Source organism: Pelophylax lessonae (assembly GCF_965119305.1).
Source record: "Pelophylax lessonae genome assembly, chromosome: 4".
In the NCBI taxonomy this organism is placed as follows: Eukaryota; Metazoa; Chordata; class Amphibia; order Anura; family Ranidae; genus Pelophylax; species Pelophylax lessonae.
Genome location: NC_138771.1, coordinates 33,186,025 through 33,258,113, shown reverse-complemented (window position 1 = coordinate 33,258,113; position 72,089 = coordinate 33,186,025). Strand labels below are relative to the sequence as shown.

Sequence of the window (72,089 nt, the reverse complement as noted above, 5' to 3'; positions counted from 1 at the left end):
AGTGAACACAATCTTTTTGGGGTGCAGTGAACACAATCTTTGTGGGGTGCAGTGAACACAATCTTTTTGGGGTGGAGTGAACAACATCCTTTTTGGGGTGCAGTGAACAACATCCTTTTTGGGGTGCAGTGAACACAATCTTTTTGGGGTGCAGTGAACACAATCTTTGTGGGGTACAGTGAACAGAATCTTTGTGGGGTGCAGTGAACACAATCTTTGGGGGGTACAGTGAACACAATCTTTTTGGGGTGCAGTGAACACAATCTTTGTGGGGTGCAGTGAACACAATCTTTTTGGGGTGGAGTGAACAAAATCATTTTTGGGGTGCAGTGAACAACATCCTTTTTGGGGTGCAGTGATCAAAATCCTTTTTGGGGTGCAGTGAACACAATCTTTTTGGGGTGCAGTGAACAAAATCCTTTGTGGGGTGCAGTGAACAGAATCTTTGTGGGGTGCAGTGAACACAATCTTTGGGGGGGTACAGTGAACACAATTTTTTTGGGGTGCAGTGAACACAATCTTTGTGGGGTACAGTGAACAGAATCTTTGTGGGGTGCAGTGAACACAATCTTTGGGGGGTACAGTGAACAGAATCTTTTTGGGGTGCAGTGAACACAATCTTTGGGGGGTACAGTGAACACAATCTTTTTGGGGTGCAGTGAACACAATCTTTGTGGGGTGCAGTGAACACAATCTTTGGGGGGGTACAGTGAACACAATCTTTTTGGGGTGCAGTGAACAACATCCTTTTAGGGTGCAGTGAACACAATCTTTGTGGGGTACAGTGAACAGAATCTTTGTGGGGTGCAGTGAACACAATCTTTGGGGGGTACAGTGAACACAATCTTTGTGAGGTGCAGTGAACACAATCTTTGTGGGGTGCAGTGAACACAATCATTGTGGGGTGCAGTGAACTCAATCTTTGTGGGGTACAGTGAACACAATCTCATACTTCTGAAGATTTGAGGGTGCTGCCTGTTCCATACTCCCCCTACTCCTCATCTAGCCTTTTAGGGGTACAAACAATAGTAATTGGGGCCTAGTGTGGTTGTGTACGTGTGATATACATACACTTTTTTTGGATCATATTTTCTATTCCGCTATTTAATCAAAAACCTTTGGGGATCAGTTAAATTGGGGGATAGTCTGTGTTGGTACGTGTGAGAGAGATCCACCTTTCCAAGTTGTTGGGGTTCATCTCATACTTCTGAAGGTTTGAGGGTGCTGCCTGTTCCATACCCCCCCTACTCCTCATCTAGCCTTTTAGGGGTACAAACAATAGTAATTGGGGCCTAGTGTGGTTGTGTACGTGTGATATACATACACTTTTTTTGGATCATATTTTCTATTCCGCTATTTAATCAAAAACCTTTGGGGATCAGTTAAATTGGGGGATAGTCTGTGTTGGTACGTGTGAGAGAGATCCACCTTTCCAAGTTTTTGGGGTTCATCTCATACTTCTGAAGATTTGAGGGTGCTGCATGTTCCATACTCCTCTTCCTCATCCTCCCTTTAGGGTAGGAAAAAATTTAATCGGGCCTAGTCTGTGTTTGTACGTGTGAGATACACAGTTTTTTATCCTATTCCGCTATTCAATACACACCCTTTTGGTGTAAAAAACATTAAATTGCGGCATAGTTTGCATATTTGACATTTGCATATATTGTGCCTTGTTGCGCTGTTTTGGGTACTCCACCAACATGGCCAGTGGCAATGACGCCATTCTCAGCTTAACTATCCCACTTCTATGCCTCCTTGAAAAAACAATTTGGGCGATGATGGAAGAGGATGTGGCACAGGATGAGGAGGAGGAGGAGGAGGATGAAGAGGTAACATTTCAAAGGCTTTCAGGGCAGTCATTCGCAAGGGGCTCCGAGGGTGGGTTCCTGCACACACAAACGCCAGGGACACAATTGTCCAGCAGGGGCACAGTTCTGGAGGATGAGGAGGATGAGGAGGAGGAGGAGCTGGAGGAGGAGATGGAACCATGTTCACAGCAGGGTGGCACCCAGGCCAGCTCATGGCCATCACTGGTGCGTGGCTGGGGGGATACAGAGGACACGGACGATACACCTCCCACAGAGGACAGCCTTTCGTCGCCTCTGGGCAGCCTGGCACACATGAGCGATTACATGCTGCAGTGTCTCCACAACGACCGCCGAGTTGCCCACATTCTAACTTGTGCTGATTACTGGGTGGCCACGCTGCTGGATCCCCGTTACAAGGACAACGTACCGTCCTTAATTCACTCACTGGAGCGCGATCGCAAGATGCGCGAGTACAAGCGCACGCTGGTAGACGCCATGCTGCTGGCATTCCCATCTGACAGCGGGGCCACAGTGGAAGCACAAGGCAGAGGAGGAGGAGGAGGAGGTCGCCAACGCAACCAGGGCACCGCCAGCACCTCAGAAGGCAGGGTTAGCATGGCCGAAATGTGGAAAAGCTTTGTCAGCACGCCACAACAAACAGCAGCACCAGCAGCTCAGATGGAACGTCTTAGCAGGAGGCAGCATTTTACCAACATGGTGGAGCAGTATGTGTGCACACGCCTACATGTAGTGAATGACGGGTCTGCCCCCTTCAACTTCTGGGTCTCCAAATTGGGCACATGGCCTGAGCTTGCCCTTTACGCCTTGGAGGTGCTGGCGTGCCCTGCAGCCAGTGTATTATCTGAACGGGTATTTAGCACGGCTGGGGGCGTTATAACAGACAAGCGCAGCCGCCTGTCCAGAGACAATGTGGACAAGCTCACGTTCATTAAAATGAACCAGGCATGGATCCCACGGGACTTTTCCGTACCTTATGCAGAATAGCAATGGATACCGACCTTACCCACCCATTGTTCCATTTTTGCTCTTTCTCACTCTTTTGGGGTGTACCCTCATTTAAAATTTTTGAAAAGAAGCAGTGTTGGCTACCTCGTCCTCCTCCTCAGGGCCAGATTAATGTAGGGGCTATTGGAGCTGCAGCTCCAGGCCCCTACCTTTTATATAGGCCCCGGGTTGGCCATATTCACTGTTACCGCTCTTCTGTCACTTGTAAACACAGAAGTCTGGCTTCTATGCTCGCTTCCCCAGGCAGCACCCTCAGAACCTCCCCACACAGCGTGAAGGCCGGACAAGGAGGGACAGTTGGCGATGCATGGATGTGTTTATGGGCTTCAGAGACAGCATCCCATGTTGAATTAGGCATGCATGGCTGCACCCTTCCTCCTCTGGGTGCATGGCAAGGCACGGCCCTTAAGGCCCTTCAAAATCCTCAGCACCAAGCCCATGATGCTGTTAATCCGGCCCTGGTCCTCCTCCACCGCCGCTTCCACCTACACCGCCCATAGGTGTGCGCAGCCTATTGCATTAAGGTGTGCACCCCAAAGTTGAAATACACATGCATGTGTTTGCCAGCAGGGAGAGTAATGTATCGGGGCCATGTACCTGTAGGCAAGGAGAAATAGAGCAGAGCAGGTCCCAGGGAGATCTTTCCCATCTCCTCACTGGCAATGCTATGTGCCCTAGGTGATTAGGGTGTGCCCAGGCACACCCAGCACACCCTGTGCGCACGCCTATGTCACCGCCACATCCACCACCACCTCAACCTCCCTCCTACTCCATATGGGCCTCGTCCTTCAGAGATGAAGAAGAACATTGTTTTATTTTTCTGTTTTTTTTTGTTGTTTTAAGTTATTTCCCTATCCACATTTGTTTGCAGAGCACTTGCCATGCTCTTAATTACGTTTTGCTGCCATTTGCAGCACTCTAGCCCTTTCCTTTGGTGTTTTAGAGCCATTTTAGTGCCTTAAAGTTCGGGTCCCCATTGACTTCAATGGGGTTCGGTGTCCGGGAAAAGTTCGGTAAAAGTCCGGGACACGGACCCGGACTTTTTTTTAAAGTTTGGCCGAACCCGTCGAACACGGACATCTAGGTGTCCGCTCAACCCTAATTACTACCTTAAGGTGGTTGTAAACCCACCTTTAAAACTTGTACCTACAGGTAAGGCTATAATGAGGCTTACCTATAAGTACTGTAAATATCTCCTAAACTTGCACTGATTAGGAGATATTTACATTGCATGCCACCCATGCCGTTTCTTCAGAGCCCTGTGCCATGACCAGCGGCTCCCTCGCGCACGTCACGCGGCTCCGCCCATTAATACAGTCAGAAGAGTCTGCAGATCCGGATGGAAGGCGGATGAAGATAGATGCGGCCGCTGGCGGGGACAACACGGGCTTTGTTTGCAAGTAAGTGTCACATAATGTGACTAGTGGAAGGCATGGATCTGTGCCTCTGCTTTGCAGGAACACAGGATCCATGTCCTCTGTAGTGACAGAACAGCGATCTGCCTTGTTTATATAGGCAAACAACTGTTCTGTCACTGTACCAATCAGCTCCCGCTGTGCCTGATCACAGTGGGAGCGGGCGCGTGTGCCTAAAACCTGGAAGTTCAGGATCACGCACTAGGTACATGGTCCTGCATGGGAGAGCCACCCTGCTGTCGAATATATACAGCGGTTAACCCACTTCCTCTGAAGCCCTTCTCTGAGCCCAGGTTATCCTAGACCTACCCAACCTTTGATTGGACAGTGAAAGGTGAAGGAGTTTTAATGATGATGATGAGTTCATCTCTCTGTCACTCTGCTATCCCCTCCTACCAGCATCGTTCTAAGCAGCAGAAGAATTTATTGGAATTCTAGTTCTACTTCTTGTTTTAAAAATCCAACCCTGCTGCACAGAGATTGCAAGAGGCTGATACCAGGTTCTTACACTGCTTAAATATAAAAAATACATATTTAAAGTAAAACTCCATTCAAAAATGAAATTTTTCCTATTATTAGTATGTTAAATATCTTTATCTTTGAGATTATTCATTTTCTGGCTAGCTGCTTGTGTAGCTTATAAAGTCTTATCTAGACTAGACAATCAGCTTCTTCCTGTTCTTTGCCACAATGCTATTTCCTATCATCTGAATTTGCTAAGCTGTCTCTCTAAGACAGACCTGCCCAGCCCCCCCCCCCCCCCCCCCACCCCATCACTCCTATCCTTCATCATGATCTCATCCTGTCTTCATAGCCTTGTTTAGGCTAGCAGCTTCTCCAGAGAGAGAGAGAGAAAAAGCTAGAGGGAGAGGGAAAGAGAAAGAGAGAGGGAGGGAGGAAGAGAGAGAGAAAGAGAGAGGAAGGGAGAGAGAGACGGGGGGAGGACAGAGAAAGAGAGAGAGGGGGGGAGAGGGGGAAGAGAGAGGGGGAAGAGAGAAAGAGAGATAGAAAGAGAGAGAGGGTGGAGAGAAAGAGGGACAGAGGGGGGGGAGGGAGATAGAGAGAGAGATGGGAGAGAGAGAGAGAAAGAGAGGGTGGGAGGAGGGAGGGAGATAGAGAGAGAGAAAGAGAGAGAGAGGGAGAGAGAGAGAGAAGGAGGGAGGGGGAAGGAGGGAGGAGGGAGAGAGAGAACGAGAGAGGGAGGGGGGAGAGAGAGGGAGATAGAGAGGGAGAGAAAGAGAGGGGGAGAGGGAGGGGAGGAGAGAGAGGGAGGAAGGGAAAGAGAGACAGAGAGAGGGAGGGAGAGAGAGAGAGAGAAAGAGAGAGAGAAAGAGAGAGAGAGAGAGAGAGAGGGAGGGGGAGAGAGAGAGAGAAGGAGGGAGGGGGAAGGAGGGAGGAGGGAGAGAGAGAACGAGAGAGGGAGGGGGGAGAGAGAGGGAGGGAGGGAAAGAGAGACAGAGAGAGGGAGGGAGAGAGAGAGAGAGAAAGAGAGAGGGAGGGAGAGAGAAGGAGGGAGGGAGGGAGAGAGAGAGAGAGAGAGAGAGAGAAACTCAACTGTGTGTTAAGTTATTTTGAGGGGACAGCAAATTTACACTGTTATACAAGCTGTACACTCACTACTTTACATTGTAGCAAAATGTAATTTCTTCAGTGTTGTCACATGAAAAGATATAATAAAATATTTACAAAAATGTGAGGGGTGTACTTACTTTTGTGAGATACTGCATTTAGCTCCTTTGCCCCAAAAAGTATCAATCCACTTTGTGTAAACCAAAATTCTTTTGCAGATATTACTTCGTAAGAGTAGCAATGGCATCATCATTGTGCTACAGGGAGCAGAGCTGTGGGAGGGACCCAACAAGCCCCACCCTCTATAGGCTGCCTAAAGAAAATTACAGGAGGGGGCGGATACAAGACCAGTCACCCTACACAAGGAGAGAGAGCAGCAGTGAGCGGTCTTTATTACAGGAAGCTCCTGCACAGAGGGAAAGTCTCACACTGGATAACTGGATCTGGAGGACATACACAAAGCACAGCAAGATTCAAGAAGAATACACGTGACTCATGTATTTAGACAATATTTGTAGAGGACGCAAAGTGTATTTCCACTTTTGCAGACAATTTGGGATAACACCTACTTTATATTTGTTACATGTTCCCATAGCATAACTTAACCCCTTCCTGCCTAAGGGTAAAACAAATGTCTAAGCACAATTTTGCAACTTTGACATATGTTAGTAAAACTGTACATATCATCATTATTATTATTATACAGGATTTATATAGCGCCAACAGTTTGCGCAGCGCTTTGCAATGTGAGGGAAGACAATACAGTTACAGTACAATTCAAATCATGACTACTTTGTGCACCCTGGTGGATATCACCTTGTTTTTTTCAGGACAAATTGGGCTTTCATTTGGTGGTAAATGGTAATGGATAAGTTCTGATTTTTTTTTTAAATAAATAATATATTAATAAAAAAATATATATAATATATTAATAAAAAAATAATAATATTTTTAAAATAATAAAATAAAATCTTTTTCTATGTTTAGCTGTATATTTCTTGCTACTACCATAACCTTTTACGAAAGAACAACCACAAATAAATTCTCCTGCTCCTGACAATTGCGGTGATACCACAGATGTGTATGGTAGTTGTTGTTTGTAGCCATAATACAGCCCAAAAACAATAGAGCGCATTTTGCTTTTTTTATCCTACCTAAAACACACTGACACTAATTAAAACAAAGGAGAGAAAAACCGCAGGGGCGGGCATCACACTGACTGATCACTGTAATAGCCAATCAGAGGCTATCAAAGTGATCAGGTGACACGGAATGGGGAGTTGCGGGGTCCTGATCATTAGTACGTGGCCTGGGGCTCTCTGTGAGCCCCCCGGTCTCTGTTCTGGGAGCGCTCCCTGCACAAAGGGAGACATGCAAATATGCGGCCCCATGAAAAAAAGCCCAGTCCGGTGGGGCATATTTGTGTTAGGCCAGCATGAAGGGGTTAAGAAAAAATTTACAGGAATCAGATTGCATTTGTGTGAACTAGGGATCGACCGATTATCGGCAAAGCCGATATATCGAGGGCCGATATGCACTTTCCCCGATATATCGGAATCAGCCCCGAAGGTTACCGATATTACCGATATTTCGGGAAAGTGTTGTACCGGAGTGATGCCTGCAGCTAGAGGCATCACCCCGGTACCGGCATCCATAGCCGATGGTACGCCCCCTCCTGCCGCCTTCCGTGGCTCGCCCGGGTCTCCCGTCCCACCGGGAGACCCGGGGCATCCTACCTGCACGGCCGCCGAAGAGAAGACCCGATCAAAGCCGCATTCAGCTCTTATCGGTTCTGCATGCAAAAACCCGGAAGTGATGTCATGACATCACTTCCGGGTACTCGGCGCCAGTTTAAAAAAAAATGACAGCATTCAAAACAGCCAAATTTGGCGTTTTGAATGCTTTTAAGTGCAGAGGAGGGGTTTGGGGTCTTTTAGACCCCCGGGTCCCTCCACAAGAGTACCTGTCAATTGATAAAAATAAAAATTTTTTAAATGTACAAAAATATCGGCCCATATCTCCCCGATATCGATACGCGATGACCAGCAGGTGAGTGGATGCCCGCTTACAGGTGCTGCCATGATGGATTTGAAATGACATGTGCTCTTTAAGGCCCCTTTCACACTGGCTTTCCGATCAGGTCCGCCTGTCAGTTTTTCAGACAGACCAGATCGGATGCTCTATGTACCTCTATGGAGCAGCGGATGTCAGCGGTGACATGTCCGCTGACACCCGCTGCTCTCCGATCCAATCCTGTCCACGAAATCCGGACGGATAGAAACCCTATTTTCCATTAGTCTGGAGGATTGGATCGGATGAAAACGAACAGATGGTCCGTTCTCATCTGATCTCCCATAAAGGACAGCGGGGATCTGACAGGTCTGTCTCTGCAAAGTAAGCGGAGACGGACCTGTCATCCACCTGCTGAGAAAAACGGAGTCCGCAGAGCACACCGCTCATGCGATAGGACCCCTAATGTAAGGACTCATTCTTGCTGGTAGTTAGAATTTTTAATATTTAGGCTCCATGTACACGGGATGTTGTAAATGGCCGTTTAGGAGCAGTTGGGCGTTTTTTTCAGAAGCCCCTGAACCCACCTCCACGTTATCTTATCTGTCCATGTACACAGGGTCGTTTACAATCATTTGCAGGCAGTTGAGTTCAGGGACGTTTTTTGTAAAGCAATTATTTGCGTTCAAACGTGTGTTTCCCGGCGTTTCAAACGCAAAAACGCGACCAAACGCGACCAAGCGCAATAACCCGCGTTTAGCGCTCGCGTTTTTCCATTTTAAAGGGGAATGATTTTTTTGACCTCTAGGAACGGTTTTAGACACGAACGCCCACAAACGCCTGCAGAATGCGGGTGAAAACGCGACACAACGGACGTTTTAAACGTCCTAAAAAAAAATTCCAGCATTCAAGGGACTTTTAACAACGTCCCGTGTACATGGAGCCTTACAAATAAAAATGAAGGTTTCCTATTTAGAAAAATAAGCTGTCAGATTAGTAAAACAGCGATATCAGAACCGATTAAATCATACAGTTTGTAGTGTACATAGGTTTGCAAAACAATAGGATAAAGGAATATTCCTGAGCTTTGTTTTATCTCATTGTTACTGTGAAATTGTGTGAATGCATCAATGCAGTGCATGCTATCTCAGCTTGCAGAGCTTGGATTCATTGAATGAGTTTACCAAAAATGTAAATATTGCAGAATATACAGCCTCATGCTACATAACTAAGCTCCATTTCATGTTGAATAAACAAAATTATTAATGCATCTTAATTAGAAAACTTTCTTTAGATAGATTTTTACTCCGAAAGCATTTTCTTAAAGCCGTGTTCCAGCCCCCTCCTCCAAAAATTAAAAGTCAGCAGCTGCACATACTGTAGCTGCTGACTTTAAATATTAGGACACTTACCTGTCCTGGAGTCCAGGGATGCCGGCACCACAGCCGATGTTTCCATCAGCTGTCGGATACTGCCGCCGACATTGCTGGTAAGGGAACCCAGCCGTGAAGCCTTGCGGCTTCAGGGCCGGGTCCCTACTGCGCATGTGTGAAGTGCACTGTGCTTGGTTACTGGCTAGAAAGCAGAGGAAGGAGGAGAGAGGAAGAGGGGGGCCGGGAGGCGAGACGTATCTCGCCGTGGAAATGTCCGACGGAAGTGGGGACAGGGTACCTGTCAAAAACAGGTACCTGCTCCACTCCCGAAAGATGCCAAATGCCGTGCGACGCTGTACCTAAATAAAATGGATGTCCTTTTTTTCCCACAAATAGAGCTTTCTTTTGGTGGTATTGATCACCTGTGTGATTTTTATTTATTTTTTTTGTGCTATAAACCAGAGGCGTAACTAGAACCTTCAGGGCCCTGATGCAAGAAACCATGAAGGGCCCCCCAGACCCCTGGCCAGGGCCCTTACCTTCAAGCCCAGGGCTCTTCCCACTAATCCTGGGGCTCTTTACACTGGTTGCATGGCCTTTTATTACGGTCCCGCAGCAGGATCCTTTCACAGGTTCTGCAGTGGGCCCCCTTCCTGCAATCTTGTGGGCCCCCTTCCTGCAATCTTGGGGCCTCCCCACAGTGGTGCAATGCCAGGGTCCGGTCGCAAGTGTGACCTTTGCGATCCCACTGGTTTGCTACCGGGCCCCCTGGAGCATGGGGCCCGGTAGCGATTGCAACCCCTGCATCCCCTGTAGTTACGCCCCTGCTATAAACAAAAAAAAAGACAATTCTGAAAAAAAACAATATTTTTCACATTCTGCTATAAAACATTCCCAAAAAAAAAAAGTAAAAATCATAATTTTTTAACATTTTAGGCCAATTTGTCTTCTGCTACATATTTTTGGTAAAAAAAAAAAAAAAATGGTAATAAGCGTATTTTGATTGGTTTGCGCAAAAGTTATTGCGTCTACTAACTAAAGGAAAGATTTATGTCAATTTTATTGTTTTTTTTTTACTAGTAATGGCGGCGATCTGAGATTTTTAGCAGGACTGCGACATTGCGGCGGACAGATCGGACCCCTGACTGACATTTTTGACACTTTTGGGGGGACCAGTGACATTACTACAGTAATCAGAGCTAAAAAATATGCATCGTTACTGTAATAATGACACTGGCAGGGAAGGGGTTAAACCTGTGGGTGATCAGGGGGTTAATAAATGTGTGCCTAGGGGCGTGTTTCTAACTGGGGGGGGGGCGTGGCTTGTGAAATTATCATAGAGAACTGTGATCCTATATAGAAGGATCACAGGCGCTCTGTGATCATTCCAGGGAGAAGAACGGTCAGCTGTGTTTACAACAGCTGACCGTCCTTCTCTCTCAGCGGGGAATGATCGCGGGTGTCAGGCGGCAATCGGAGCCGTCTGCCCCGTGGATCAGGATCCCTGCTGCCTTAGCTGCAGGCGCGCGACCGACGTATACCTATGGCGGTTCGTGCAGGAGGGCCAGCCTGCCGCAGTATTTCCTGCGGCGGGTGGTCCGAAAGTGGTTAACATGGATTCCTATGGGTCACGTTCACATCTGTGCATTTTATGGAAAGGGACTTTTTTCTGTTTTTTTGGTTCCATAGACTCCGATGGATCAAAAATGTGTATTAAAATATGTAAAATGCACCTGGAATATGCAAACTGCAACCTGCATAGGTGTGAACCGGGCCTTAACCACTTGCCGACTGCCGCACGACTATCTACGTCGGCAGTCAGCCCCTCACAGGCAAAGTGACGTAGGTCTACGTCGCTAGCCTATGAGGGTCTAGGGAGCGAGCGCACGCCGCCGGAGGCGCGCTCCCGCTCCCGAGTGGTCACGGACTTCCCCGCGCGTGTGACCGGTGGACCCGATGTCCGCCGGTCACTCTGCGATCGCCGCTGCAGAGGGAGAAAGTCAGGCGGCTTGTGTAAACAAGCCGCCTGTCATTCTCCCCTGTGTAGAAACTGTGATCACACGGTTCTACTATGTAGAACCGTTGATCACTGTTTCTACAGCTCAACAGACAGCCAATCACAGTTAGAATCACGCCCCTAGGGACACACACAGCCCTGCCCTCTCAAATAAAGTTAACCCCTTCACTACCAGTGTAATTTTGCAGTAACAGTGAATATGTATAGCACTGATTACTGCAGTAATGTCACTGGTAACCCCAAAAGTGTCAAAAATTTCAGTCAAGGGTCCGATCTGTCCGCCGCAATGTCGCAGTACCGCAAAAAAATCGCAGATCGCCGCCATTACGCGTTAAAAAAAAACCAACAAAAATGACAAAAATCTTTCCCTTTGTTAGTAAACGCGATAACTTTTGCGCAAACCAATCAAAATACGCTTTTTGCGATTTTTTTTTACCAAACATATGTAGCATAAAACAAATTGGCCGAAAATGTTAAAAAATTTTGATTTTTACATTTTTTTGGGGGGAATTTCATATAAAAAAATGTGAAAAATATTGTTATTTTTGCAAAATTTACGCTCTTTTTTTGTTTATAGCGCATGATCAAAAAATCGCACAGGTGATCAAATACCACCAAAAGAAAGCTCTGTTTGTGGGGAAAAAAAGGACGTCAAATTAGTTTAGGTACAGCGTCGCACGACCACGCAATTGTCCGTTAAAGTCACGCAGTGCCGAATCGCAAAATACCCCCTGGTCAGGAAGGGGGTAAAATCTTCCGGGGCTTAAGTGGTTAACATGGTTTCCTATGGGTCACGTTCACATCTGTGCATTTTATGGAAAGGGCAAAGGACTTTTTTCGTTTTTTTTGGTTCCATAGACTTCAATGGATCAAAAACGTGTATTAAACCACACAAAATGCACCTGCAATATGCAAACTGCAACCTGCCTAGGTGTGTCCCAGGCCTTAGTAGAAGGAACAGACCAGCAAGAGTAGAGACAATAATGCAATTTGCTAAATGTTGAAGTTCAGGTGATGCGGCTCTCTTCGCTCCGCCATCATCCATCTGTCTAGCGCCAAACACGGTCAGCATGTTCAGACCTGAGCAGTGCTTTCTACCTGTATACGGTTCACATGCATCCAAGTTATCTCCAAACAACATTTAAATGCACCGGGCTGCCCCCGTGCCTCCTGAAGTTCAAGGGTTCAATAACAATGGCTGTCTTGGCAGGTACGGCCGTTCAAAGTGCGTTTAGGATCAAGACATGTGCATTCCTAGGCCAATAACTTGTCCAGTAATTGGTATATTGATTGCTAATGTCATCATGTTTTCGAATGTATAAACCCTTCAGTATATCACACAGCCGGCAACCATCCAAGAAAGCATTGTTTATTCATTGGAGTTCCCATACTGGCCTGGCTTGGATTGTGCTTGAGGGCCTGCTGATAAAGATCAGCAGATGATTGGGTGCACACATTCTTAACATGTCTGACCCATGACATCCCAAGGGCAACAGGCAGCCTGTCATTACAGGCACAATGCTCCTCTTTCTTTCCACTTATCTAAACCCAGATGACTTTGAAATTTTTATTAACTCATTAATGACTGAAAATGTCATTAGAGGCACCAGGAAAAAGAGAGTTAGTGGAGTGCAGAAGGTACGGCTTGCACAGAAATTCCAGCACTGGCTATAATTAGAGGCATACGGCTCCTTTTTTTTTTTTACACGGCAGATCCGGCCGGCTAACCACACCTGGGCCCAACTCCTAATGATAGGAAAATGGAGAGAGGTTTACTAGAATTATTCCCCTCATCTATAACTCCTATTATTAATATTTCCCAGCAGTGCCATGAAACGTTCACCTAGCGGGTTGGGAACAGATAGAGCATATTGAATGGATCAGCACTGTGTTGGAATATTTCAGGGTTTCTGGAATATAGGAACGCTTATCACAAATAGATTTTTTTTTTTTAATATCAAACAATTCATGGTAGTGCAACAAGGTGGCTGTTTATTTAAAGCGTAACTCCACTTTTGTTAATAGAAAAATATTCCCCTCTGGGTGATCGATGTACGTTGCAGGGTTTTTAACAAACTTTGTTGCAGATTCCTACCTTTTGTTATTCTGAAGAAAAAGCTGTCTGTTTGTCTGTGTCCATGTGCACAGTGAATCTAATAGGAGTGGTTTTAAAATTAAAAATCAGCTGCTGCACTTGCAGGGTTCTAATGAGGAAAGTGGTAGGGTCTGCATCCCTTTAGATTAGCTTTCCCTTTCAGGAAGGAACTAGTACAGCTGAAGCCTCTAGACGTCCACGGGTGCACAGGCGCAGATGTACGGGTACCCCTTTTCCTCTGAATAACACATGCTTGCCTCCACTGCTATTAGCATCAATTACACTATTTAAACTGCAGCAGTGCTATTAGCCAGTGCTATCTGATCTGCAGCAAAAACCTGTATTCCTGTATCCATTCCAGTATTGACTCCTGTTATGGACCTGGCTTGCCTTGACCTTGGTTGAATGCTTCCTTCCCTGACATTGGCTTATCTCTGGATTTGCCCTGCCTCCTGCTCATGTGCCTGATGCTACGTTGCTGACCCCTGCTTGTATCCTGACCATTTTCTGCCAGCCGTCAATGCCTGTATATGGCTGTCTGTTTCTGACCTGGTTGGTCTGACCTTGCATCCAGTTATTCTCCAGCTCTACTCTGCATGCTTGCCCACCACTGCTATTAGCATCAATGACACTATTTAAACTGCAGCAGTGCTATTAGCCGGTGTTGTCCGATCTGCAGCAAAAACCTGTGTCCCTGTATCCGTTCCTGTATTGACTCCTGTTATTGACCTGGCTTGCCTTGACCTTGCTTGAATGCTTCCTGCCCTGACCATGGCTTGTTTCTGGATTTGCCCTGCCTCCTGCTCATGTGCCTGATGCTACTTTGCTGACCCCTGCTTGTATCCTGACCATTTTCTGCCTGCCGTCAATGCCTGTATATGGCTGTCGGTTGCTGACCTGTTTGGTCTGACCTTGCATCCAGTTATTCTCCAGCTCTACTCTGCATGCTTGCCCACCACTGCTATTAGCACCAATGACACTATTTAAACTGCAGCAGTGCTACTGCAGCAAAAACCTGTGTCCCTGTATCCGTTCCTGTATTGACTCCTGTTATTGACCTGGCTTGCCTTGACCTTGCTTGAATGGTTCCTGCCCTGACCATGGCTTGTCTCTGGATTTGCCCGGCCTCCTGCTCATGTGCCTGATGCTACGTTGCTGACCCCTGCTTGTATCCTGACCATTTTCTGCCTGCCATCAATGCCTGTATATGGCTGTCAGTTGCTGACCTGGTTGGTCTGACCTTGCATCCAGTTATTCTCCAGCTCTACTCTTCATACTTGCCTACCACTGCTATTAGCATCAATGACACTATTTAAACTGTAGTAATGCTATTAGCCAGTGCTGTCTGATCTGCAGCAAAAACCTGTGTTCCTGTATCCGTTCCTGTTTTGACTCTTGTTATTGACCTGGCTTGCCTTGACCTTGCTTGAGTGCTTCCTGTCCTGACCTTGGCTTGTTTCTGGATTTGCCTTGCCTCCTGCTCATGTGCCTGATGCTACGTTGCTGACCCCTGCTTGCATCCTGACCATTTTCTGCCTGCCATCAGTGCCTGTATAGGGCTGTCTGTTGCTGACCTTGTTGGTCTGACCTTGCATCCAGTTATTCCCCAGCTCTATTCTGCATGCTACCTGCTCCCTGCTCCCTGCTGGTTTTTCACCTGCTAAGCGTTACCTGTCCTGCAGCACCAGCCACCTGCTAGCTGCCTGACAAGCACGGGTGGAGTATGTGCCGTGTGGGAGTGGGTGGTGGGGAGGGCAGTGTGTTGTGCCTTCACCTGTGTGTACAGGGATCCTTGCACTGGCCCTGGTTTTATGCCCTGGCACAGTTCCCAATTGAACCAGACCCCCTATTTCAATAGGTCCCGGACACAGTATGTCTAACAGTGCCCATGCAAGATTTGGAGCACTCACACTACACAAGCAACCTAGACTAAGGCAGTGCACAATTTGCCACTTTTCATCATGAGTTGTGAGGCAATGAAACAGCCAGTCCCTAGGTCAGTAGATGATGAGGTTGCTTCAACAGGCAAGGCTAATGCAGCTTGTTGGTGTAAAACACCAGCCAGCTTGTGTGTTGTAGCATTGAGGGTAAGGATTGGCATGCAATGGAGCTTTATTTGTCTGCCCCATATGGGTTTGGCAGGTGTATGACCAGCTTTAAGAGTGGATCATGGAATATGGGATAGTTAGTTCCAAAAATTGTTTGGAAATTGTGTACACGGTGTTCTTTTAATTAGGCGTTAGGCAACTTTATCTACCAAATTTAGATGTTACATTACATGGTGTGTAGAGTTGACTACAGAGTATAAGACTTTATGTTAGCCAGGAACATGAATACGTGGAGTGATGCCAGTTAACACTTGGGTTTATGAAGCATGCGTGAGCTAGTTTGCTAAGTAATTACATGGTGGATGGCACACCTGTAGTGTAATCGTTGTTACTCATAATCTTCAGTTTGTGTTAAGCGACTTGAACTTCCAAACATATCTCCTGCTATCTCAAGAGTTTTACATTTAATATATAAAATGTATGGCTCAAATCACATCGCACAGACATCTTATGTGATGTGCACACTAATGTGGTGCGATGTTTGTGCAAATCACATGAGGTGTTTAGCATGCACCAGTGTGAACACAGGCTTAATTTTTTTTTTTTTTTTCGTGTTATAGCTCGTTTATCTGTGTTTATTGACCTTAGAGAATTTTTACAGATGAAAAACTCCTCTCAAAACCTACTTGTTTGGGATTTTTTTGGACAGCCAGAAAACGCCCTTGCCAAAAACTGCTGATAACAGCCTATGTGTGCATGGACACACGGGATAACATCCTGGGGCGTTTACTGGCTGTAGAAAGAAACGCCTGTAATCACTGGAGCTGCTTGTGATTGCTCAGGTCTGCTCTGAGTTTCACAGATCCCAGGTCCTGCACTCTGGTCTGTACTCACAAGGTCCTTGAATACTTGGACGCATCCTTCCAGTATTAGACAGACATTTCCTTAGTGAAATTTCCAGACTCGATCCCAGGTGAAATCCCCTTGCTGGCTTCATGGATTCTAAGCAAGCAAGCCCCCTAACTTTAACATAGATGAGATCTCGATGAGCACAGGTATATTTCAGCTGGGCCAAGATTTCTGACTGCTCCAGATCCCAGACTATTTATGCACTCTGTAGCCATCTACTGGGCACACCTCCCCAGGGATTGGCTGAGCCAATACATTTTCAGGCTATGCATTTGACTTGCTCCACTCCTAAGGTTCTGGAGCTTTCCAGAAGGCAGGGATATGTAATCAAGCCTACAAGCCTTTAAGACCTTGATCAGTCCAAAACAATCAGCAACTGCTTCACTAATTATAGAATAGCCCAAAAATAACTATATTTACCTAGTAGCCTAGCGCCTAACCTGTGCTACATGTTCCTATTGTGTTTGTTTTTGTGTACCAAAAAGGAAAGCAGAAGCAATGCTACTTGTACAGCTGACTTTCCTTAACTATTTGCCGCCCGCCCACTGTTAAATGACCGCAGATCGGTGCAGCTCTCGGGGGGGCGCAGCGCAGCGATCGCGGCTGCGCCGTGTTCCTAAGACACAGCGGGACCCCGATCTTGGTAAAGAGCCATTTACCCATGTGATCGGCTGTGTCCAATCACAGCCGGTCAGATATAAATGCGGAAGTGCCGTTTATCAGCGCTCCTCACTGTCAGAGTGTGTGGCGAGAAGAGCCAATCAGCGGCTCTTCCTCAAAAGGGTGACCAGGACAGGTAATCAGGGCACTGATCATTAGTGCCCTGATTACAGTAAAGCCTCAACAGTGCCCATCAGTGACACCAATCAGTGCACATCAGTGACACCAATCAGTGCCCACCAATGATCCCAGTCAGTGCCCATCAGTGATTCCAGTCAGTGCCTGCTCATCTGTGCTGCCCATCAGTACCCATTAGTGCTGCCCATTGGTGCCCATAAGTGCCGTCCACCAGTGCCACCTATCAGTGCCCACCAGTGCCCCCTATCAGTGCCCATCAGTACCGCATATCAGTGCCACCTATCAGTCCCCATCAATGCGGCATATTATTGCCTCCTCATCAGTGTCACCTAATCCCTGCCCTTCAGTGCAACCTCATCAGTGGCCATAAGTGCCACCTCATCAGTGCCCATCAGTGCAGCCTATCAGTGCCGCCCATCAGTGCAGCCTATCAGTGCCCATCAGTGCCGCCTCATCAGCACACATCAGCGAAGGAGAAAAATTACTCATTTACAAAATTTACTGACAGAAACTAAGAACATCTTTTTTTTTCAAAAATTTCTGTCTTTTTTGGCTTTTTTGGCTTTAACTTAAGGTGACAAGATTTCGAAAATGAAATTCAGGGAGATATGTTTTTATTTTTTTATTGGTAAATGGTAAACTATTTTATAAGCATATTTTCCTCAAATTATTTATGCAATGTATGTGGTAGGTGTTTATGGAATGATGTATAATATATAGGGTATTTCTGGTCACTGGTCAGGCTGCATTGCTGGGCACTGGTCCAGCTGCATAGATGAGCATTGGTGAGGTTGCATTGGATGGACACTGGTCAGGCTCAATTGCTGGGCACTGGTCAGGCTGCATTGGATGGGCACTTGGCAGGATGCATTGCTGGGCACTGGTCAGGCTGCCTTGCTGGGCACTGGTCAGGCTGCATTTCTGGGCACTGGTGAGGCTGCATAAAAGGGCATTGATGAGGCTGTATTTCTGGGCACTGGTCAGGCTACTTTGGATGATGGGCACTGGTTTGGCTGCATTGCTGAGCACTGGTCAGGCTGCATTGGATTGGCACTGGTCAGGCTGCATTGATTGGGCACTGGTCAGGCTGCATTGGATGGGCACTGGTGAGGCTGCATTGCTGGGCACTGGTCAGGCTGCATTGCTGGGAACTGACCAGGCTGCCTTGCTGGGCACTGGTCAGGCTGCATTGGATAAGCACTGGTCAGGCTGCATTGGATAAGCACTGGTCAGGCTGCAAAGATGGGTACGGGTCAGGCTGCATTGAATGGGCACTGGTCAGGCTGCATTGGATGCGCACTGGTCAGGCTGCATTGCTGGGCACTGGTCAGGCTGCATTGCTGGGCACTGGTCAGAATGCATTGCTGGGAATTGGTCAAGCTACATTGGATGATGGGCACTGGTTAGGCTGCATTTCTGGGCACTGGTCAGGTTGCATTGAATGGGCACTGGTCAGGCGGCATTGGATGGGCACTGGTCAGGCTGCATTGCTGGGCACTGGTCAGGCTGCATTACTGGGCACTGGTGAGGCTGCATAAATGGGCACTGGTGAGGCTGCATTGGATAGGCACTGGTCAGGCTGCATTGCTGGGCACTGGTAAGGCTGCATTGCTGGGCACTGGTGAGGCTGCATTGGATAGGCACTGGTCAGGCTGCATTGCTGGGCACTGGTAAGGCTGCATTGCTGGGCACTGGTCAGAATGCATTGCTGGGAATTGGTCAAGCTACATTGGATGATGGGCACTGGTTAGGCTGCATTTCTGGGCACTAATCAGGTTGCATTGAATGGGCACTGGTCAGGCGGCATTGGATGGGCACTGGTCAGGCTGCATTGCTGGGCACTGGTCAGGCTGCATTACTGGGCACTGGTGAGGCTGCATAGATGGGCACTGGTGAGGCTGCATTGGATAGGCACTGGTCAGGCTGCATTGCTGGGCACTGGTAAGGCTGCATTGCTGGGCACTGGTCAGGCTGCATTGAATAAGCACTGGTCAGGCTGCATTGGATATGCACTGGTCAGGCTGCATTGGATAAGCACTGGTAAGGCTGCTTGGATGGGCACAGGACAGGCTGCATTGCTGGGCACAGGTCAGGCTGCATTGCATGGGCACAGGTCAGGCTGCATTGCATGGGCACTGGTCAGGCTGCATTGAATGGGCACTGGGGAGGCTGCATTGCTGGGCACTGGTCAGACTGCATAGATGGGCACAGCTGGGCCCTGCCTTCTTTATGTAATGCACTCCTAGGCCCGGCATTCTTTATGTAGCGCACTCCTGAGCCCTGCATGCTTTATGTAGCACACTCCTTAGCCCTGCATTCTTTATGTAGCGCACTCCTGAGCCTTGCATTCTTTATGTAGTGCACTCCTAAACCCTGCTTTCTTTACGTAGCACGCACCCTATCCCTGCATTCTTTATGTAACGCACTCCTGAACTCTGCACTCTGTTTTTTCTCTATCTTATCTTCAGAACATTTGGTAGTCATATCTCAAAAAACTCTAAGAAGTGTCTTTTTTTTTTTTTTAACTCATGAACGAAATGTGAGAAATAACGTACATATCATACAATCATTCCGTAAACACATACCACATACACTGCATATATCATTTGTGGAAAATATGCTTATAAAATAATTTACAATTTGCCAAAAAAAAAAAAAATATGTCCCCGGATTTCATTTTAAAAATCTAGTCACCTTAAGTTAAAGACCTTTCACAATACAAAGCATTTCCTCTATTGTGTGTTTGCCAACTTCATTTTCACCTCTGAGTAGCAGAGACTTCACAGTTTGGGCTTTTTCAGTGAGAAAAGTATATCTGGCCCAACAAATAAAGAGCAAGTAGTAATTTATAAAGTCGTAAATCCCTATTGCAGCATGACACAAGGAATCCTACCGAAAGTGTAAATTGCTTTCAAAGGCCCGAGGAGAATGCATTGGATTTTAGAGGAAGCCAGATAATCTAATTTAACAATAACATTTTATTTTTTTATACCCCATGCATCTGTCTTTTTTTCCAACTATTTTACTTTTGTACCTTTCAATTTCGCTGTTGTCCAAATTTGCAGTTCCCTTCATTGTTTCCTACTGACTTCCTTTCCTTCACCCGAGGCAGAAAAAAATGGCTGTCCGCTGTTTACCAGGTGCTGTGCCTAAAAGTACCAAATATATATGTGTGAGTACTATTAAACCCCCATCGGTTTTTAGCTTAACCCCTTTACTACCAGAGCCGTTTATGCATTTTTTTTTTTTTTTTGCACATATGTTTAAAAAATAATTTTAGGCCTGAAGATTACCCAAAACACCCAAACATTAAATATTTTCTGAAAGCAAACACCCTAGAGCAGTGATGGCGAACCTTGGCACCCCAGATGTTTTGAAACTACATTTCCAATGATGCTCCACTAAACTGCATCGTGCACAAGCATCATGGGAAATGTAGTTCCAAAACATCTGGGGTGCCAAGGTTAGCCATCACTGCCCTAGAGATTAACCACTTAAGCCCCGGAAGATTTTACCCCCTTCCTGACCAGGGCCTATTTTGCGATTCGGCACTGCGTGACTTTAACGGACAATTGCGTGGTCGTGCGACGCTGTACCCAAATGAAATTGATGTCCTTCTTTTCCCACAAACAGAGCTTTCTTTTGGTGGTATTTGATCACCTGTGCAATTTTTTGATCATGCGCTATAAACAAAAAATAGCGTAAATTTTGCAAAAATAACAATATTTTTCACATTTTTTTATGTGAAATTCCCCCAAAAAATTTAAAAATCAACATTTTTTAACATTTTAGGCCAATTTGTTTTCTGCTAAATATGTTTGGTAAAAAAAAATTGCAAAAAGCGTATTTTGATTGGTTTGCGCAAAAGTTATTGCGTTTACTAACTAAGGGAAAGATTTTTGTCATTTTTGTTGTTTTTTTTTTTTCGTGTAATGGCGGCGATCTGCGATTTTTTTTTGCGGTACTGCGAAATTGTGGCAGACAGATCGGAACCCTTGACTGACATTTTTGACACTTTTGGGGGTACCAGTGACATTACTACAGTAATCAGTGCTATACATATGCACTGTTACTGTAAAATGACACTGGTAGTGAAGGGGTTAACTTTTTTTGAGAGGGAGGGGTTATGTGTGTCCCTAGGGGCGTGATTCTAACTGTTATTGGCTGTGGCTTGAGGTGTATGAACAGTGATCAACGGTCCTACATAGTAGAACCGTATGATCACCATTCATACACAGGGGAGAATGACAGGCGACTTTGTTTACATTAGCCGCCTGCCTTTCTCCCTCTCCACCCGACGATCGCGAGTGACCTATTTCTGGTCACTGGTCAGGCTGCATTGCTGGGCACTGGCCCAGCTGCATAGATGAGCATTGGTGAGGTTGCATTGGATGGACACTGGTCAGGCTCAATTGCTGGGCACTGGTCAGGCTGCATTGGATGGGCACTGGGCAGGATGCATTGCTGGGCACTGGTCAGGCTGCCTTGCTGGGCACTGGTCAGGCTGCATTTCTGGGCACTGGTGAGGCTGCATAAAAGGGCATTGATGAGGCTGTATTTCTGGGCACTGGTCAGGCTACTTTGGATGATGGGCACTGGTTTGGCTGCATTGCTGAGCACTGGTCAGGCTGCATTGGATTGGCACTGGTCAGGCTGCATTGATTGGGCACTGGTCAGGCTGCATTGGATGGGCACTGGTGAGGCTGCATTGCTTGGTACTGGTCAGGCTGCATTGCTGGGAACTGACCAGGCTGCCTTGCTGGGCACTGGTCAGGCTGCATTGGATAAGCACTGGTCAGGCTGCATTGGATAAGCACTGGTCAGGCTGCAAAGATGGGTACGGGTCAGGCTGCATTGGATGGGCACTGGTCAGGCTGCATTGGATGCGCACTGGTCAGGCTGCATTGCTGGGCACTGGTCAGGCTGCATTGCTGGGCACTGGTCAGAATGCATTGCTGGGAATTGGTCAAGCTACATTGGATGATGGGCACTGGTTAGGCTGCATTTCTGGGCCCCCTCCGGGGGCGCGCGCTCGCTCCCTAGACCCTCACAGGCTAGCGACGTAGCCCTACGTCGCTCTGCCTGTGAAGGGCTGACTGCTGACGTAAATGGTCGTGTGGCGGTCGGCAAGTGGTTAAGGATTTAGAGAAGATCTGTAAAGAAGAGTGGACCAAAATCTCTTCTGAGATGTGTACAAACCTGGTCACTGACTACAATACACGTCTTACCTCTGTGCTTGCCAACAAGGGTTTCTCCACCAAGTACTAAGTCATGTTTTGCTTGGGGATCAAATACTTATTTTACTCACTGTGTGTTTTTTTTCTGGATTTTTGGCTGGTATTCTGTCTCTATCATTTAAAATACACCTATGATAAAAATTATAGACCCTTCATTTCTTTGTAAGTGGGCAAACTTGCAAAATCAGCAGGGGATCAAATAAATATTTTCCCCACTGTATATTGAATATAAATAAATAAAATAATAAAAAAACAATGCTTTATAATAGAAAAAAAAAATATTAGCACATGGTCACACTATGATTTATGCTCCTTCAGGACAGTCTATGAAAATTATCGGTAGAGAGATGTCAGCTCTTCATATGAGTAACAAGCCAAGTCTAAGTGTGGGGGAATTCACTTGCGCTACTTAAAGCAATTGCGCCATCACAAGTTCCATTGACAAGTCATGAAAAGTGGGTCATTATAGAATCCATGTTTAGAATGTACCAGTCTGCAGATAATGTCATTCATCACAGTTACAACAGTGGGCCACTAATAAGCTCTCATTGCATATTCATAGCGGCGGTGTCTGCCGCGCATTCCGGCACTCTCGCAGAGGTTGGGTGCATGTTCCATAATCCTGTCCAACCCTGGCAATGACTGTTCCTTTGTCATGTTACCTCAATTACACTGTAAAAGTGTTCCTCAAGATTGATGGCCCTGATCTGTGGTTCAATTGTAAATTAGAATGCGACTCTCCCTGGGGAGCCACACTCCTTATTTGTGATTACATTTTAAAAAAAGGCTTCTAATAGAATAATGTAGGAAGTTTATTCTCTTACTTTTATGTAGTTAGCTTAATAGAATAGCTTTATTTGTGTAGGGGGAGAGTATAAGTTCAGGTGTAAAGTGATATCAAAATAGTACATTGTTTGTCCCGTAATTCCTATGTTTTTCCCTTTCAGCAACATATATGGCTGAAAATTACAGCAACGTATGGAAGAGAATTATTCTTGATGGATTGTGGTTTCACAGTTATGTGGTTTCTATATTATTATTTTTGGCTATAAAATATTTTAGATACTTGGGGTTGATTTACTAAAACTCGAGAGTGCAAAATCTGATGCAGCTCTGCTTAGAAACCAATTAGCTTCCAGTTTTTTGTCAAAGCTTAACCACTTTGCCGCTGCTCACTAGAGCTCTACTGCGGCAAAGTGGCTCTTGTAGGTCTGACGACATAGACCTATGTCGGCAGACACTCCCCTCTCTCCGCGGCGCGCGGCGCCGGAGGCTCGCTCCCGCTGTATTCAGTCACAGCGGGAGTCGGGCCAGGGGAGGAGCAGCGGCGATCGCCGCTGCTCTTCCCCGATCGTCTGGGAATCGAGTGTGGAGATCCGCCCGCTTGTGTTTACACAAGCGGGCGGATCTCCTAAGTGGCAGGCAGGGTCAGATTGCAGGGTTCAGCTTAGCTGAACCTGCGATCTGTCCCTGTGTCACTCAGTCACCTCCCCCCACACACGTTAGTAAGCACCAGGCATACATTAACCCCTCCTTCTCCAATAAAATTAACCCCTTCCCTGCCAGTGTCATTTTTACAGTAACAGTGCATATTTATAGCACTGATTACTGTAGTAATGTCACTGGTACCCAAAAAGGGTCAAAAATGTCAGTCAAGGGTCCGATCTGTCCTCCGCAATGTCGCAGTCCCGCAAAAAAAATCGAAGATCGCCGCCATTACTCGTTAAAAAAAAACACCAAAAATTACAGAAATCTTTCCCTTAGTTAGTAAGCACAATAACTTTTGCGCAAACCAATCAAAATACGCTTATTGCGATTTTTTTTTACCAAAAATATGTAGCAGAAAACAAATTGGCCTAAAATGATAAAAAACTTAGATTTTTAAATTTTTGGGGGGGGGAATTTCATATAAAAAAATGTGAAAAATATTGTTATTTTTTCAAAACTGTCGCTTTTTTTTTTTGTTTATAGCGCAAAAAGTAAAAATCGCACAGGTGATCAAATACCGCCAAAAGGAAGCTCTGTTTGTGGGAAAAAAAGGACGTAAATTTTGTTTGGGTACGCCATTGCATGACCGCGCAATTATCAGTTAAAGTTGCACAGTGCCGAATTGCAAAAAGTGGCCCAGACGTAAGACAGCAAAATCCTCCGGTGGTAAAGTGGTTAAAGTATCACTAAACCCACAATGGTAAAAATCAGTCTGCATATGCAGTAAAGCATGCTTGTTCTACTCACTGTGGAACCTAAGGGGTTAATCTTCTGCATTGTGTAAAAAAAGGCTGTTTGATCCTCCCCTTCTTCCACAATCCCCAATCTATCTCCTGATAAGACAGGGCATTTGGAGTCACTCTGCACATGCTCAGTGTGGTGTGTATTGCTAAGAAGTTTTTTTTTTTTTTTTGGGAGGGTGCATGTGATTAGCACAGGGCCAATCCGCACTGTCTAGACCAGGGGTAGGCAACCTTGGCTCTCCAGCTGTTGTAGAATTGCAAGTCCCATAAGGCACTGCAAGACTCTGACAGCCATAGGTATGCCTCCCCAAGGCAGAGGCATGATGGGATTTGTAGTTTCAGCACCGCTTGAGAGCCAAGGTTGCCTACCCCTGGTCTAGACAGAGGGTCAGGGGTCCTGCACCTTCATAGGACAGTCAGAGTAGAATGAGAACTCCTCCCACATGCTTTATCCAGACACTGATAGAAGTCACAAGACTGCTATATACTGCTGATGAGAAAAGGTGTTTAGCAGTTTATATTTACTAAAATAATTGCATTTCCATGTTCTGTGTACTGTGGGAGTAGGCCTGCTGATAGGGGGGACCATCGGTCCTCTTGTAGAGGGCCCGAGCACACAGGGGTGCCCCCTCCCTGTGTGCCCCCCCAACACTGACTCTAATGTTAGCTCTGCTCCTGAGTTTGTTATCTCTGTAACTTTGTTTCTCTCCCTGCAGTTCTTCCTATACTCCTTGTCCCAGCCTGTATATTTTTTTCATCTCTCTCCCCCTTTGCTCTGTCTTCCTGACACAGTCACAGCTGATCAGCTGCATTCCCATATGGTGAAGAACTGTTACACCGGTTCCATAGCTGCCTGTTTTCTTGTCCCGGTTGCAGTTTAGTGTGCTTTATGTAGCTGGGCTTCCCACTCCTCTCCCCCAGACTGCTTCCTAACCTATGCAACTTTGCTTCTTCTCCCCTTCACTGTCAGTTCACTCTGCATCCATGCATCAACTCCTTCTATTTACCCATTTACTAAGTGATCTGGCAGTACTAAACTCAATTTTTTTTATCTTGTATCTACAGGTAAGCCTCTAATAGGGCTTACATGTAGGTACAGTGAATATCTCCTAAACGTAGCAGCCGGTCAGTGATAGTGCCAGCGTATGTGCATTGCGCTCTCAATGGATGACATACCATCCATTGAGAGAGCTGTGCTGTGACCATGACACCCACGAGCGCATGTGTGTGAGTTACATCATCGCAGTTTGGCCAATCTGTAGCCCAAAAACCCAGAGAGAAGACCAGATGAAGATGGAATCCCTCTTAGTAGTGACAGCACATCGCTGTAGAGATCTGTTTTTTAGGTTTGAAAAATATAATTAGGTACTCTGGCTGTGTGAAGGAGGGGGTTGGGCCGCCTATCATTGTATGGAGATGCAGCGCCTGTATGAACACAGCCGCAGGCCCTAATTGGACAGGTGTGCAGGTGAGTGGTCCCCAAATGCACACTGTCTGTGTTCGGGCCGTACACCTGCATCACAACGCCTGTCAAATTAGGACCTGCAGCTGTGTTTGTACAGATCCAGGTGGCCACATAAATGAACCACTGATTCACAGACCACAGCACCCATGTGCATGAGCCCCAACACCTCCCCCACACACACAGATTTATTTATCAACTCCGTTTCATCTTTTAGATTTAGCCGGAATTCTGTTATGTTCAGGGCCTGACTGGAAACAGTCCAGAGGCCCATTGTGCAGCGACTCGGCCCCCCTTCCAACTCTCCCTCTTCCCGGCCTCCTTCTGACCCCCCATTCCTGGCTGAAGCTCCGCTCCAGGTACTCTCTACCCACCGTCCGAATCCAGGTTCCCAACCTGGCCAGGAGGGGTTTGTTGGGGGGAGCTGGGACAGCTCGGTTGGGGCTGGCCGGGGGAGAGTCTCCAGTGGGGCATGGAACCAGCTTCTGCTCAGACAAAGTTTACACCATCCATGCTGGGGGGGGGGGGGGGGGCGACTGGGCTCTGTCCTTGTCTTCATCTTGCATTCAGTAGGTCAGCTGTGGTGACATTTTACTTCTCTTCACCAGGAATCATTTAGCCATGTCTGGGGCAGAAGCGGTGCAGCCTTTTTTCACGGCATCAGAGTGGCCCAGGGGGCAATTTCCCCCCCTGCCCCCTGGGCCAGTCCTCCCCTGGTTATGTTGTATTTGTGTCTGCTATTAATGATTTTATTGTATTTTTATCTAAATAAAGCTTTAATGTTTTCTTGTGGGGGGTCCTGTCAGGTAGTTTGTGCCTAAATCCTAAAACATTTTTTTGCTTGTGTTCCATGGTGGATAATTTACTTCACTATCCTGAACTCATAACAGGAAGTAGGAAAAAATTCTCTAAAGTTTTCCTAGATTGTAAGCTCTAACGAGCAGGGCCCTCTGATTCCTCCTGTATTGAATTGTATTGTAACTGTACTGTCTACCCTCATGTTGTAAAGCGCTGCGCAAACTGATGGTGCTAAAAAATCCTGTATAATAATAATAAAGTCAGTGGAATTGCTCTTATAGAAAGTTGTCACCAGAACAGGTGTCTCCAGTGGAAGTCTTACATTGACTTCCTGTTCCAGTGACAAATTTAAAAATCTGGATTTCCCATTTACCGAACAAGGATCACCAGGACACATAATGGGGAGATTTACTAAAACTGGTGCACAAAGAATCCGGTGCAGTTGTGCATGGTAGCTAATCAGCTTCCAGGTTTTTTATTGTCAAAGCTTAATTGAATAAGCTGAAGTTTGAAGCTGATTGGCTACCAGCTTTACCAGATTCTGTGTGCACCAGTTTTAGTAAATCTCCCCCATAGGGAGGGCTAATCTCCGCAGATGGAATGCAGACAGTGACAAAAACTTGCTTTAACCCTTCCCCACTCTATCTAAATTTAAACAAAACGACCAGTTCATTTTAAAGTCTTTTATAATGGTTATAAAAACCCCCTAAAATGCATTTTTTTTTATAAGATAGATTAATGGGATCCACTACTGTGACCCTCACAGCCATATCCTTCCCAATCTAACACACTGATGTCGTTTCACTTTGAAAAAAAATATTAAAGCAAAAACGGAAAATCACCAAATCATTTCTGACCTACCTCTTTGGGAAGTCAATTGTCGCTTGCTGCAATCATTTGAGTTCCTAGGGCCTCCTAATCCTTCAGTCAGCCACAGTTTGACTTCATTTGGTTACTGCACAAAGGTTTATGGAGCAGATCTGACAAGAAAAAGCAAATAAAAAAATGATAAAATTATAAAATGGAGAGCAGGCCAAGGCTATGTCATATTTACCTAGGAGGGGATTGAGGAGAAGTGATAGTGGGTGCCATCCAAAAAGGATCTCGCTCCCCAAAAAAAGCTTTAAATTAGTTAGAGGCTGGGGGAAGGAAGCGAACAAGGGTAAAATTTATTTTAGGGCAAAGGCGTGAGGTTTACTCTCTAAGATGGACACAAATCTAAAAAAAAAACGCATGAAGTAGTACAGAAGAGTAAAGCTTGGGAAAAACAGACAAAATTTTAGCCTGATGAAGCATCCAAAATTTGAGCCATGGATGGCCCTGTTGGCACAGTCCCTCCCTACACCCTTACTTCTGAAAACTGAAGAATCTAGATGAAATTCCAAGGATACGTGCTGTATCCAACCAGGTGTAGCCATTGTTGGAGGTTTCTGACTGATAGTCACAGGTGCCGACTGTCAGAATAAATTACTCTGCAAGGGAGTTTACTCAACCCACGCTGTTTAGCTTTAATTGGGAGTCAATAGATTTCTCCCAATCAGCCCCAGTGTATGACCTTCTTCAGGGAAGCCTAGAACCCTTAACAACTTTTTTTGGTGTCTTTTTGTGATTTTCTCGTATTTCCTTTCCCAGTGATAACATTGTCATCTTGAGAGGAGGCTTTGGAAAACCTTGCCAACAGCAATAAAAACATTAAAGTGGCAGGGGCATAGACACGGGGGTAGAAATGTGGGTCCAAACTGCCTGGCTGTGCCTAGAGCACTGTAGTACATAGTCTGGACATTCTCCTGTATCTCATTGCCACAATGTCATGTCAGCAGAGGGGCTTCCTAAGCACAGGAATATGCCCTTATTTACACCATACATGGCCCCATACCCCTATGCGTATGAGGCCTTTGGGTACAAGTATTGTGGCTTGTGTTACTATGTAGGCTTAGGATTTAAACCTCTCCCACTGTTAGTACATAATTGGCCCCCTTATATTTTCCCTCTGGGTACCCAACATTGAACCTACCCCACGCCCCAGGAAAAAAAATATCTATTGCCTTGGCCCCAGGTCTTCTTCTGCATGCCCTGGATCTACTTTGAGATACATAGATGATATATTCTGTATATTATACAGCTTTAAAACATGGTATAATTTATCTGTTTTTCAATACCTCGATTATATGTCATCAATATAGAACATTACAGTTGTTTGATTAATTCATTCTTATTCGGTTAAAATATTAGGCTTAGATTTGATCCAATATGGTCTTCATGGAACCCATCATACCAGCCTTTCTCAACTTTTTCAACACAGAGGAACCCTTGAAGTAACTTTCCAGGCTCAGTGAACCTCTGCTAATAATTACTATATCTCACAAATCATGATACATTAGTGGGATGGTCAGTAGGAAGAATGTTCCTAACACTTTACAGAATTAACCCCTTACAGATAGCTAAAAAGATCAATGGTGCCATTGGGAACTTATATGGGAGGCAGAAATTGCTCTTTGCTCAAGGAAACCTTAGCAACCTCTGGAGAAACTCAAAGTAGGTAGAAATTGCTCTTTGTTCAAGGAACCCCTAGTATGAAGAGGGGGGTTTTGGATCTCAGTGGAGCCCTATAGTCGTTTTTTGCCGCCGTCCCTTGAATTATGTTTGTGATTTTGGTGCCTCATGCCAGGTAATTGGGACTTTATGGGCAAGAGTAAGGCGAATAATAGTTTAATCAAGCAATTTATTACAAAATAAAAATAATATCTACAGTATCACATAAGGTTTTGTGTGAATGGGTGAAGGCCCATTGTGTGGATAGTGAAGAAGGTATAGAGAAGTAAGTGACAAGTGAGAAAATGGGTGACATTTAGTAGGACATTCTGCTCTGTTGTTCCATGTATCCTTGGAACTAAATTCAGAGGAGAGGTCCGATGGGTAATCCGACGCGTTTCGGCCGTACAAGGCCTTTTTCAAGGATGTATCACCATTTCTATAAATGACAGATAATATAAATGATAAATCTTGAATAAACTGTGACCAACTATGATATACTATTTCTTTTAGTCTCATTTGAAACATATTAACCACCACAAGCTTTATTCCCAATACCCAAACCGCATTATGGATTATTATTATTATTATTATGTGTTGATAGAAGAATACATTTATTCCGCAGATACATCTTGGATTGATCACAGTTACTGAGGTCCTGCACCATAAGGGAAACACATTGGATCCCAGGCTAAACGATATTGGTCTAGCCAAAGTAAATATACAATTTTAATATACTCATGATCCACATAAATATATCCAACCTGCACCCCCTTCTCCTTTTTTCCGCATAAAATCTCATTTCGCCCTCCAAGCAGGAGGTTCAAAATTAACTCACACTATAACATTCCATTTAGAAGCAGCACAAGTTCCTGCAGCATCCTAGAATTTCGGGGAAGGCATATATGCATGAAATGGACAAAAAATACATATGTAAGACACAAAATATTAAATATATGGCATGATTCTAAATTGAGTTTATGCAAGATTTATCATTTATATTATCTGTCATTTATAGAAATGGTGATACATCCTTGAAAAAGGCCTTGTACGGCCGAAACGCGTCGGATTACCCATCGGACCTCTGCTCTGAATTTAGTTCCAAGGATACATGGAACAACAGAGCAGAATGTCCTTCTAAATGTCACCCATTTTTTCACTTGTCACTTACTTCTCTATACCTTCTTCACCATCCACACAATGGGCCTTCACCCATTCACACAAAACCTTATGTGATACTGTAAATATTATTTTTTTGTAATAAATTGCTTGATTAAACTATTATTCGCCTTAATCTTGCCCATAAAGTCCCAATTACCTGGCATGAGGCACCAAAAATCACAAACAAGGAACCCCTAGTAACCCTTGAAGGAACCTTAGGGTTCCATGAAGCCCTGGTTGAGAAACCCTGCATCAGACCCTCCACATTTTAATCTGTGTGTCCAGAGGAGCCCCTCTATTAGGATCCTAGAAACACCCCTGCTTCACTCTATTCAAAACTAAAACACTTTGACATTGTCACTGTTCCACTGATCTGGCTACCATCGACAACTAAAGCTAATATCATAGATGTTGTTGATGATGGCAAGCAATTGCAAACCTGGTTTTGAGGGCAGGCCATATATGATGGCAGATCCCTTATGCAAGTATGAGGATAATGGTTATACAATAAGTGTCGTCTAAAAGCAGTTTTGACTTGCTGTTTGAACGTTGTACCTTGGTATCCATTGCTGTCATGGACTGAAAATACATTGTAGCCAGTTGAACCATCAATGACCATCCATGTCGTCAGAGTTACTGTAACATAAAGTACATGATAAGAAAGAAAATTTATATTTTATATATATATATATATATGTAAACATGCATTTAATCAGTCATAGAACTATGGGCAAAGGTTAGCAAAACATAGTGACCAATCAGATTAAGTAAACTGCAAGCTAACTGTTTTCTATAAGTTATTGAACTTCTTATAAATAAAAGCTTACCATACACACGCAGCAATAAGAGAAATTTACTTAAGTGAACTTTGGCAGACATGGTTTTACTTTGAAAGATATATATATTTTTTGAATCCCCATGATTGTGAATGATGTTTGACATAAACATGGCTTCACTTTACTAAACGAAAACTTTATATAAAGACACTCTTTGCCAATCCCCCCTCCATTGGCTGCCACCCACCCAACAATTTCAAAATTCTAACAATAAGTTACAAAGCCATCCACAACTCGACCCCCAACAACATCACTAACCTACTCTCAAGAACCAATGAAATCGCTCTCTTTGTTCCTCCCAAGACCCTGCTCTCTAGTTTCCTTGTTGCCTCCTCCCATACTCGCCTTCAGGACTTCTCTTGAGCCTCTCCCATCCTTAAGAATTCCCTACCCCAATATTTCTGACTATCTCCAACTCTGTTCACTTTTAGGCGATCCCTGAAAACCTTTCTCATCAGATAAGCCTATCCTGCCTCCACCCAACAATTGTACTTTTGTTTTCTTACTCAGCCCATCCCCCACAGTTATTACCTTTTGTATCACTTGCCCTCCCTTTTATGCCCTGTACACACTTTTAGGAAATCGGGCGAACGATCGGCCAGTTTTCCTCGATGTTTGACAGCAAGTTTGAAAAAGGCGCCTGTGAGTGCAGCTAGTAACACTTTATTGCACACACATTAACAAATAGCATATATCGTCATGGCTCGGGGTCTCTTCCTAATCCTGCGACTCGTCCTTCCTCTAGCTGTCCAGCAGTAATGAGATCACACGGGTGGAGGAATCCAATCAGGAGCGATGGGTTAGTCCGAGGCTGCGGTGGAACGCATGCCTCGCCCGTGGACCTCACCGGGCGTAATGACTTCACGGGGGCGATAACGCCAGCTATGTCATTTTCTTTCACCATCGGTCTGACGAAGAAGCACTACTGCCCATGCTCCGAAACGCGTTACCGCCCCCCTGACATCATTAAGCTGTCCATGCGGTCCACAGGCGAGGCATGCATTCCACCGCAGCCTCGGATTAACCCATCGCTCCTGATTGGGCTCCTCCACCCATGTCATCTCTCTGCTGCTGGACAGCTAGAGGAAGGACGAGTCGCAGGATCAGGAAGAGACCCAGAGTCATGACAATATATGCTATTTATCCTGTAAGTTTGCTAATGTTGTGTGTGCAATTAAGTGTTACTAGCTGCACTCAGAGGTGCCTTTTACCTTTCCTTGCCTAATAGTTGGAACTGCTTCTACCAATTTAAAGAGCTGCCCTCAGTGTTAGTGTGGTGCATTTGCATGGTATTGGAAGTCCATCCACCTCTCTTTTCCTTCTTCCCTTATCAATATTTAGCTGGAGGACTGTTTTCCCAGCAGAAGCGCCCAACAAATTTTCTTTTTAATCGGTACGTGTGGCTATTCTATTGGGACCCGCGGGATTTAAACTCAAACAATGCTGCGGAATTGCACCAAATGGCGAAAATATACGCAATATCAAATTTATTAAAAAAAACTTGTATTTAGGCAATATTTGCTTTTCCTGGAAGTGAGCTTTAACTATAGATTCTTCCAAAATCTCAAAAAAAGTTGAACGTTTATGTCATCAGAAATGCATACAAGTCTTCTTTGTATGACATGAGGCTATTTTCTGCTAAAAACATTGACTTAATTCATCCTGTAGCCAGAAGACAATCAGAATACAAATTATATTTTGAGGGGAGGGCAAGGGATTGAAATGAAGCGTTAAATACACATTTAGCAGGAACACACACATAAAACAACATTAAACCAACATCTTACAATACATGGTGCTGTTACGTGGAAGAAATTAGATGTTTCACAGAGGAAGCGACAGGATCTACAATCTGGAAACAATTAGGACAAATTCATGAGTTGTTAGCTAGCATTCCACACTGTGCAACTCATTCAGAGGTTAGTGTGAGTGAACAGATGTAGCCGCTCTTTCCCATCTAGTAGCACCACACATACTTTGTATCTCCAGGACTCTGGAATTTGTCTACTTGGATGGGATATCTGTCTGCTGCAGGAAGCACCAGGTATTCCCATTTGAGTTATGGCAGCCTCCCGCTGCAAGAAGAGTTTTTGTTGGTAGTATTCGTTTTTTTGGGGGTTTTTTGCAGATATTATATGTTTAAAGAGGAAGTAAACCCTCCTCTGTAAGTTGTACCTATAGGTAAGCCTATGATAAGGCTTACCTATAGGTACTGTAAATATCTCCTAAACATCCACCGTTTAGGAGATATTTACCTTACATGCAGCCAGTGATGTCACTGGCGCATGCGCTCTGAAGGAACCGCCGCTTGTGCTGTTCCTTCAGAGCCCTGTGCCGTGACCATCGGCTCCCGCGCGCGTGCTCGGGAGTGATGTCACAGCGGCTCCGGCCAATCAGATGGCCGGATGCCGCGATCCCGGAAGACGGGCGACTGGACATGGCGCCCGTCATAGAGGTAAGCGATGCATACTAGCTCATTATGTGTTTCTCTTTCAGGGTGAAGAAAAAAAAAAAGTGGGTTTACAACCTCTTTAAAGCATTTGTTACCTCGACACTTCATATTCCTGATATGTGCCTGCTGTACCATGTGCCTTGTTTCCCCGAAAATAACACCGGATCTTATACTAATTTTGGCTGCAAAAAACACACTAGGGCTTATATTCAGGGGATGTCTTATTCATTTACATTATGTACAATAGTCTACATTTATTCAAATACAGTCATGACATCTTCTTCTGGAACATTGTCATAACTCTCCAATCCCCAAATTCAAGTCGGAATTTCTTGCATCTCCATTGCCTTTTGAATGATAGGGACTAATCTCTCATGTACAGCAATGTGTCCATCATGAGTCAGCATTTTGACACCATTTTAATCCCCCCCAAAAAAAAAAAAAAAAAAAAAAACCTTGGTTAAACACCTTATAAAATTATTTAATCAGTTCTGTAAAAAGATTATACTGGTAAAAAAAAAGCAGAAAGACAGTGTGTTTCTCCTTGTAACTGTATTATGGAAAATACTTTTTTTTACAGCGCTGGGCGCTCACGTGACCCGCAGGAGCTCTTCTTCTCTGCGCCAAGTACTATAAAGGGAAGGGCCAGGGTCCCCGTTGACGTCAGCCCGCTCCGAGCACTGCAGAGGGAGGGGCCGCAGATGTCAGCCGGTAGGAGAGGAGAAGGGGAAAGGGCCAAGATCCCGAGCACCGCAGAGGGAGGTGCCGCAGATGTCATCCGAGAGAAGAGGGAAGGGCTGAGATCCCCGCTCCGAGTATTGCAGAGGGAGGGGCCGCAGATGTCAGCCGGGAGGAGAGGAGAAGGGGAAAGGGCCAAGATCCCGAGCACCGCAGAGGGAGGTGCCGCAGATGTCATCCGAGAGAAGAGGGAAGGGCTGAGATCCCCGCTCCGAGTATTGCAGAGGGAGGTGCCGCAAATGTCATCCGGGAGGAGAGGAGAAGGGGAAAGGGCCAAGATCCCCGCTGACATCAGCCCACTCCGAGCACTGCAGAGGGAGGGGCTGCAGATGTCATCCGGGAGGAGAGGAGAAGGGGAAAGGGCCAAGATCCCCGTTGATGGCAGCCCGCTCCGAGCACCGCAGAGGGAGGTGTCGCAGATGTTATCCAAGAGAAGAGGGAAGGGCTGAGATCCCCGCTCCGAGTACTGCAGAGGGAGGTGCTGCAGATGTCATTCGGGAAGAGAGGAGAAGAGGGAAGGGCTGAGATCCCCACTGCGAGAACTGCAGAGGGAGGGGCTGCAGACATCAGCCAGGAGGAGAGAAGACGAGGGAGGGGAGAGATCCCCCATTCCCATGCCTCATCCGTGGACCGCACTGGGCGTAATGGCATCAGGGGGCGGTAACGCGTTTCGAAGCATGCACAGAAGTGCTCCTTCATCAGACCAATGGTGAAAGAAAATGAACAGTTCTCTAGATGGACAAAGTGAAGAGGCAAGGTGTTGACAATGCACTCGCCATCCCGCCCAATCAGAGATTGTTTTGTATTAATTGACAAAATGCAAAGCATTCTCTGAATGGTGGCTGTGCTCAGCAGCCGACCTCCAGTGTTCAGAATGCAGTGGGGCAGCTGCTCGACATGGGAACCGGAAGCTAGTGGGGATCACTGGAGTAGCAGTGCCTAATAGAGTGATTTCCAGCTTCTAGTGGGATCCCGCAGGTATAGTATATGCATACTGGAATCGGAGCATCAGAGCTACTACCTCCTTTGTAATGCCTGGTCAGCCTCAAGAACTCAGCACTGAGGCTGGGAAGTCTCTGCAAACCTCCATGTGCAATCTGTGCAAAAAAGGGGAAGAAAGGCTGGTGCTATGGAAGTCAGCTAAAACATTGTTTTATTAATGCAGGTGAACAACAGTCAAAAATCCAACGCGTTTCGGCCATCAGGCCATAATTATGGCCTGATGGCTGAAACACATTGGATTTTTTGACTATTCATCTGCATTAATAAAATTAGCCAACTTCCAGAGCACCAGCCTTTCTCCCCTTTTTTGCCCAGATAGTATATGCATAGTTGCGCTGGACCAAGCTCGACCAATATAAAAATATCCATATCCGGAATTCTTCTTTCACATATATAGAGTGCTAGACTCATCCTAAAAAAAAAAATAGTACTTTTAAATGTACTACTTAAAATAACCCAGCTAATTATTGACATAATGTGTACTGCATACGGCATATGACATGCTCATGTTTACATTGCCATAGATGTATAATTCTACATTTAGTAATTTGAATTTCTTGGTTGAAAGGTCTCTATGCAGTTCAGTAATTCTTTAAGTACAATGCAATGAGGTGACACATGTTATTGGTATTTCCTTCTCTTTACAGGTCAGTTTTTGGTTGAAACTATAAAACATGTGTTCACACTTGTAAATGTAATGGTTTTAATCAGAAAAAAATGCTCAATAAAGCCAGAACTGGAGTTACACATTTTCAGTTGATTGTGAACTGTTTTAAAACCATTTTATTTGAATTTCTGGGGAGGCAGTAACTATATACTTGGATGGAGTGCTTAATGCACTAAAAGGTGTAGATTTGCCACCCACTTTGCCTGCAGACCATTAGAGACTATGATCTGGAATCATTACATAGGTCTTCATGTAATGGTCTTGTTAACCACGGTTCTGTAGGATCCTAAGGTCTCTCCAGAGGTTGTTAGAGGTTCCTTGAGCAAGGAGAAATTTCTGCCTCCCAAATAGGATCCCAGTGACACTAATGTTCTATTTAGCTATCTGTAAGCGGTGATAATTCCTACTGACCACATAGATAAGGAGCATTCTTTCCACTGAGCATCCTAAAAATGTACCATAAGCTGTAGATGCAGTATTTATTCTCATGGGTTCACTAAGAACGAAAAGTTATTTCAAGGGTTCCTCCATGTTAAACACGTGGAGAAAGGCAGGTCTATGGCTTCAGTGCAAACACAATTTACATATATGGTTAAATCCGGTAAAGATGTGGTTGCCCAATGTATGAGTTGAGTGCCCAGATCTGCCATTGTATGGACACCTTTAAATTGGCCACATACAAGGGTTTCTGGCTGTTAGGAATTACACTATAAAACGTTGATGATATCCCCTTCTGCTTGGAAACAAATCCACTATTCTGTGGTTGATCCCCTCTTGGAATCATGGGCATAGGAACCGGGGGGGGGACGGAGGGGACAAATCCCCCCCAGGAAATAATGCGGGGGGGCAGGTATGGTGAAATCCCCCCCAGTTTAGTACATCGCCGGCCTATGTGGTGGCTAAAGGGGGGTGGGGTTTACGACCCAGAAAGGCGCCGATTGGCTGCCTTCTGGGGGCGTAACCTGGGCGCAGGAAAGAGCGCTTGGCCACCCCCACCTTCGTGATGTCCTGGCTGTGATTGGTCCAGTCTCCAGCCTGGACCAATCATCATCCAGGACATCCGATCGCTGACGTCGCAATGGGGGCGGTGCCGGTGCGTGCGTCAGTCACTCACCGTCACCGCCGCTCAACGCCGCTCACCTTCCCGCCGGTTCCCGCCGCAGAGAAGAGGAGAGGCCGCCCGTCGGTTCCCGCCGCAGAAGAGGACGAGGGAGAAGCCGCTCACCTTCCCGCCGCCGCCGATAGCCGAGCCGCCGCCGCCAGGTAAGTGCAATTGGGTTGAAGGGAGCATGCACGCTGGTCTCTGCATTGATTGGGGGACAATGCTGTGGCACTCTGCAATCATTGGGGTACAATGCTGTGTGGCACTCTGCAATCATTGGGGTACAATGTTGTGGCACTCTGCAATCATTGGGGTACAATGCTGTGGCACTCTGCAATCATTGGGGTACAATGCTGTGGCACTCTGCAGTGATTGGGGACAATGCTGTGGTGCTCTGCAGTGATTGGGGACAATGCTGTGGCGCTCTGCATTGAAAGGGGCTCGCGCGCATACACCTGGCGAGTAAAAATGCTGTCCCCCCCAGATTTGTGTGGGTTCCTACACCCTTGCTTGGAATGGCAGTGCTGGCTTTTTATTCACCATCCAACCAAATGAATCCTGGCATTATATAAATCATAGCCACAAAACGTGTCTTTTGAATAAATAAAGCTATCTGATGTTCATCTAACTTGATGACTCCGACAAAACCTTAGCCCCATCCTTAGACGAAGCACACGGGGCACCTCTGCCATTGGTTTCATCGATAGACTTTTATCCTCCTCCCATCTTACCATTATAATACCCACCTGAGAATCCATATAGGATCCAAGATTGGGAACATTATTTAAAAAGACTACAGCGCTCTGCCTCTTAAAACGAGAGAGGTCTAGGAAGATAGATATTCTGAAATGCTTCTGACAGCCAAATATGCTGGTAACTTGCAAATATTTTCTAACCTGTTGCAAAGTCTCTGTCCAAACTGGAGCCAACCATTGCCCTTTGATGATAAAAAGTGAGCATTAGAAGGTAGAACATTGGTATTATTGGGTCCTGATGTCAGAGCAACCACCTTAGATTGAGCACAGGAATAAATCTCAGCCCCATGAATTATGGTGAGAGATCTGTCCATCTATAGCTAGCATAAATCTAGGTAGGACATTTACATTTTTTTTTTAATGCTCCTTTGTAAAGGAATTTTGTACTTCTCTTACATGGTAGAAGCTCATATATTGTATGTAGAGAGCATTAAGGTAGTTAGGATTGATTTTTTTCATAGCCAACATCAGAGGCGGGCTGGCCCGGGGGGCAAGGTGGCAATTTCCCCCCGAGCCGGTCTAATCCCCCTCAGAAAAGGCCGCTCAGTTTGGGGTCAGTCCCGCCGTCCATCGGTACGGTATGTCGCTAGTCAGTGAGTCACAGTAACAGACACGCTGTCACTTCCTGCCCTGGCCCTGCCCTGGAGACCTGGTTGCTAGATCACCGGCCGCTTAGCGTCTAGCAACCAGTGACGTAGCGGTCTCCAGAGCAGAGAGGAGAGGAGACCCATCATGCAAAGCCCCGTCGGCCGTCCTCCGCGCCGATCACTGGCCCCAGCCGCCCGGCCCCTCCCACCTCCGGCTCCTCCCTCCATCCCATCAACGTGGGGCCGATGCAGAAGAGGTGGCTGGCCTGGCCTAGTAAACTGCAAGTCTGCAACGGGCAACAGCGGCGGGTCAGCGGCAATCCAGATTGATTCTAGTGAAGTTACCTGCTGCGGTGCGGTGGACAGTGTCTGTGAGGTGGTCGGGACTGGAGAAGAGCAGCGGCAGCCAGTGAGTGACAAAAAAAAAAAAAGTGACATGTGGACATTTTTAATTCCCTGTACTTTCCCCCTGGCACTGTATACAGCATGTATATTGATGTATAGCTGTTCCTGGCACTATATACCTGTCTCATACCTGTATTATACAGGTATGAGACAAGTATTTAGAGCCAGGAGCAGCTATACATCAATATACATGCTGTATACAGTCCAGTTAAAGAGGTTGTAAACCCTTTTTTTTTTCTTTTTGACCCTGCAAGAGAGACATAATGAGCTAGTATGCATCGCATACTAGCTTATTATGAAATACTTACCTTAGAATGAGCCCCCGCCGTGCCGCCCGTTTAGCTGGATGACAGGCGACATGTCCAGTCTCCTGTCCTCCAGGATCGCGGCATCCGGCCATCTGATTGGCCGGAGCCGCGGTGACGTCACTCCCGCGCACGAGCGCGGGAGCCGACGGTCACGGCACCGGACTCTGAAGAAATGGCACCAGCGGCCGGTCCTTCAGAGCGCATGCGCCAGTAACGTCACTGGCTGCATGTAAGGTAAATATCTCCTAAACGGTACAAGTTTAGGAGATATTTACACTACCTATAGGTAAGTCTTATCATAGGCTTACCTATAGGTACAAGTTGTAGAGGAGGGTTTACTTCCTCTTTAAAGAGATATTTACCTGACATGCAGCCAGTGACGTCACTGGCGCATGCGCTCTGAAGGAACGGCCGCTGGTGCCGTTTCTTCAGAGTCCGGTGCCGTGACTGTCGGCTCCCGCGGCTCTGGCCAATCAGATGGCCGGATGCCGCAATCCCGGAAGACGGGTGACTGGACATGTCGCCCGTCATACAGGTAAGCGGGCAGCACGGCGGGGGCTCGTTCTAAGGTAAGTATTTCATAATGAGCTAGTATGCGATGCATACTAGCTCATTATGGGTTTCTCTTTCAGGTTGCAGCAAAAAAAAAAAAAAAAATAGTTTCATGGGTTTACAACCTCCTTAAAGGTATTGGGTCCCTGAGGTCCCCTAGGGCTCCCCCTTGTGTCATGGGAGCGTAAGCTGGCCGCAAAGGAGGAGGTCACATGTGTAGATCTCAGCCAGGGTTCATGCTGGGACTTGCAGTCCTTTGCTTTTGGGGATGTAATCCCCCCAAAAGTGAAGGACTACAGGTCCCAGCATAAGCCCCTCAGAGCTCAGCATGTGTCACCCACCCCCGATCCCCCAACTAGTGCAGGACTACAGGACCCATTCATCCAGCTTAACCACTTCCAGACCGCCCACCGCATATATAGTGTGGCAGGGCCGCCTGGCTGTGCAAAATCACATACCGATGCGTGATTTTGTGCACGGGTTCTAGGGGACGCGACACAGCGGGAGCCAATCAGCAGGTCACCTGCGATCATGCAGGAGAATGACAGAACGGCGGTCTGCCTTTGTAAACAAGGCAGACGGCTGTTCTGTCACGGGAAGATGGAGATCTGTGTTTCAGCTGAGCTGAAACACAGATCTTTTTATTTTCTCTAGTACATCCATCCCCCACACAGTAAGAAAGCATTCCCTAGGAGCAAACTTAACCCCTTGATCACCCCTAGTGTTAACCCCTTTCCTGCCATCGTCATTTATACAGTAGCAGTGCATTTTTTAGCACTGATCACTGTATTAGTGTCACTGGTCCCCAAAAAGTGTCACTATGTGTCAGATTTGTCTGTCGCAATGTCGCAGTCCCACTAAAAACCTGGGCATGGATGGTGAGTTGATTCGGTAGTTCAGCGGGCCACTTGACCGGACTTGCCCCCCAGGCTTAAGGCTGCCAGCCCTCCCCTGGCCAACATAGGCCCTGGCTGGGTTTTCAGGGGCAGCACCCACAAATCATGTTGCTGATTGTCATTAAGCTCTGTGTCACCTACAGTATGTCACTGGCGACCAAATAACCATTGGTTCACCCATTATGGACCTGTAGCCTTAGAACTGATTTACAAGTAAACTATTTGTGTGAATAAACTGTCTTCTTCAAGCTTCAGCTTGTTATGCATGGCTATGACATTTAATTTTGTTAGTGTTATACTGTCATACTAAAGAAAGCCAGGAGACTGGTCAGCAGCACTTCACAGCTGGTCCAGGGGGGCAAGAAGTACAGTATAGACCCAGCCCTAGTTGTAAGTATTCCTGCACACTTTTGCTGTTCCTTATTTCTTCAGCTAAAGTGTCCCAGAGGATTAGGGATGAGCTTGGATTTGATCCCAGAGATTTGCTGTCACTGCTGGGCCAGTGAGCTGTGGGTGGAGATTCCCCACCCCACAGGTACATGTATACAAAAGGGCAGGGATGCCATGACATTATGACATTGACCTCATATGGCCATGTGACTATATTAAGTCAATGATGTCACTAGCATACCTGCTCCTTTGTTGCTGCTGATTGGGATGGTGGTCTGCTGTCCTATGACAATTTCCCGCCGAATATGGCTAAATTTAATTCTTGAGCCTTAGCTTATCCCTGATGGTGGCTGCTGAAAATCTTGGGTGAGGTCCAAACTTGGGTTTGGGCCAGCTTAGAAGGCAGCTGTCATGCCTGGAAGAAGCTGTCATTCTTGGGTCAATGAGCTGTGGCTAGGAATTTCCTCACCCCGCAGCTTCACGTGCACAAAGGGGCAAGAATGCTCATGACTTCTTTGACCTAATGTGGCCATCTTCCCATCTTCCCATATTAGGTCAATGATGTAATGATTATCCACAGCACTTTGTATATGTGTGGCTGTGGGGTGAGGAATGTCCTAGCCACAGCTCATTGGCCCAGGAATGACAGCTGCCTTTCAGGTTCAGACTAAGGTTTAGACCAAACCCAAGCCTGAACCCAAGCTCATCACTACTGAGGATAAATCATTTGTCAGATGGCACATTGTTCTCCATGACTCTTGCTAACAAAAATTGTCAAAGGTCCCAGCACAAGATGTAAATTTATATGTGTGCATGGTATGAAAAATGGAGTGATAGACCATAATCTAATGTCTACAGATATCTAAATCCATTCTCTGCACATTATCTACACATACAGTGCATTGCGAAAGTATTCGGCCCCCTTGAACTTTTTGACATTTTGCCACATTTCAGGCTTCAAACATAAAGACATAAAACTGTAATGTTTTTTGAAGAATCAGCAACAAGTGGGACACAATCATGAGGTGGAACGAAATTTATTGGATATTTCAAACTTTTTTAACAAATAAAAAACTGAAAAATTGGGCGTGCAAAATTATTCAGCCCCCTTAAGTTAATACTTTGTAGCGCCACCTTTTGCTGCGATTACAGCTGTAAGTCGCTTGGGGTATGTCTCTATCAGTTTTGCACATCGAGAGACTGAAATTTTTGCCCATTCCTCCTTGCAAAACAGCTCGAGCTCAGTGAGGTTGGATGGAGAGCGTTTGTGAACAGCAGTTCAGTTCTTTCCACAGATTCTCGATTGGATTCAGGTCTGGACTTTGACTTGGCTATTCTAACACCTGTATATGTTTATTTGTGAACCATTCCATTGTAGATTTTGCTTTATGTTTTGGATCATTGTCTTGTTGGAAGACAAATCTCCGTCAAAGTCTCAGGTCTTTTGCAGACTCCATCAGGTTTTCTTCCAGAATGGTCCTGTATTTGGCTCCATCCATCTTCCCATCAATTTTAAACATCTTCCCTGTCCCTGCTGAAGAAAAGCAGGCCCAAACCATGATGCTGCCACCACCATGTTTGACAGTGGGGACGGTGTGTTCAGGGTGATGAGCTGTGTTGCTTTTACGCCAAACATAACGTTTTGCATTGTTACCAAAAAGTTTGATTTTGGTTTCATCTGACCAAAGCACCTTCTTCCACATGTTTGGTGTGTGTCCCAGGTGGCTTGTGGCAAACTTTAAACGACACTTTTTATGGATATCTTTAAGAAATGTCTTTCTTCTTGCCACTCTTCCATAAAGGCCAGATTTGTGCAGTATACGACTGATTGTTGTCCTATGGACAGAGTCTCCCACCTCAGCTGTAGATCTCTGCAGTTCATCCAGAGTGATCATGGGCCTCTTGGCTGCATCTCTGATCAGTCTTCTCCTTGTATAAGCTGAAAGAGGGATGGCCAGGTCCTCGTAGATTTGCAGTGGTCTGATACTCCTTCCATTTCAATATTATTGCTTGCACAGTGCTCCTTGGGATGTTTAAAGCTTGGGAAATCTTTTTGTATCCAAATCTGGCTTTAAACTTCTTCACAACAGTATCTCAGACCTGCCTGGTGTGTTCCTTGTTTTTCATGATGCTCTCTGCTCTTTAAACGGACCTCTGAGACTATCACAGTGCAGGTGCATTTATACGGAGACTTGATTACACACAGGTGGATTCTATTTATCATCATTAGTCATTTAGGTCAACATTGGATCATTCAGAGATCCTCACTGAACTTCTGGAGAGAGTTTGCTGCACTGAAAGTAAAGGGGCTGAATAATTTTGCACGCCTAATTTTTCAGTTTTTTATTTGTTAAAAAAGTTTGAAATATCCAATAAATTTCATTCCACTTCATGATTATTGTTATTACTTACCACTAATTGTTGATTCTTCAAAAAAAAATTACAGTTTTATATCTTTATGTTTGAAGCCTGAAATGTGGCAAAAGGTCGAAAAGGTCAAGGGGGGTCGAATACTTTCGCAATGCACTGTATATGATTAACTTTATAATAAGTATAATAAAATACTTGGTAACACATACGGACTCTCCAATTCTCCATTCTCAGACAGGGTGCAACTCCACCTTTCTTCACAAAAATATCTGTTGAAACAGAAAATAAAGAAATTAAATGTTCACATTAAAGGTTTAAAGAAAATGACTCAGCTTTTCCTGCATTATTCACCTTTAATTCAGAGATTTCCCCCACAGTCCTTTTTTTTTGCCACTAGATGTCAATCTGATGGCCAGCCTGGACCCATGCCCAGCCTGTGACTGGACAGTAAAAGGAGAAGTAGCCCTTTGAACCTAATTAGCCTTGCACAACAAAACTCCACAACCACTGGCCAGGGTTGTGGGAAAGAGGCCTTTATCTTCATGAACATGGGGACAGGGTGCTTTGTCAGGGGGGCAAAACCCCTAACAAGACCTTCCCCATGTCCCATGTTAAGAGCATGTGACCTGGGGTTCAAGAGGGGAGCACAGTCTTGTCCCTTCCTCCCCAACCCGTTTTCCTGGCCAGTCAGGCTGCATACTTACAATAAAGCTGGTCATGTACGGATCAGCAGGTTGAACTAAAAAACTGACCCAATTCCCCTATCCACACACTCAATGGGGATCCAGGAATCCTCCCCACTGTGTCACTGTGTTCTCTCTCGCCATCAGAATATACAGATCAGAGCTGATCGAACGAGAAAATACCAACAGGGCAGTTAAACAGAAGTCCATCTACAGCGGTTGGTTCAACCACACTGGCCATACACTGATGCTGAACTGGCTGAATTTCAATCTATGTATGGCCAACTTAATAGAGAAGTATGGGATTTGGGGTTATTGCCCGGTTATATTTACCTAGGTAGACTTAGTATTGGTCGCACGGCGCCTCTGCACTGAGAACCAAGCGATCGACCATCCCTGATCGCTCGGTTCTGACAGCTCCTTGAGCAGAGAGATGCTGACTGTCATTCAGCAGCTCTCTGCTCTGCCCTGTCCTCGCTCATTGGAGCACTAAGCTGTGGAGAGGCGGGGAGCGGCCGGCTCAGGCTCTCAGCGGCTCGCTGAGAGGCTGAGCCGGGTGTCGGTGAAGGCACCTGGCGGATCCCGACTCCGTGGTCACGATGATGCAGTGCCTGGACCGACATCTGTGATTTGGGACTGCTCTCTGCTAAAAATCTTTTACAGGAGTGCAGAACGAACTGCACTACTGTGATCCATAGGAGATGTACAGCCAAATGAGCTTTGGCTGTACATCTCCTTTAACCACTTGCAGACCGCCGCACGACTATCTACGTCGGCGGTCAGCCCCTCACAGGCAAACTAACGTAGGGCTACGTTGCTTGCTTGTGAGGGTCTAGGGAGCAAGCGCGCGCCGCCGGAGGCGTGCTCCCGCTCCCACGTGGTCACGGACCACCCCGCGCGTGTGACCAGCGGACCCGATGTCCGCCGGCCACTCGGCGATCGGCGGGGGAGAGGGATAATGTCAGGCAGCTTGTGTAATCAAGCGACCTGTCATTCTCCTCGCTGTAAAGACACTGATCACATGGATCTACTATGTAGATCCGTTGATCAGTGTCCTTACAGCTCAAGCCACAGCCAATCACAGTAGAAAGCACGCCCCTAGGGACACACACAGCCCCTCCCTCCCAAATAAAGTTAACCCCTTCACTACCAGTGTATTTTTATAGTAACAGTGCATATATATAGCACTGATTACTGTAGAAATGTCACTGGTAACCCCAAAAGTGTCAAAAATGTCAGTCAAGGGTCCGATCTGTCCGCCGCAATGTCGCAGTACCGCAAAAAAAATCGCAGATCGCCGCCATTACGCGTTAAAAAAAACAACAAAAATGACAAAAATCTTTCCCTTTGTTAGTAAACGCGATAACTTTTGCGCAAACCAATCAAAATACGCTTTTTGCGATTTTTTTACCAAACATATGTAGCATAAAACAAATTGGCCGAAAATGTTAAAAAATTTTGATTTTTACATTTTTTTGGGGGGGAATTTCATATAAAAAAATGTGAAAAATATTGCTATTTTTGCAAAATTTACGCATTTTTTTGTTTATAGCGCGTGATCAAAAAATCGCACAGGTGATCAAATACCACCAAAAGAAAGCTCTGTTTGTGGGAAAAAAAGGAGACGCCAAATTCGTTTAGGTACAGCGTCGCACGACCGCGCAATTGTCCGTTAAAGTCACGCAGTGCCGAATCGCAAAATACCCCCTGGTCGGAATGGGGGTAAAATCTTCCGGGACTTAAGTGGTTAAGGGTCTCACACTTTTTTTTATCCCCCTTGAAATTCATGCCTGAATCAAAGGGTCTGGTATGTATTTTGGGGGGATTTTTTTAATTATTACTGTAGGATGTTCTACAGCAAATCTAACATTTACAAAAAAAAAAAAAAAAAAACAGACCCATCCAAAGATCCCCAAAATACACTATATTATCAAAAGGCACGCCTGCCTTTACACACACATGAACCTTAATGGCATCCCAGTCTTGGCTTGAATGGTTCAATATTGAGTTGGCCCACCCTTAGCAGCTATAACAGCTTCAACTCTTCTAGAAAGACTGTCCACAAGGTTTAGGAGTGTCTATGGGAATGTTTCACCATTCTTCCAGAAGTGCATTTGTGAGGTCAGACACTGATGTTACACTCCTAAACCTTGTGGACAGTTTTCCCAGAAGAGTTGAAGCTGTTATAGCTGCAAAGGGTGGGCCAACTCAATATTGAACCCTACAGACTAAGACTGAAATGCCATTAAAGTTCATGTGTGTATAAAGACAGGCGTACCAATACCTTTTATTTTAACAAAATAGTGTGCATAGCAAGCTTGAATGTGAATTGTTTTCTTTTTTTTCTTAAAGCCAGGAAGGAAATGTCATTTGCCAGCAATTTTGAACACTTTTTTCTATTTGTTATGTTAGAGATGGTACAGCACATTCTGTACATCACAGAGGTGCGCCCCTTTATCAGCAGAATTAGGGCACCCTGCCAGGCATGGTATTTGAAAGAATTTGTCCTTTTTAATGTTTCACTTTAAGCATTTAAAAAATCATTGCTCCTGACCGAATTTTTTTTTTTTTTGCATTTGTATATGTTCCCAAGGGCAGTGTCCGCCTAATGCTATCTTTTGTCACCTCTTTGTCTTTTACCCCAGAAAATGAGCATTAACATGAACATTCTCTTCGTTCCCCTCAGAACCTCCTGCTCTCTAGCTCCCTTGTCACCTCCTCCCATGCTCGCCTCCAGGACTTTACCAGAGCCTCTCCAATCCTATGGAACTCCTTACCAAAATCTGTCCGATTATCTCCTACTCTATTAGCTTTTAGGCGATCTCTGAAAACCCTCCTCTTCAGAGAAGCCGATCCTACCAACCCCTAACAACTTTACCTCCATTTTATCCACCTGCCTTCCCCCTCGGTTGCTGCATTTTGTTTCACTTGACCCTCCCTTCTAGGTTGTAAGCTCTAACGAGCAGGGCCCCCTGATTCCTCCTGTATTGAATTGTACTGTAACTGTATTGCCTTCCCCCACATTGTAAAGCACTGCGCAAACTGTTGGCGCTATATAAATCCTGTATAATAATAATAATAACTAACAGGTTCGGTTCCCATTGATTTATTTGAGGTTTGGATTCAGCATCCGAACTTATTTGAAGTTCTCTGAACCCATTACGAACTGAACCCAGAGCAGTTTGGCTCATCACTAATTTCAAAGTGTATTTTTTTCTTTCCTTGGTGAATTATATATTTTTCATAAATGCCCCCAACTGTGTTTTGCTGAACTGAAAATCCTTTTTGTTTTTGCAGGAAGGTCCTTTTCTCCAACATCTGATCTTCCCCTTGCCCTGTAATATTATATCTCTCAAAGTATTCTTTCTGTTTTTATGTTCTCTCTACTTCTGATTTTCACAGTGTGCTAGATTAACCTCTTCAAAGCCGCGCACGTGTGTCATGCCCCGTCGAACAGTTGTTCTCTGACCTTTTCCGGCAGCCCAGATCCCTGGCAGGGCTACCATCACCGGCTTTGATACTTTAATTATATCTTCTTTAAATGACGCATTCCAGCGGATTGCGATTGTCACGATGTAGCGTCTTCCGATCCCACCAGCAGAACGTAGTCCTATCATTTCAAGCTGTCCTATATGCATCATATGTGCATTATTTGGCAATTTCTTAGACAGCTGTTAGCCATTAAACGCTGTGTCCTCTAGTTAAATGCTCATTGTAAATAATAAATTCCTGTTTTGCAAGGCCTGTGTGATGTTACATGGCATATGTTTTCCAGTTTAGCATTTGTCTACTTTTTTCTCCTATAAAAGATACCATACTGTATAACTTCTGCGGTTGATTGATCTCAACTTATAAAGATGCACTGTTGCGGTAACACTTAGGTGGAGTTCCTGATACTCAAATAAAGGAGATGTCAGCTCTAGAAGTAATGACTTTTCTAATAAATTCAGCATGTGTGTTATACTGAGCTGCCCCTTTACAGTATATCTCTAGCCCAAATCGTATTTTTTAATAGAAGAAATGAAAGGCAGCACATTGATGACATTACTCACGGTAAAAAAATATTTCCGGACTAAGTAGGTACATTGTGAGTCTCTGTTTGAGAACCGGCCCTCTGACACGTTTCACTCTTACTGCCTTAGTTGTAGAGATGATCATACAAATCAGGTTCACCATTAGGGATGAGTTTGGGTTCAGCTATAGCAGGGGTCTCCAAACTTTTTAACCACTTTACCACCGGAGGATTTTGCTGTCTTACGTCCAGGCCACTTTTTGCGATTCGGCACTGTGTGAATTTAACTGACAATTGCGCGGTCGTGCGACGCCGTACCCAAACAAAATTTACATCCTTCTTTTCCCACAAACAGAGCTTTCTTTTGGTGGTATTTGATCACCTGTGTGATTTTTACTTTTTGCGCTATAAACAAAAAAAGAGCGTAAATTTTGAAAAAATAACAATATTTTTCACATTTTTTTATATGAAATTACCCCCAAAAAAAATGTAAAAATCTAAATTTTTTTACATTTTTGGCCAATTTGTTTTCTGCTACCTATGTTTGGTAAAAAAAATCACAATACGCGTATTTTGATTGGTTTGCGCAAAAGTTATTGCGTTTACTAACTAAGGGAAAGATTTCTGTAATTTTTGGTGGTTTTTTTTTTAACGAGTAATGGCGGCGATCTGCGATTTTTTTTTGCGGGACTGCGACATTGCGGCGGACAGATCGGACCCTTGACTGACATTTTTGACACTTTTGGGGGTACCAGTGACATTACTACAGTAATAAGTGCTAAAAATATGTACTGTTACTGCAAAAATGACACTGGCAGGGAAGCGGTTAATTTTATTGGAGAGGGAGGGGTTAATGTATGCCTGGTGCTTACTGACATGTGTGGGGGGAGGTGACTGAGTGACACAGGGACAGATCGCAGGTTCAGCTATGCTGAACCCTGCAATCTGTCACTGTTTGTCACTGAGGAGATCCGCCCGCTCTGTTTACACAAGCGGGCGGATCTCCAAACTCGATTCCCCGACGATCGGGGAAGAGCAGCGGCGATAGCCGCTGCTCCTACCCTGGCCCGACTCCCGCTGTGAATGAATACAGCGGGAGTGAGCCTCCGGTGGCGCGCGAGCGCCGCCCACAAGGGAGGAGTCCAGCGACGTAGTACTACGTCGCTGGACGATAACGAACCACTGTGCCGCAGTAGAGGCACAGTGAGCAGTCGTAAAGTGGTTAAACAAAGGGCTAGTTTACTCTCCTTCATACTTTAGGGGGGCCGGACTGTGGCCATCGGGAATAGAACATTTTCTAGGCATCAGTGGGAGTAAACAGTGCCCCATCTTTGATAGTGGGAGGAATAATGCCCCATTGTTGGTGCCAGTGGCAGGAAATATGCCCCATTTTAGTGTCAGAGGACAGAATAGTCCCCGATATCAGTGGAATAAATAGTGCCCCAAGGGCCAGATAAAGGCAAGCAAAGGGCCGCATCTGGCCCCTGGGCCGCAGTTTGGAGATCCCTGAGCTATGGGGTTGATCCAAAGGCATGTTCAGCTGAACCTGGAAGTCAGCTGTCAGTGCTCGGCTAGGTGGGGGATTCTACATCCTGCAGCTGCATGTACACAGTGGGGCAGAGATGCTCTTGACATCGTTGACCTAATCTGGCCACGTACAGTATGTCACAAAAGTGAGTACACCCCTCACATTTTTGTAAATATTTTATTATATCTTTTCATGTGACAACACTGAAGAAATGACACTTTGCTACAATGTAAAGTAGTGAGTGTACAGCTTGTATAACAGTGTAAATTTGCTGTCCCCTCAAAATAACTCAACACACAGCCATTAATGTCTAAACCAATGGCAACAAAAGTGAATACACCCCTAAGTGAAAATGTTTACACTGTTATACAAGCTGTACACTCATTACTTTACATTTTAGCAAAGTGTAATTTCTTTGGTGTTTTCACATGCAAAGATTTAATAAAATATTTACAAAAATGCGAGGGGTGTACTCACTTTTGTGAGATACTGTAACCATATTAGGTCAATGACATTGACCTAATATCCTCCTCCAGCAGTTGATTGGTCCGAAACTGACAGAGTCCATCTGGGTTCAACCGAACATGGTTTCAGACCTGAAGCCAAGTCAAACCCAAGCCCATCCTTATTCCCTGGTACCTGACCCTCTCACACATTTACCTCATCCTGAAGCTGCATGTACGCATCATTGACCTAATATGGCCACATAACTATATTGGCCGGAAGTGACAGATTCTGTCTGGGTTCAAAGGAACATGGGTTTGGACCTGAACCCAAGTAAAACCCAAGCTCATTCCTACTCCCTAGTACCTTACCCTCTCACACACTTGCCTTATCCTGCAGCTGCATGTACGCAATTGGTTGGGGATTCTCTTGACTTCATTGACCTAATATGGCCACATGGTCATATTAGGTCAATGTCATTGATCAGTATGGTCATGTGGCTATCTTAGTTCAATGATGTCATGAGCATCCTGCCCCATGGGGCACCTACAGCAGCAGGATGGAAAATGTCTTAGCCACAGCTCCCTGGCCCAGGAATGACAGCTGTCTTCCATGTTGGACAAAACCTAAGTTTGGATCGAACCCAAGCTTACCACTAGTCACCAACAGGAACCAGAACCAGTGGGAAATTGTCACATGAAAGCAGGCCATCGTCTCAATCAACTGTAATAAAGAAGCAGGGATGCTAGTAACATCATTGACCTAATATAGCCACATGGTCATATTAGGTCAATTTCATTTTTTGGTTTCAGGCTGAACTCCAAGCAGATATAAATATACTTGCTACCCCACCCCTTTAGGACCTACCAATTGTTAGCATTAAAAAAAATCAGTTATTAAAGGACCAGTTACACTTGTGTTGCTTTCTAAAAAGCTATCTGTGGTGGATACACATACATGCAATGGTAAGGAGGGTGGGCGTTATCACCCAGGTGCGACACATATGTGTCCATGGTGGCTGCGGTTTCTGTGCTGAGAGCATGTCCTGGTTGTCAAAGACATCGTTGATCTCTGATTATGAGTGAGAACTTGTGGAACAGATTCCCAATCATGTGACTGCCAATTATAGTGGCCATGTGTTTGGGAGGTGTATCCTGCCCTCCCAGCATAAAGATCCAGTTATAGGGTCACAAGGACTGGAAGGGAAAGGGTTAAGATGGGCAGTTAGGGGTAGTAAATCTCCAGCTCAATAGCCTATTTGTGCTGCCTCTGCAGACTTACAAAGAACAGCCAGTGTAGGGCACCTACTGCCAAGCAGCCTTATTCTAGCAGATGGGGATCAGGATGGGCTCCCAATCATGTGAAAGTCAATCAGGGTTATTATGTGATCAAGCAATCCATCCCACCCTCCTGCCGAAAAGACCCAGTTAAACGGCCATTGAGACTGGACAGTTGGAGGGCAATAAAGCCTCAGCTCAACCACCTACTTTTCCAGCATCCGCAGCCTTACAAAGAACAACCAGTGTAGGGCACCCATAACCAAGCAGCCCTATTCTAGCAGATAGGGATCAGGATGGGCTCCCAGTCATGTGAAAGTCAATAATGGTGATTATGTGATCGGGGGGGGTCCACCCAGTTAAAAGGCCAATGGGACTGGGAGAGAAGGGGTTTAGGGTGGGCAATCAAGGGGCAATAAAACCTTAGCTCAATAGCCTATTGTTAATGCTTTCCTGGACTAAAAAAGAACAACCAGTGTAGGGCACCCATAACCAAGCAGCCTTATTCTAGCAGATGGGGATCAGGATGGGCTCCCCATCTGTCTGAACACAAGGAAAGGAGACTGTACGGAGCGGTGTGCTGCACGGCAGGTTCTCTATGTCTTGGGTCCCCCTTATGATCATTTACCCTAATAGAACGTGCAACTAGCTAGGGGGGGGGGGAAACCTCCCCTAGCGCCTTCTGGGCTCCCCATCCCCATGTGAAAGTCAATCACAGTTATCAAGTGACCAAGGAATCCATCTTGCCCTTCTGGCATAAAGACTCAGTTGAACGGCCAATAGGACTGGGCGGGATGGAGTTAAGGTGGGCAGTTGGAAAGCAATAAAGCCTCACCTCAACCACCTACTTCTCAAGCCTCCGCAGCCTTACAAAGAACAACCAGTGTAGGGCAACCATAACCAAGCAGCCTTATTATAGCAGATGGGGATCAGGATGGGCTCCCAGTCATGTGAAAGTCAATCAGGGTTATCATGTGATCAAGTGATCCATCCCACCCTCCTGGTGTAAAGACCCAGTTAAACGGCCGATGGGACTGGGCGGGAAGGAGTTAAGGTGGGCAGTTGGAGGGCAATAAAGCCTCAGCTCAACCACCTACTTTTCCAGCCTCTGCAGCCTTACAAAGAACAACCAGTGTAGGGCACCCATAACCAAGCAGCCCTATTCTAGCAGATGGGGATCAGGACAGGCTCCAAGTCATGTGAAAGTCAATCATAGTGATTATGTGATCGGGGGGTCCACCCAGTTAAAAGGCCAATGGGACTGGGAGAGAAGGGGTTTAGGGTGGGCAATCAAGGGGCAATAAAACCTTAGCTCAATAGCCTATTGTTAATGCTTTGCTGGACTAAAAAAGAACAGTCAGTGTAGGGCACCCATAACCAAGCATCCTTATTCTATCAGATGGGAATCAGGATGGGCTCCCCATCTGTCTGAATACAAGGAAAGGAGACTGTACGGAGCGGTGTGCTGCACGGCGGGTCCTCTATATCTTAGGTCCCCCTTATGATCATTTACCCTAATAGAACGTGCAACTAGCCAGGGGGAGGGGAACCTCCCCTAGCGCCTTCTGGGCTCCCCATCCCCATGTGAAAGTCAATCACAGTTATCAAGTGACCAAGGAATCCATTCCGCCCTTCTGGCGTAAAGACCCAGTTGAACAGCCAATAGGACTGGGCAGGATGGAGTTAAGGTGGGCAGTTGGAGGGCAATAAAGCCTCAGGTCAACCACCTACTTTTCCAGCCTCTGCAGCCTTACAAAGAACAGCCAGTGTAGGGCACCTATAACCAAGCAGCCCTATTCTAGCAGATGGGGATCAGGATAGGCTCCCAATCATGTGAAAGTCAATCGGGGTTATCATGCAATCAAGCGATCCATCCCACCCTCCTGGCATGAAGACCCAGTTAAACGGCCAATGGGACTGGGTGGAAAGGAGTTAAGGTGGGCAGTTGGAGGGCAATAAAGCCTCAGCTCAACCACCTAATTTTCCAGCCTCCGCAGCCTTACAAAGAACAACCAGTGTAGGGCACCTATAACCAAGCAGCCCTATTCTAGCAGATGGGCTCGGAGCCGTGGCTCCAATATCTGCACCCCTCCTATGAATGAACTTTAGATGTTCATTATGTTTGTCACATCAAGCAGCTCATAAATTGATTTCAGCCAGAACATGGAATAAAATAGTTCAACGTACAGTTTATAAACGCTAACCACTTTTCCTATAATTTGTTTGTTTAAATTCAGGGATTAAAGTTGTAGGAACAACATTTTTCTATCCCATCTTCTGCTTTTATCCAATTATAAATAATAAAGTCAAAAAATACATTTTTGTGAAAGAGAAGACCAAAGTAGCAGCCTGAACGTCGGCTGTAACACATGACTCCTCGCCAAGAGGGGAGTTGAGTTACTTTTGTGTGGTACATTAAAATTCATCTATTACGTTCATGCTGTAATTGTACATTATGTTTGGCAAACTCAGCTATGTTGGCCAGACAAGCGTTTTTTTTTTTTTTCGGCTTGTAAGTGAAAACCCAGTAGGTGGGTAAGTGTAGTGCTGGCTAAATCCAGCGATTCAGAGAAAGTGTCAGCAGCGCGTTTGATAAATCATTCCTTCTGCCAGAGGAGGATGTAGGCTTTCCACCAAGTAAAAGTCTATTTACTAATAGTTGCATTTTTTATGAGCTATGTGCTTCTCACTGCAGGGATTTAACCCTTTTAGGAACACTTAGTTGCTATTTGTTATCGCTTCTTCAGCTCTTGATATCAATGAGACCTAGGGCTTAAAGGGTAACTCTACTTTTGTGGAAAAGAACTATAGCAAATATGAAAAAATTAAACAGCATGTGCAATTGCTATAAAAGCCCTGTTTCAATTTAACCACTTCCCGACCACCCGCTGCCTATTATACTATACTGCGGCAGGGTGGCTCTCCTGCACAAACTGATGTAGACCTATGTCAGTCAAGCGCAGGAAGCTAGGCGGTAGCGCTTCGCCGGCGGCGCACGCTCGCCCCCACTCAGCAGCGGGGAAGCCAATTCTCAGGTCAGGCGGCTCTGATAACCACCTGACACCCGCGATCGCTCCCCTTTGAGAGAGAAGAACGGTCAGCTGTTGTATATATCTATATCCACTTGCCGACCAGTCACTGGGACTGTACTGCGGCAAAGTGGCTCGATTCCGTCCAGTGACGTAGACCTACTTCGCTGGACTCCTCCCCCTGTAGGCAGCGCTTGCGCGCCGCCGGAGGGGCGCTCCCACTGTTTTCAGTCACAGCGGGAGTCGGGCCAGGGGAGGAGCGGCGGCGATCGCCGCTGCTCTTCCCCGATCGTCGGGGAATCGAGTCTGGAGATCCGCCCGCTTGTGTAAACAGAGCGGGCGGATCTCCTAAGTGACAAACAGTGACAGATTGCAGGGTTTAGCATAGCTGAACATGCGATCTGTCCCTGTGTCACTCAGTCACCTCCCCCCACACACGTTAGTAAGCACCAGGCATACATTAATCCCTCCCTCTCCAATAAAATGAACCCCTTCCCTGCCAGTGTCATTTTTACAGTAACAGTGCATATTTATATCACTGATTACTGTAGTAATGTCACTGGTAGCCCCAAAAGTGTCAAAAATGTCAATCAAGGGTCCGATCTGTCCGCCGCAATGTCGCAGTCCCGCAAAAAAAATCGCAGATCGCCGGGGGGCAGGGGCCAAAACCATAGCTCTGTGTGTGAATGGATACGCAGGGCCTAGGTTTGGGAATGAGCTTGCTTGTGTGCCCCCAATGCAAGATGCTTGCTCTGGGGGCATTCGGCATGAGGGAGGGGCCAAGAGCGCTGCTATGGGACCCGAGAAGAAGAGGATAGGGGCTGTTCTGCGCAAAACCACTGAGCAGGCAAGTATGACGTGTTTGTATGTAAACCCCCCGCTTCCAAAGCTTTAAAGGAAAAATACAGCCAAAGCTCGTTTGGCTGTACTTCTTCCGTGAAACACAGGAGTGCAGATCATTCTGCACTCCTATGACCCATTTTCAGCAGACACCAGGCTGAAGGTTGTCAGCTGACGTTGCACAGTTGGTCCAGACTGGGGCTAGATCGCGACAATATGGTTGGGATTCGCCCACATGCATGGACCGGCCCCTGGCTCAGCATCTCAGCAGGCCGCTGGTTTGCGGCGGACAGATCGGACCCCTGACTTACATTTTTGATACTTTTGGGGGGACCAGTGACATTACTACAGTAATCAGTGCTAAAAATATGCACTGTTACTGTAATATGACACTGGCAGGGAAGGGGTTAACAATGTGGGTGATCAATGGGTTAAATGTGAGCCTAGGGGAGTGATTCTAACTGTGTGAGGGGCGCGGCTTGTAAAATGACCATAGAGACCTGTGATCCTATATAGAAGGATCACATGAGTTCTGTGATCATTTCACATGTGATCCTATATCCACTTTACCACCGGAGGATTTTGCTGTCTTTTGCGATTCGGCACTGTGCGAATTTAACTGACAATTGCGCGGTCGTGTGATGCCGTACCCAAACGAAATTTACGTCCTTTTTTTCCCACAAACAGAGCTTTCTTTTGGTGGTATTTGATCACCTGTGCGATTTTTACTTTTTGCGCTATAAACAAAAAAACCGCGACAATTTTGAAAAACTAACAATATTTTTCACATTTTTTTATATGAAATTCCCCCCAAAAAAAATGTAAAAATCAAAATTTTTTATCATTTTAGGCCAATTTGTTTTCTGCTACATATTTTTGGTAAAAAAAGCGTATTTTGATTGGTTTGCGCAAAAGTTATTGCGTTTACTAACTAAGGGAAAGATTTCTGTCGTTTTTGGTGTTTTTTTTTTTAACGAGTAATGGCGGCGATCTGCGATTTCTTTTGCAGGACTGCGACATTGTGGCGGACAGATCGGACCCTTGACTGACATTTTTGACACTTTTGGGGTTACCAGTGACATTACTACAGTAATCAGTGCTATAAATATGCACTGTTACTGTAAAAATGACACTGGCAGGGAAGGGGTTAATTTTATTGGAGAGGGAGGGGTTAATGTATGCCTGGTGCTTACTGACGTGTGTGGGGGGAGGTGACTGAGTGACACAGGGACAGATCGCAGGTTCAGCTATGCTGAACCCTGCAATCTGTCACTGTCTGTCACTTCGGAGATCCGCCCACTCTGTTTACACAAGCGGGCGGATCTCCAGACTCGATTCCCCGACGATCGGGGAAGAGCAGCAGCGATCGCCGCCGCTCCTCCCCTGGCCCAACTCCCGCTGTGACTGAAAACAGCGGGAGCGAGCCTCCGGCGCCGCGCGCGCGACGCTGAAAAGGGGGAGTGTCTGCCGACGTAGGTCTACGTCGTCAGACCTACAAGAGCCACTTTGCCGCAGTAGAGCTCTAGTGAGCAGCGGCAAAGTGGTTAAGAGAACACATATTTACTTTATTTACTCAGCAAAAAAAAAAAAAAAGTATCTCCTTTGCAGCATAAAAATTCATGCTGTAATCTTTATCAAACCAGCTGCTTTGTTTTTCGATGTGTATTGTCCATGATGTGAAGATGAAAATAAATAACATGAAATAATTAGGGTTTTCTCATCTGGAAACCAAGAAAGTAATAAGCTGAGTTGTTAGCATTGTGCTCCTGCAGTGTCCTCATCCTAAATTCAGTCCTCATCAGGAATGCTATCTGCATGGGGTTAGTAAGCTTTCCTCCCACAGCCCAAAATCTACTAATAGGGATTGGCTTCATCGGGAGCCTTTTTCTAATTCTGGTAGAAAAACAAATTGAAAGCTACTTCGGTGGTAGGGACAGACAGGGATATTTTAGAGCCTTATGTCAAATTCCATTAAATATGTCCATAATTAACATATGTGAATTTCTGAGGCTGTCCTCTAACAGTCTGATATACAAATACATCAATGCATTTAGTAATGATGAGTTACCTAACTATCGTAGTTCCCATGTAAAGCATTTTTGTTTTCTTTTTATTAAAAATGAAAAAAATTGAATTTATGATTTTCCTCAACATTCTACAAACAATACCCCATAACGACAATGTGAAAGACGTTTGTTGGAAATCTTCGCAAAATTTAATAAAAATGAAAAACAAAAGAAATCCCATGTACATAAGTATCACAGCCTTTGCTGAATACTTTATTGAAGAACCTTTGGCACCAATTACAGCCTCCAGTCTTTTGGAGTATGATGCTACAAGCTTGGCACACCTATATTTGGGCAGGTTTTCTCATTCTTCATTGCAGGACCTCTCAAGCTCCATCAGGTTGGATGGGGAGCGTCGGTGCACAGCCATTTTCAGGTCTCTCCAGGAGATGTTCAATCGGGTTCAAGTCTGGGCTCTGGCTGGGCCACTCAAGGACATTCACAGCAGGGGCGTAACTACAGGGGTTGCAGGGGTTGCAATTGCTCCAGGGGGCCAGTGCGGCACCCCTGTATACCTGGATAGGAGGAGCAGTGGGGGCAGCATGTAGAGAAATCACTGTCCTTCTTTGTCTTCCTTTAGCTACAGGAGGAAAATAGAGGAGATTGGTTCCTCTGTATGCTTCCCCCGCCGCTCCTCCTATCCAGTTCACTTGTGTTCTGCTGTCTCTGGGCCCCTGTGTGCTCCCCTGGTCACACTCCCCCCCCCCCCCCTCCACTGTGCTCCCTTCCCTCACCTGCCGGCTGCTGCAGGGGATGAGTCACAATAGAGAGCCAGGAAGGGGTCGGTAAATATGTAGTTTACCAGCTCCTTCCTTTTCTGAATGGACAGGGTCATAGTCAGTGACATTGTAAAAAAATAAAATAAAATGATAAAAAAAAAATACAATTAAAATACCATAAATTAAAAACCACTGACACCAGTGGGTGAACTTCCAGGATCGCAAAGGTCACACTTGTGAGAGGACAGGGCATTCCACCACCGTGTGGAGTCCCCAAGATGGCACGAAGGGGGCCCACTGCAGAACTTGTGAAAGGGTCCTGCTGCGGGACCGCAATAAAGAGCCCCGCAACGAGAGTAAAGGGCCCCAGGATCAGTGGGAAGAGCCCCAGGCTTGAAGGGAAGGGCCCCGGCTGGGGGTCCGGGGGGCCCTTCATGGTTTCTTGCACCAGGGCCCTGAAGGTTCTAGTTACGCCTCTGATTCACAGAGTTGTCCCATACTCACTCTTTTGTTATCTTGGCTGTGTGCTTAAGGTTGTTGTCCTGTTGCAAGATAAACCTTTGCCCCTGTATGAGGTCCAGAGTGCTCTGGAGCAGGTTTTCATCAAGGATGTCTCTATACATTGATGCATTCATCTTTCCCTCGATCCTGACTAGTCTCCCAGTTCCTGCCACTGAAAAACATCCCCACACCATGATGCTGCCACCACCATGCTTCATTGTAGGGATGGTATTGGCCAGGTGATGAGCTGCCCCTGGTTTCCTCCAGACAGGACACTTGCCATTCAGGCCAAAGAGTTCAACCTTTTGTATTTTTGTATCTCATGGTCTGAGAGTCCTTCAGGTGCCTTTTGGCAAACTCCAGGCAGGCTGTCATGTGTTTTTTACTTCGGAGTGGCTTCTGTCTGGCCACTCTACCATACAGGCCTGATTGGTGGAGTGCTGCAGAGATGGTTGTTCTTCTGGAATGTTCTCGTCTTTGTACAGAGAAATGCTGGAGCTCTGCCAGATTGATCATCGGGTTCTTGGTCCCCTCATTGACTAAGGCCCTTCATCCTTAATCGCTCAGTTTGGCAGGGCGGCCCGCTCTAGGAAGAGTCCTGGTGGTTCCAAACTTCTTTCATTTATGGATGATGTTGGCCACTGTGCTCATTGGGACCTTCAATGCTGCAGAATTTTTTTCTGTACCCTTCCCCAGATGTGCCTTAATACAATCCAGTCTTGGAGGTCTACAGACAATTCCTTGGGCTTCATAGTTACATAGTTACATAGTTTGTGAAATTGAAAAAAGACATCAGTCCATCCAGTTAAACCTATGATGTGTGTGTGGGATTTGCTGTTAACCGTACATTGTATACCCCTGTATGTTGTGGTCTTTAAGGTGCCCATCTAATAGTTTTTTGAAGCTATCAAAGCTTTCATGGCTTGGTTTGTGCTCTGACATGCACTGTTAACTGTGGGACCTTATATAGACAGGCATGTGCCTTTCCAAATCATGTCCAATCAACTGAATTTACCACAAATTGACTCCAATCAAGTTATCAAAACATCTCAATGATGATCAATTGAAATAGGATGCACCTGAGCTCAATTTTGAGTGTCATGGCAAAGGCTGTGAATACTTATGTACATGGGATTTTTTCATTTTTTATTTTTATTAAATTTGCAAAGATATCAAACAAACTTCTTTCACATTGTCATTATGGGGTATTGTTTGTAGAATTTTGAGGAAAATAATTAATTCAATCCATTTTGGAATAAGGCTGTAACATAACAAAATGTGGAAAAAGTGGAGTGCTGTGAATACTGTCCGGATGCACTGTATGCTAAAATCTCAATTTTTTCTTGGTTATACAATTTCTTAACCACTTCAGCTCCATAAGATTTACCCCCCTTACTGACCAGGCCATTTTCTGCTAAACGGCACTGCGTTACTTTAAAGTGGAAGTAAACTCGTTTTTTAACCACTTAAGGACCGCCCTACGTACATTTATTGCGGCAGGGTGGCCCTTAAGTGCAAAATCATGTACCAGTATGTGATTTTGATGAAGGGCTCTAGGAGGCACGCCTGCGGCTATTAGACACTGTGGGAGCCAATCAGCGTGTCCGCCGGCCGCAATGGCCGCCGCCCACCCACGATCGTTCAGCAAAAGGACAGAACATGCTGCCCGTATTCACTCACTATGAGATTCATTTTCTGTAATCTGCAAAAAACCTGGTTGATCCTGCTGCTCTCTATCCCCGCCTTCTGTTCACATCCCCTATTCAGCTAGGAATTTTTCAGCTGTGGTGGCAATTCTGCACATGCTCAGTTTTCAGTGAGTTTCTATGCTGAGAATGTCCTCCCTGTTACATCTGAGCAGTCAATGTGACTACAGAGGCACACATGTGGGCGTATACACAGTGGTAAATAACAGCCCACTCCCTCCCTCATCCATGCCCATTACATGTAGATTAATGGAGGCTTTACCTCCCTCTTGTTCTAAGGCACTAGTTGGAGGGACGTGACACAGCCTGTGACTGGCAGAAATCTTCCCACACCATGTTATTATTGCCACAAAATAATAAAGTTGTGATTTCATATATAAATTTGTATGACAATTTAAAACAGTTTTTTGGTACGATTTATTTTTTCCACTTTGTACTTTGTACATGTGACCCGCAGCAGAGAACTAGAAGCTCCTCCTGCTTATGTTTCAATGTAAATTAAACAGCGTGTGTTTAGTATCACTTTAATATCCCTGTCAGGTTTTCGTTATGGTCTGTGTTGCCACTTGGGAGATGCACAATCTCAATTTGCCCTGGTGACCACTGTCTAAAATTTGGAGTTGTCACTGGACCAGAAATTTAGTAGAAACATTCCAAATGGTACCTTTGTTCTGATACTGTTAACCTGCATGCCCCGTGGACAGATACTTTTCTTATATTAGGTAGGTAAACTTAACACCAAACAAACCATTAAACATGAAAAATGGTTACTGCAAGGATGATATTTTGGACTCACAGTACCATGTTTCCGCATTATGTCCTGTTGGAGAATTCCCAAAACTTGCAGATCGCACAATATCTGTTGCTGGAATCTTTTCAAGATATCTAAAGAAAATATAAAATAAAATAAATTAAAACAGATTTGCTATGTAGAGTTAGATGTTCTCAAACACACCCACTGCTAAATTACCTTTCTTCTCCTGAGGACAATGGGCATGCAGGCATGTACCATAACCCAGTGTTTCTCAAGCTTTTTTCAGTCCAGACATCCTTTAAATCAGACATCCAAAAGTATGCAAAAATCCAAAGCAACCCAGTCTAAAATGTAAAAAAACATAGATGTTACTTATCAGTGGGAAACCAGAGCCAACGCCTTGATAAAATGACCTTCACATCATAAGCCTACTTCAAATCAGAGGTCCCCATCATGTCCTCCGTTCTCATCCCGCCTTTAAATCAGAGGCCCCCCATCCCGAGGGTGTCCTCCATCACAGAGTCAGAGGCCCCCTTCAAATCAAAGTTCCCCATCATGTCCTCCCTTCACATCCCTCCTATACAGTATATTAGAGCCCCCCCCCCCCCCCCATCTCCACGGTGTCCCCATCACAGAGTTAGAGGCCCCCTTCAAATCCGAAGTCCCCATCATGTCCACCGTTCTCATCCCTCCTTTTAATCAGAGGCCCCTCCCCCATGCCCAGGGTGTCCCCCATCACAAAGTCAGAGGCCATCCTTCAAATCAGAGGTCCCCATCATGTCCTTCGTTCTCATCCCTCCTATATATCAGAGGCCCCCATCCCCACGGTGTCCCCCATCACAGAGTCAGAGGCCCCCCTTCAAATCAGAGGTTCCCATCATGTCCTCCTTTTACACCCCTCCTATACAGTACATTAGATTCCCCCCATCCCCATGGTGTTCCTCGATCACAGTGTCAGAGGCCTCCTTTCAAATCAAAGGTCCCCATCATGTCCTCCCTTCACATCCCTCCTATACAGTACATTACAGCCCCCCCCCCCCATCTCCACGGTGTCCCCCATCACAGAGTTAGAGGCCCCCTTTAAATCAGAAGTCCCCATCATGTCCACCGTTCTCATTCCTTCTTTTAATCAGAGGCCCCCCCATGCCCAGGGTGTCCCCCATCACAAAGTCAGAGGCCACCCTTCAAATCAGAGGTCCCCATCATGTCCTCTGTTCTCATCCATCCTATAAACCAGAGGCCCCCCATCCCCAGGATGTCCTCTCTCACAGAGTCAGAGGCCCCCTTCAAATCAGAGGTTCCCATCATGTCCTACGTTCTCATCCCTCCTATAAATGAGAGGTCCCCCATGCCGAGGGTGTCCTCCATCACAGAGTCAGAGGCCCCCCTTCAAATCAGAGGTCCCCATCATGTCCTCCATTCTCATCCCTCCTATAAATCAGAGGCCCCCCATCCCCAGGGTGTCCTCCATTACAAAGTCAGAGGCCCCCCTTCAAATCAGAGGTCCCCCATCATGTCCTCCTTTCTCATCCCTCCTATATATCAGAGGCCCCCCATCCCCACGGTGTCCCCCCATCACAGAGTCAGAGGCCCCCCTTTAAATCAGAGGTTCCCATCATGTCCTCCTTTTACACCCCTCCTTTACAGTACATTAGATTCCCCCCATCCCCATGGTGTTCCTCGATCACAGTGTCAGAGGCCTCCTTTCAAATCAAAGGTCCCCATCATGTCCTCCCTTCACATCCCTCCTATACAGTACATTACAGCCCCCCCCCCATCTCCACGGTGTCCCCCATCACAGAGTTAGAGGCCCCCTTTAAATCAGAAGTCCCCATCATGTCCACCGTTCTCATCCCTCCTTATTGACTAACCTGCATGTGTTCATTCTTGAGATGAAGGTCAGTTTATCTTCTACATGTCTGAAGGTTTTCATGCAACTAACAGGTATCATCATAAAATGTTAAAAAAAATCGTTAGACGTCCGGTTGAAGCCATACTAAACCCCTAAAGTGAGACAAACAAAAACAAATATTTGGCTTTGGACATATCAATTAAGGTAAATATTATTAATAATATTTTATTTTATTATTATATTGCTATTTTTGATTATGATTATTATGAATATTTGGGCACATCAATTTAGTTAAATATTATTCAAATGGAATTTAAAAAAAAAAAAATCAGTATGTAATTAAAATACATATAGAACCTTTAATTACATATAAGTAGCCAAAAAGTGCATACTACTGACCCGTTAACACCTTTTGGTCTGTACTGGCCTCAGGATTTACATTTCATCATCCTTGGGTCAGCATCTTAGTCCAGAAACTAGATACTGACCTCCAATAATGCCTACACATATATGACTCAACCCAAAGAAATGCAGAAAGGAGAGAGAGACCAAAAACTGGTAAAAAATATGTCTTAAAAAGCAACCACCACTTTTTGGGCAACTATTACCCCCAAAATGCATTGGGGCTTTTTTATGAATTAAATTAACAATTAAAAAAGATTTTGGACTCTTCAATGTTTGGTCTGGCATTGGTTTCCGGATTTCTATGGTTTAAGCTACTGTTGGGTGCCCATCAAGGGAAGCCTTGCTGTATGGGATCTGCCACATCAGTGCTGCAGGAGAGCAGTCATCCTGGCTGGTGAACATAATATACCTTTTTATCTATTTACTAATGCTAGCAGTATAAGTTTTAAAAATAGTTCATGTTGATTGAGAGAGTTTGGTTCCACTTTAAGTATTCTTTCACTTTTGCAATCAAATTTGGGAAAATACAATTATAGTCAGGTCCATAAATATTGGGACATCGACACAATCCTAATCTTTTTGGCTCTATACACCACCACAATGGATTTGAAATGAAACAAACAAGATGTACTTTAACTGCAGACTTTCAGCTTTAATTTGAGGGTATTTACAGCCAAATCAGGTGAACGGTGTGGGAATTACAACAGTTTGTATATGTGCCTTCCACTTTTTAGGGACCAAAAGTAATGGGACAGATTAACAATCATAAATCAAACTTTCACTTTTTAATACTTGGTTGCAAATCCTTTGCAGTCAATTACAGCCTGAAGTCTGGAACGCATAGACATCACCAGACGCTGGGTTTCATCCCTGGTGATGCTCTGCCAGGCCTCTACTGCAACTGTCTTCAGTTCCTGCTTGTTCTTGGGGCATTTTCCCTTCAGTTTTGTCTTCAGCAAGTGAAATGCATGCTCAACCGGATTCAGGTCAGGTGATTGACTTGGCCATTGCATAAAATTCCACTTCTTTCCCTTAAAAAACTCTTTGGTTGCTTTCGCAGTATGCTTCGGGTCATTGTCCATCTGTACTGTGAAGCGCCGTCCAATGAGTTCTGAAGCATTTGGCTGAATATGAGCAGATAATATTGCCCGAAACACTTCAGAATTTATACTGCTGCTTTTGTCAGCAGTCACATCATCAATAAAGTATAACAAGGACATAGGCATTAGAGCCGACAGTACGGAGGGAGGGGTGGTTATAAAAAATCCAATATGCTAGGTATGGGCTAGGATGTCCGTGTGCTTAGGGCTGCCATCCAGGGGAAAGACTGAAACTAGGTATCTGGAGCTGTGGTAAAAATTATAGGAGAGAGAGGCGCCTCTAGGTGCAGGTATCCAATTTAATGAAATAAAACGACAATAAAAACTTACATCAAGGTAAGGGTGGACAAGCACATCTTAGGTGGTGGTGAGGAGTCAAATCCCAGAGAGTCCTTAGTCCTGCAGAGTGGTGTCTAGTGGACCACTAGAAGCTAAGAGACGCCCCAGACACCGCTCTGCAGGACTAATGACTTTCTGGGCTTGGACTCCTCACCACCGCCTAAGATGTGCTTGTCCACCCTTACCTTGATGTAAGTTTTTATTGTGTTTTTTTTTTTTTTATTAAATTGGATACCTGCACTTAGAGGCGGCTCTCTCTCCTTCAATTTTTACATCATCAATAAATACAAGAGAACCAGTTCCATTGGCAGCCATACATGCCCACGCCATGACACTACCACCACCATGCTTCACTGATGAGGTGGTATGCTTTGGATCATGAGCAGTTCCTTTCCTTCTCCATACTCTTCTCTTCCCATCACTCTGGTACAAGTTGATCTTGGTCTCATCTGTCCATAGGATGTTGTTCCAGAACTGTGAAGGCTTTTTTAGATGTTGTTTGGCAAACTCTAGTCTGGCCTTCATGTTTTTGAGGCTCACTAATGGTTTACATCTTGTGGTGAACCCTCTGTATTCACTCTGTGAAGTTGTCTCTTGATTGTTGACTTTGACACACATACACCTATCTCCTGGAGAGTGTTCTTGATCTGGGCAACTGTTGTGAAGGGTGTTTTCTTCACCAGGGAAAGAATTCTTCAGTCATCCACCACAGTTGTTTTCTGTGGTCTTCCGGGTCTTTTGGTGTTGCTGAGCTCACCGGTGCGTTCTTTCTTTTTAACCACTTGCCGACCGCCGCACGACTATCTACGTGGGCGGTCAGCCCCTCACAGGCAAAGTGACGTAGGTCTACGTCGCTCGCCTGTGAGGGTTTAGGGAGCGAGCGCGCGCCGCCGGAGGCGCGCTCCCGCTCCCGCGTGGTCACGGACCCCCCCGCGCGCGTGACCGGCGGACCCGATCGCCGCCGGCCACTCTGCGATCGGCGGGGGAGAGGGAGATAGTCAGGCAGCTTGTGTAAACAAGCTGCCTGTCATTCTCCTCTCTGTATGAGAGCTGATCACATGGATCTACTATGTAGATCCATTGATCACTCCTCATACAGTTGAAGCCACAGCCAATCACAGTTAGAATCACGCCCCTAGGGACACACACAGCCCCTCCCTCTCAAATAAAGTTAACCCCTTCACTACCAGTGCATTTTTACAGTAACAGTGCATATGTATAGCACTGATTACTGTAGAAATGTCACTGGTAACCCCAAAAGTGTCAAAAATGTCAGTCAAGGGTCCGATCTGTCCGCCGCAATGTCGCAGTACCGCAAAAAAAATCGCAGATCGCCGCCATTACGCGTTAAAAAAAAAAACAACAAAAATGACAAAAATCTTTCCCTTTGTTAGTAAACGCAATAACTTTTGCGCAAACCAATCAAAATACGCTTTTTGCGATTTTTTTTACCAAACATAGGTAGCATAAAACAAATTGGCCGAAAATATTAAAAAATTTTGATTTTTACATTTTTTTTTGGGGGAATTTCATATAAAAAAAAGGGAAAAATATTGCTATTTTTGCAAAATTTACGCTCTTTTTTTGTTTATAGCGCGTGATCAAAAAATCGCACAGGTGATCAAATACCACCAAAAGAAAGCTCTGTTTGTGGGAAAAAAAGGACGCCAAATTCGTTTCGGTACAGCGTCGCACGACCGCGCAATTGTCCGTTAAAGTCACGCAGTGCCGAATCGCAAAATGCCCTCTGGTCGTTTAGCAGCCAAATCCTCCGGGGCTTAAGTGGTTAAGGATGTTCCAAACAGTTGATTTGGCCACACCTAATGTTTTTGCTATCTCTCTGATGGGCTTGTTTTGTTTTTGCAGCCTAATGATGGCTTGCTTCACTGATAGTGACAGCTCTTTGGATCTCATATTGAGAGTTGACAGCAACAGATTCCATATGCAAATAGCACACTTGAAATGAACTCTGGACCTTTTATCTGCTCCTTGTAAATGGGATAATGAATATATTGAATATTGGGAATAACACACACCTGGCCATGGAACAGCGGAGAAGCCAATTGTCCCATTACTTTTGGTCCCTTAAAAAGTGGGAGGCACATATACAAACTGTTGCAATTCCTACACCTTTTACCTGATTTGGATGTAAATACCCTCAAATTAAGGCTGAAAGTCTGCGGCTAAAGCACGTCTTGTTTTTTTTTTTTTTTTTTATTTCAAATCCATTGTGGTGGTGTATAGAGCCAAAAAGATTAGAATTGTGTCGATGTCCCAATATTTATGGACCTGACTGTACAGTATATGTTATGTGTTACCATTCACATATCATACCTAAAAATATTTATTTTATCATTTTGGTTTAAAAATAAACATTTTTTTAAATATAATTTTTACCTTTCAGTTGTTTCTTGAAGCAGGCCTTTGGGGAGACTGCAAGCTACTCTGAACAGTTTAAATGTGAATGTGAAGGGACAAAGTGGGGACAGACTGAGTTTCTTATCATTACCATACAATGCAAAACCCAAGCCCTGAAATCTTGAACCCTTTGTTAGGGCAGACAGTGTGCACATCAGGTTTGCAAATGTTAATGAGATCTGCTGGCACAGTGTGTATCAGAAAGTATGGCATTGCTCAAGTAAGAGAGCTGGGAGTGTAGCAATAGCTGTACTCCCAGTGCTCAGTAAAACTGAGTTGTAAATTAAAGAGATAAATCCACAAGGTGGCATACACCCACAGTAGTACTTTTTAGAAAGGGAATTCCCCATTTTTGGTGGCCCTGCCGATAGGGGCTCTGCCAGGGGCAGACTGGCAACTTTCAGCCCAGAGGGGCAAGTAGAAACCAGAGGCCCATGGTGCATTGACTCAGCCCCACTCTCTCTCTTCCTATCCTCCTCCTGACCCCCATTCCAAGCTCAAGACCTGCTCCAGGTACTCTCTACTCACCAGCTGAATCCGGGTTCCCAACCTGCCCAGCAGGGGATGGTTGGGGGGGAGCTGGGACAGCTCGGTTGGGGCTGGCCAGGAGAGGAGAGACTTAAGTGGGGTATGGAACTTGCCTCTGCTCAGACACAGTTTACACCATCCATGCTGGGGAGGGAGGCCTGCACTCTGTCCTTGTCTTCATCCTGGACTCGGTAGGTCAGTGGCAGAGACTTTTTACCCTCTTTAGGCATGTCTGTGGCAGAAGAGGTGCAGCCTATTTACAGGACATCAGAGCGGCCCAGGGGGCAATTGCCCCCCTGCTCCCTGGCCCAGTCCTCCCCCGGGCTTTGCCTAACTGTTGGGTCTTGACAGAGCCCTTCGGCACATTGAACAATGATGTCAGTCTTCAAAGACAGCAAAGTTTTGGAACTTCCATACGTCCAGTTGAAGCCATACTGTCCACATGCACAAGGAAACCCCACAGGGAAATCTATTCCCACTTGACGGGAATGCAACTGTTTTTGAAACTGTTAAATCAAAGGGTTTACTTCCTCTTTAAGGCCCCAAATACTTTTTATGCCTTCACCTACTCTTCCGCATGCCAAACTACTTCCCAAATTAATATACTCCAAACACATACCTGCCAGCTCTATTCTAATATAATGCCATACTCTCTACAGCTCTAATTAAAGCTGACACAGCTGTCTGAACTTTGCATACACTGTGTTCTTTTTTCCTTCTTTTTTTTAATTGCCACTGCATCCATTTGCTACCTGAATAAATCACAATGCATCTGGAAGTAGGAGACTCTGGGGGGACATGCTGTATACTTTGTCCTGAGGATACAAAGTTACTGAGCCCTATACTTACTGTACAATTACAGCTCTACAGTACCGGGTCCACCGTATAGCTTGTACGTTGTTTTGTACGCTACCTTTGCCTTTTTCAAGGTAGCATGGTGCTTTCTTTATTGTATCCTGAGAACCATATAGTTCTGGGTCTGGCTCACCTATTTCGTGGTCATTTCCTTTATTTTTATATTAGGTGGGTTAACCTAAAAATGACAAAAAAGAAAAACAGCAATTAAGTGAAATTGCGGTTGCCAAAAATGAGCATTTTACAAGCATTTGCTGACTAGAGCAGGGGTCTCCAAACTTTTTAAACAAAGAGCCAGTTTATTCTCCTTAAGACTTTAGGAGGGCCGGACTGTGACCAGTGGGAATAGAATATTTTCTAGACATTAGTGGGAGTAAACAATGCCCCATCTTTAGTATTAGGGGGGAATAGTGCCCCATTGTTGGTGCCAGTGGCCAGAATTATACCCCATTTTTGGTGTCAAAGGGCAGAATAGTGTCTCATATCAGTGGGATGAATAGTGCCCCAAGGGCTAGATAAAGGCAAGCAAAGGGGGAAGCAATATGGCCCTCGGGCCACAGTTTGGAGACCCCTGGACTAGAGGAAAGCTAGCGCTAGTGCTAGAGACGGGTCATTTTAAAGCTGAACTCCAGGAATTGTTTGGCTAACCAAGAACAAATGCACGCCGCTCCAGGTAATCACTCTTAAACCATGTAGCTCACTGCTCTACTACTCCTTGAACTTGGTGCCTGGCTTGTCCACCACATGTCAGAAGAAGGAAAAAGTACGGGTGGCTGCACTCTTCACCAGCTTTATTAGCAAATGACAGGTAAAAACATTACACCACAGTGGGGGACAGCAAGATGTTAACTCATTTCACGCTACACAAGCGCTTAGTCTTAATGACTCAGCGCTTGTGTAGCGCGAAACGCGTCAACATCTTGCTGTGGCGTGAGTTTTTACCTGTCATTTGCTAAGAAAGCCAGTGAAGAGTGAGGCCTTTTGGAATTTTTTTTTTCCTACAGAATTTCTTTGTATTACATACTTACATTAGTCCAGCTTGGCACAATGTAAGTATGCATTACACATACCTGAAGTTAGGGGCACACATCCAATGTCCAGTGCATTCTGCCTTCTACAGAGTTGCCTTTCCTTTTTTCTGCTTATTTTCATGTGGTAAACCCGTGAATAAAACCCTTCCTGTCCTGGAGTGGCTACTCTCTCCACTATATCTATGGAGGGAGCTATGGTTGCCACCAAGGCTGGACTTCAAAAATGTCTTCCTCTGCTTTTCTCTTTTACATGGAGGGTGAGGGAATTAGTTGTTTACAGAAGGAAGATAACATTGTTTGCACTTTCAGTTCAGCTCACAGAAAGTGACAAGGACACTGCTTTTTTGGCAATATCGTCAGTCAATCTGTCCTTGCTGAAAATGTTCATAGCCTGAACAATTAAAACAAATTCAGCCGCCAGGAATTGTTAGCTGGAATTTATTGGATTTTTGCTCTTAGGTTCAGACATACTTTAATTGTACAATTTAAGCAGTACCCTAAAAATTACCTTTTGTCTTGAGTTCCTCTTGAAAAATAGTGCTTGGATTGTGTCTACAGCCTTGTATCTATATGTAAAGTATGAGATTATCAGTGGTTCTCAAACACTCTGTGGTCCTCTGCTAGGCCATGTTCTGCCTCCTTCCAGGTCTCCAGCCAGCTGCAAATTCCCTAATTTTCCACAGTGACCCCCCCCCCAAATCTCTCATACTGGCCCTTAGTACCCTTCAACCTCCCAAAGTTCTCCCAGACCCCCTGAGATCTCTCAGCTCCCACAGTACCCCCAACCTTCCACAGTGCCACCCAGCACCCTGCCATCCCCCCTAGCTTACTGCAGAACCTCAAGCCCTACCATAGTGTCCCCAACCTTCAACAGTGTCGCCCAGCCCTTTTTTTGTTTAATATTGGGTCATTAAAGGTTTTGGAAAAACGTAAATAAGCTTGAAAAGCACTGTCCTAAAGCACTAATGCCTCTTACTACCAGTCACACATGATTTGGGCTGACGCTTGGAGATAACACAACAATGCTGCTTACTGTTCTCCTTGCTGGAGAGAAAGCTACAGTGCAAGGATCTCCTAACTTCTTCTTCATTCATTCTACAGATTAGGGATGTATGAACCTTTCCTGCCACTACTTGATTATTCCTCCATCATTCATCAGACTGCCAGTCTTCAAGGGAGCACATTTGATAAGAGATACGTCTGAGTTAAGGTTTTAATAAGGAACTGTCACATGATAGGAGGCCACTAGCTTCATCAACTGGGTCCATGGAATTCTCCACCGTTCAGCCACACATAACAAAGAGGCAGGGATGCTGGTAGCATCATGGACCTAAAATGGTCATTGTGGGTCAATGACATTGTCTAGTTATTGCCATGTGGCCTTATAAGGTCATTATTTCACCAGCATCCCTGCCCCTTAGTTACATGTTGCTGTGGGGTGGGGAATTTCATGGCTGCAGGTGATTGGGCCAACCGCCTGCTATCATGTCATAGTTTCCTGTAGGTTTGGTCCAAATCTTAGCTAATCCCTACACACAGGGACACAATGTAAAATAAGGTACAGTATGTTAGGTCAGTTTTAAGGAAAAGATCCGGAAGTGGATAAAGAAGATCCTTGGCAGGTTCATTAAGTGGGGTTATCCTTCAGCATATGGTGATCCATACTTTCATGACTGCATTTCATTTCTGGATTTGCAGTAGCTTTCGGTATAGCAGGCACTGTAGGCACCGTACATTGTATATTTTAACATCAGTCTGTGTAAAGCCTACATTATTAATGAGGAGCAGTAAAGGACAATCAATATACAATAAAACTAGGGAGAAGCAGAGTCTTCAGAGGTAATGAGAAAATATAACTTTCCAAGTATTATACAGGATTACAAACTACATATTGAAGCAAGGTTTTAAAGGCCTTAGGGCTCTTTCACATGGGCGTTCCTTTTTTTTTTGCCCGATCAGGTCCTTTTTTTTTTTTTTGTAACGGACACGGATGACACTTGTGTCATCCGGTCCGTATGTCCGTTTTTCATCCCATCCGTTTGCGGATGAAAAACTGACATAATGCATGTCTATGTAAATACGGATGTCTGCGGATGACACCACTGACATCCGTTTTTGCTTCAGTTCCGCTTTTTAAAAGGAAGAAAAAATAGGGTTCTCCTCCGTTCAAAAAAACTGAACTGAACTGAACTGACAAAAAACGGATGTCAGAAGATGATCATCCGATGACATCCGTATTTACATAGAGATACATTATGTCCGTTTTTCATCCGCAAACGGATGGGATGAAAAACGGACATACGGAACGCCCGTGTGAAAGAGCCCTTATGCACACTGTTAGCTGAACTCCAGGTATGATCTTTATTGCAAACTTATATTTGTCCAGCTGAGGGACCACTGGGGAAGTTGACAATCAATGTAGTTGGCACTACTACAGTGATAACCAGAATCTT

At 45.4% G+C, this 72,089-nt stretch overlaps 1 long non-coding RNA gene across 1 annotated transcript; it reads right to left on the bottom strand.

Annotated features, from left to right (window-relative positions):
* Nucleotides 1-43,774: 43,774 nt before the first annotated feature.
* LOC309552014 lies at nucleotides 43,775-61,411 on the bottom strand. Its single transcript, XR_014225123.1, has 3 exons — nucleotides 61,325-61,411; nucleotides 61,156-61,239; nucleotides 43,775-43,818 (listed from the first exon to the last, which is right to left on the bottom strand). It is a non-coding gene; the product is annotated as an uncharacterized lncRNA (long non-coding RNA).
* Nucleotides 61,412-72,089: the final 10,678 nt, after the last annotated feature.